The following is a 60,978-nucleotide window of genomic DNA, read 5'->3' as shown; positions in this document are numbered from 1 at the left end:
ATGTTGGGGTCAGATGTAGCACCTGATAACCACAAATGGGGACACCATTCCCATCAGGTACACAGAGGGCAGAACCATACCAGGAAACTTTAACATAATCTTGAGTGTGTTCACTTTCATGGTGTGATGCTACAAAAATCTCACTGGACAGGACTATGCTTAAAAATCCAGGTCCTGGGCCAGTGAGAAGGTCTGTGAGTAAAAAGGCCTTTTCTGACAAGTCTAGTGACCTAAGTTTAATCCATGATGTCCACAGCAGAAGCAGAGACTCAACCCCCAAGGGTTGTCCTCTGACCTCTACACAGGCACCAGGGCATGCATGCCTGGGCCCAAGGTGTACATAACATACATCCAGTAATAATAACAACAACAACAACAGCAATAACAACCACCACCACAGTAATACAGCTGGGTTTTGTCAGTTAAATCAAACAGCACTAGTGGCAGTCTGAAAGGCCACTAGGATGGCCTGCTCACAAGACTACTTTCAGAATGTTATTTAGATGAGTTCTGGTAAGGCAGATCTTACAACTGCCTGCTTGTAATTTCTCTAATGAGTGTGGAAAATGTGAAAAATGGGGAATTTATTTTGAGGACCTGCTCCTTTGAAAGATGACCATGAAAAAGGCTGGTGTGTATTCCAGGCGTCTATACTTAGACCCAAGTCAGACCAAGTCAAGGGGCAATTAATTAGCTGACACACCAGCAAGCCTCACAGTCCCAGGTTCAGCTTTATTTCCTAATACAAGTCCAATCTCTGGAACACTGAAAGGAACTGTTCCAAAGCTTAATTAAAACACAATTTACAAATAGTTAATATCTTCTGAAAAGCACCTCCAAGTTCAGAATGAAAAAAGTATGTACACAGCATAATCAAATACCAGGCAACTTCAGCTCCCGTCAGGCCCACACTCAGCAGCACGAGTCTCCTTAGGTTCTTCACACTCTGGAGGAGGAAGACAGCACTCAGCATTCTGTCCCATTGAGTTCTAAGGGAAGCTGGTGTTCAGTGGACGCATTGCTTGCCAGCCCTCCATGTCCCACTCACAGCTAAGGGGAAGCCTGGCAGTAAGTCACTGCTGCAGCTTTTTGACAAATGTATCCAATCTTTAAACACAATGGAAAGAAAACTAAAAAAAGCCATGATAAAACCTATGATTTAGAATGCTAATCTCAAAAATTACATGAAACAAAATCAAACCAGACAAGGGTTCTTAATTCATATTAAGGGAAAAAGGGTCAATTTTCCTTTTATTCGTAAGCATCTCCCACCCACAGAAACAGGGCACTTACCTTCTGTCAAATCTACGAAGCTGTTTCCCATGGCGGGGGGAGGGACAGAGATCCCCATTGCTTTACGGACTCCGTGGACGCTCACAACATCCCCCGGGGTCACCTGCTGTGTGAGCTCTTTAAGGTTATTGGTCACTTGTTCAGCTAGGAAAAATGGGGCGAAAAAAGCTCAGGGTACCAAAGTGGTTCATTTAGACAGTCCGTCCCCACCACACTCCCTGAGACAGGGTTTCTCTGTGTAGCCCTGGCTGTCCTGGAACTCACTCTATAGACCAGACTGGCCTTGAACTCAGAGATCCACCTGCCTCTGCCTCTCAAATGCTGGGATTAAAGGCGTGAGCCACCACCGCCTGGCCCTTTAGACACTTTTTATAAGTCTTGTTATGTAGCCCTTGCTGGCCTTGGATTCACAGAAACCCTTCTACCTCAGCCCCCCAAAGGGGTGGAATTTTAAGTGTATGCCACCTACATATGTGCGTGCATGTGAAGGCTGAGAGTCAACGTGAATTCTCTTCTTCAGTTACTGTCCATCTTATTTTTTGAGACAGGGGTCTCTCACTGAACCTAAAGTACACTGACGTGGCTAGAACAGCCAGTGCGCTCCAGGGATCTGCACATTTCCAGCCTCTCACTAAGGCTGGAGGTGCATGCCACTGCACCTCCACATGCTGGGAATCTGAACTCTGGCCCTCCTGTTTTCCTGACAAACACTTTGCCGACTGGGCCATCTACCTAACTGCTGGTAATTAAAGAAAGAAAACGCCTACAGAATTGTCAATGTGTAAATGCAGAATACTACATTCATGGTTGGCATTCACTGCAGGTACTTTCCAGACCTGCCACTTGCTGGAAGCCTTTCTTTCATGCACCCAGCCCTGCTCTATTTCCCATCATGGGGACAAACATACCAAGGTACATTTCTCTGTAAGAAGGACCCAAGAGACAGATCATATTGGGAGGAGGCCTGGTGCTCAGCCGCTCATTCTGTGCCTCCTGGAGTTCCCTGAGCAATCTTGTAGTCTCATCAAGCTTCCTCTGGAACACCTCAGCCTCTGTGGTAAGAAGACAACACTGAAGAAAACAAAGGCAGCCTGTGTTTGACCTGTGGCCCCAGGCTCTGCTATGGTTAGCTTCCATCCAACTGAGACCAACAGTACAGTTACGCTCTGCTAGTATTTCAACCCAGATGGCCAACATATCCCCATAGTAAGCATTAGTTAATTAATTAGTTAACTGGTGTTGACATGGCAGCAAGTCGAACTGCCTGAGTCGGACAGTCCCCAGGAGTCTGTGGTCCCCGACACTCACCTTCAGAGTCAAAGGCCTCAGCTGGAGCACCACAGTTTGTCACTGCTTGTAGTGCTGTGAGCCTGTCCTGACTGCTGGACTCCAGGCGCCCTGTTGGCTCTATTTGTGTAATCTGCTTCAACAGGGAAAAAAAGTTAATTATTGGAGCTTGCTAAACCATGACAGTGCCAAGGAAAAATCAGTATGATAGCTTGCGCTTACAAGCAAAGTTATTCCACCTAGTCACCTTACAATCATAATTTTGATCATGTCTTCCAAGAACTCTTTTAAAAATGTTGTTCTCTCTTGCCAGGCTCTCGGCCGTGGCCTCCAAAGGAAAAAAAAAAAAAAAAAAAAAAATGTTGTTCTCAAACCCTGGCCGAAAGCATGCATAAATCCACACTTCTCTTTAATGACACGACAGCTTATGCAATCTGCATCATTTGATTCGTATGTCAACCATTCTGAAGACAAAGTACTAAGAGCCTGTCACTGTCTAAACTGAGGTGCTTGGTGACGATGGCAATGCCTTCAAAGGTCTGTTTCAGCCCAGCCACTCCACACTTGCCACCTGCATTTCTAGAGATCTATAGCTTTAGCAGCTCCCTGGGTCTTCCTCAAACCCCAAAGCTAGATCATCAGTACTGCACGAGAGGAACAAAGTCATAAGAGTAGAGTTTTATTTTTGGAATCCTAAGACTCACAGTTTCCATAACTTCCACACAACTTTTCAAGAATGCATCAATTAACAAGAACCAAAAGTTCATGGTTCCATTTTTACTCGGGCGCTGACCGCGCTCCAAGTGCCGTCCGTCTGAAGCCCCGGCTGCCTACACAGGGCTGAGGAGGGTGCAGCACAGAAAAAATGTGTACCTGTGATCAAGCACTTCAGCCGACTCCTACAACTCTGCCCAACCATCTTTTTATCTGACTTCCTTTCCTGTACTTTCACTAAACACAAGATCTCGTTGGAACCGCTTTCCCTGAGGAAGACATGGCTACCTAAGTACCATCTACTTTATCTGGACCTCACGTCACAAGTTTTCTTTCCTTCGGTTAAGGCTTGGCTTGAGTCTGTCCAATCTTAGACCACCCTATATAGCTCAGTGTCCTCAAGTTGTGTGACCTACTGAGGTCTACCCTTTGCCTTTAGTATTTTACTGAGATGCGCTGATCAAGGTTATGAATGACACTCGCAAGGGCCCCTCACTGGCCTTATCTACAGCTTTCAATCTTGCTGAACCTGCTCCATTTCTGCTAACCATCCATCCTTTCTTGGGATTCATACATTATTCAACTGTGGATTTCTCCAAGGTTCTATCCTTCAACCTTTTCCATGCTCTCCCTGAAGAGTCACACTTGTATGGCTGAAATAAAATTAATTTTGAATCACACCTGTCAGATTCATACCATAGACTTTGGACTTCCAGGCCCATACCTCCAGCAATGTCCCAAACACACCTATCAAAACAGAAACTCTCTGGGCCTTTTCTCTCAAAGGTCCTTTTCCCTGCACATCCTCCATGAGCTAATAATCACCTATCTCACCCACCAGGTTTTGTCAATTTTTTATTATGTCTCTCTTTTGTATAGTTGAGGAATCTTCTGGTATATTTCCCAAGTTCAGATTCTCTTCCTTTCTATTGATAAGCTAAGTTATTTTTGCTTAAGTCTCACAAGCCTTAAAAAAACAAAACACATACACACACACACACCCACCCACCCACCCACCCACCAGGGTCTCTCTACATAGCACTGTAGCCCTGGGACTCAACTCTGTAGACCAGACTGGCCTTGAACTCAGAGATCCGCTCAACTTTGCCTCCTGAGTACAGGCATAGGCATGCATCACTATGCCCAGCAAGTCCCACAGCTTTTTAATGGTCTATCTCTTCATAATTTATCACAGTAGCCCACTTTCTATCTTCTAGGAGAAAATCTCAGCCTTTTAGCACTGCATAAGGAACTCCTCATTGGGTTCCCACCTACACAGTCTCACTCCCTGTCTTCCTCTTCTTGGGAATCTTAAGTCACCTGTCCCCTGAGCTCACTGAGTATGTGTCCTGTATGCATGTGTCCCTGTATGCATCTTCCAGCCCTGTTCTTGCTCCTGAGAGCAATGAGTCGCCCAACCTTGAGGGTGCATGCTGGGCAGTTACACTGTGGTAATGTCTTTGGGCTCCCTTCTTTAAATGCTTGTCTATGACATGAGCTACTTCTAAACTCCCCAAATTACTTCCTTTTATTCCAGATGATACTCAATTAATACATTTTTATAAAAATAGTTATTTTGTGTGTGTGTGTGGGGGGGGTGATACACATGCCACGGCACATAATGGTGTTTTGGAAGTCAGAAGAGAATCTGTGTGAAGTCATTTCTCTTCTTCCACCTTTATACAGACTCCAAGGATTGAACTCTATCCCCAGGCTCATATGACAAGCATCTTTACCTGCTGAGCCATCTCACCAGCCCCAACTAGTACTGTCATCTTAAAATAAATAATGCCTAATCATTTAGGTCTCCTAACTTATTCTCCATTTAAGGAATGGAATGTAAGCACCTCTGCTTCTCTTGCTGTGTCCAGGGCTCTGGTCTGGCCGCCTTCATCTTCAGGTGATGACTGTATGGATAAAGGAAAGACCTGTTTATGCAAGCAATAAATGCAAATATCCAGGTAAATAGAAAACTTTGTGGCAAGAGAAAAGTATGCAGATTATAAGAATATACATATACATATTTTAAATGATTTATTTATTTTAATTTTATGTGCATTGGTGTTTTGCCTGCATGTATGTCAGTGTGAGGTGTTGAGTCACTTGGAACTGGAGTTACAGACAGTTGTGAGCCGCCACGTGGTTGCTGGGAACTGAACCTAGGTCCTCTGGAAGAGCAGCCAGTGTTCTTAACCACTGAGCCTTCTCTCCAGCCCCAAGAATATATTTTTTAAACCAAAATTAATAAATATAATTATTAGCATTCTGAGTCTTTGTGAGTTGCTAGTGATGCTAAGATCCATGTCTGATTATACACAGCCAAATGTGGTGGTACATGCCTATAAACTAGCAACTGGAGACTGAGGCAGAAGTATAATGAGTTTGAGGCTAGCTTGGGCTGCACAGATCCTGCCTCAAAAAAAATTTTTTTCTAGAACACCATTATATATTCAAGAATATATTTGGTAAATAGTATATAAATACCTAAATATACAGTCCAAGGAGAGATAGGAAAAAACTTTAGAGTTTAATAGGCATTAAAGAAACAGAGGCTTACTATAAAACACAAATGCCACAGAATGTAGGTGATCCCCCATGACTGTATGCACGTTAGTATAATTCACACATAAAAAAAAAAACAAAAAACATCTAGCTGGGTGTGGTAGTGTACACTCCTTTAATCCCAGCACTAGAGAGGCAGAGGCAGGTGGACCTCTATGAGTCTGAGACCAGCCTGGTCTACAGAGTGAGTTCCAGGGCAGCCAGGGCTACACAGAGAAACCCTGTCTCTGAAAAAAAAAAAGCCAAAAACAAACAAAAAATACATCATGGACATCAAAAAAAGTGTTATCTTTTCTTGAAGGTTTATACTCTGATTTAGCCCATTTCCAATTTCTAAAAATTGTAAGCCATATATCCTTTGCCCGTGCAGCCCGTGCTTTACTTTGTAGGATTAATTCTGAGAAGAGAGACTGCTAGATCAAAGGGCAGAAAGACCGTATTTTAAATACATTACTATAGCCACCAAATCAAAGCAATCCGGTTTTAGGTAACTACGAATTCTAATTAGCTAAGGGGAAGGATTAAGTACATTTAATCTCTGAACAGATGAAAAGGTATCTTTTAGGATCTAAGGAAAGTAGTTCATGTATAGGAATTTGCAGCAGAAGTCCTGAGTCTGAGGTACTGACTATACTTGCTAAGTCACCCAAGGGACCATCACCATCTGTGCAGTTGCAGCCAGGGGATAAGGCACTGGGGTCATAGCCACCATGAAGAGTTATGACTTCTGGGGCTAAAAGCACTTGTTCTTGCGGAGGGCCTGTGGTCTGCTGGCCAGCACCCACATGGCAGCTCACACACATAAAAATAAATAAATCTAAACATTAAAAAAAATGACTTCCACTGGGCGGCGGTGGCACATGTCTTTAATCCCAGCCCTCAGGAGGCAGACAGATCTCTGTGAGTTCAAGGCCAGCCTGGTCTACAGAGCGAAATCCAGGACAGGCACCAAAACTACATGGAGAAACCTTGTCTCAAAAAAAAAAAAAAAAAAAAAAACACGACTTCCAAGACTCTTCTAATGTGGTGAGCAGAACATTCTAGACATCAATAGGAATGTTTCCAGGGTCTAGTCCCTGAGTCAGGACCGAATGATTCCAGATACAAACTCTTCACAACAGAATCAGTGGGGAAGGTTTTCCTTTCTGAGGCTCCTAGTGTGGGGCTATGACTGCACACAAGGAAAAGCACACTTCCCATCTTGTCAGCCAGTTTCGTTCCCAGCTCAGAAGCAAGATTCCTTTTCATTTCATTAGGCTCCACAGCACCTGCTCACTTCTGAACCCTACTTCTGAGTCTTACCAAAATTAGTAGAGCATGGCCATGTTCTAGCTTTCCCGGATCCTGGTAGCTGACTTACTCCTTTCCGTTCACTGTCCTCCACCCACGGCAGGCCATCTCTTCAGGGGAATGGAGTTCAGCTGTCACACTGGTTAATCCTTGGTCTCATAACATTGACTGTCTAGGGCTTCAAAGCCATTTATAAACAGCCTGCTGTTTTAGCAGTGTGCTTACCACATCCAAGTCCTGTAGACTCCTGGAATGTCCTCCTTTTGTTAGAACATCCAGTAAACTATCTGCTATAACATACGGGTAATCTTGGCACGTGGCCAAAAACTCAGAAATGCTGGAAAAAAAGAGTTGGGATAAATCACTATATAGAAGTAGTCTCCATGGCTTAGTCCCTAGCACAGTCAACTCTTCCCATTAGATGCCCTTGGTTTATATATACTATAAAATGTTCTGTCCACAAACAACATTGTACCTGCATACTTACCAGTGATTAATTTACCACCATGAACACAAAAAAATGAAGCAAAAGTGAAATGTTCCTGAGGATCCCCAAAGAAAACAAAGATGTCAAAGACGGGGCTCAACTAAGTCTTGGGGCTTCTTGCTAGTTCTCCTTAATAATCTTACTCAACTCAGGATTTTCCTATGTACCAAAACCTCAAAAATCACACCCTTGTTTGCATAAACAGGTATCACAAGCTTACCATACTCCACACTGAACTGTCAGCTACTCTGCCCAAGTGGTGTTCTAAAACCATCCCCTTTTAGTAGACCGCAAGTCTGAAAACCCTGATAGCATCCTGGCTTCTCTTACCCTCCAGTTAAAAACCAGTAATGTACTAATTACTAACCCTCAACACCACAATGGCTGCTTCCCTGGTCTACTGCTCATTCCTGGTTTCTGCCCTTGTAGCCCATGCTTTGTATACCTGTCCAAGTAGTCCCTTCTGAATTACAAGCCAGATTGGGTCACGACTGTGTGCCACCGACCAGCTCCTGATCCACCAAGAACACCAAGTCCTCAGAGCAATCTCCTACAGTGACCCTTGTGACCACTGCTTTCCCCTCTACCTGTTCTGCTCCTTGCTGCTCTTCCTTATGCTCTTGGCTGGGTCAGGCACACTCTCAGTTTAGGTCCCTTGCTCGGCTACTTCAGAGCCAGGATGCCCTTCTTTCAGAAAGGAGCACTGCCAGTCCCCTCTCCTGTCACTTTCCTGAACCCAGCATTACCTCGGCTTGGGCAACTTTGTCTTGCTCCAATCTCTGTCACTATCTGACAGGAGGGCATGATTCTGTCATAGAATCCTCAGTGTCTGGAAGAATGTCTGACACATAGTAGGCACACACTGCTAACTTGTGGATGGCCTCAATGAGTAATCTAGAACAAATGTGTCCCATTTTGCACAGTCTAAGGGTAAGAACTGCTCAATCTGAAACCAGAGCCAGTCTCTTAATTTAGGGACCCCGTCTTGAAACACAACACAAGCACACACCCTAACACATGAGTGATCAGAGTTAAACACCTCCACCCCAAATATAAATGAACAAAACCCCAAACAATAACAAAACCCCAAAACCAGGGGACTGGTTAATCTACAGGATTAAATTCTTGAACATAATAAAAGTTAAAAGGTACCAGTGCCAAGAAGAGAAAATTCAGGTTCAATGGTGTCGCGTGTCGTGTCCGTCGTCCCCCCCCCCCCCCCCCCCCCCCGCCATGGTCCTGGTAAACTAGGCCAGTATCTTATTAAGCTGATCAGATAAAAGTACTCAGCATCCTGAGGAGGAATACAGACGTTACCCACCTCCTGAGACATGTAAAAGGAATGGCTGGGAGTAACTACAGTGGTTTGGTTGGCACATGACAGTCAATCTGTCCTGTATGCAGGCTGCTTTAGCAATTAAGTCATCATGGCCTACATTTCGCAGCTTAGGAAAATGCTTTGTGAGTTCTTAAACTGACCAAGTCTGAAACATAACTGACAAAAGTGTTATAGCAGCAGGTTCTGATGTAAGAAGATCCCAAACTTGAGTATCAGGAACATCTTTAAAAAGGTATTTCTGTAGCTGGCCAGTGGTAGAGCACACCTTTAATCAGGAGGCAGAGGCAGACAGAAATCTGAGTTTGCGGACAGCCTGGTCTATAGAGTGAGTTCCAAGAACAGAGCAAAACAGAAAAACCCTGCTTAAAAAACCAAAAACCAAACCAAATCAAAAAGGTCTTTCTGAGATCAGAGAACTGGCTCAGTAGATAAGAGCACTTGCTGCTGTAGCAGAGAACATGGATTTGACCCACTCAGCAGCCGACAACTGTCTGCAACTCCAGTCCCGGGGATCCGACACCCTCTTCTGACCAACTCCAGCACTAGGCACATGCATACATGCAGGCAAAACACTCATATACATAATAATAGTGCTAATAAAAGAAATAATAGGCCGGGCGGTGGTGGCGCACGCCTTTAATCCCAGCACTCCGGAGGCAGAGCCAGGCGGATCTCTGTGAGTTCGAGGCCAGCCTGGACTACCAAGTGAGTTCCAGGAAAGGCGCAAAGCTACACAGAGAAACCCTGTCTCGAAAAACCAAAAAAAAAAAAAAAAAAAAAAAAAAAAAAAAAAGAAATAATAAAATTAATCTACAAAGAAAAGATATTTCTATTAGAAAATACTACAAAGGCCAGTATCAAGAAGGTATGTTCTCTCTAAAAGACTACACATTTTCTGTCATTTGGATAACTTTATAGGTCTACCTACAAATCACACATTGTATATTAATATTTCAGAAAAAAGCATGTTCAGAGTACTAACTGGCGGCTTACCTGAAATTGTTTGGAAGGTCAGAGTCTTCCCCATATGTCGAATAGATTAAATCAGAATCATCTTTGCTGATATTGGCAAATGTAGAGTCGTAATGTGGGGCATAAGAACTATAGGGTCCATAATTCAAGTATAATACTGTTAAAAAATTAAATACTATTGTATCATTTAAAATCGTTAATACACTTGTTGGTTTTATTAAAAGACTGCATTCTCTAACTTCACTGACCTGTATATAAATCTGAGAGACACTCCCAACAGTCACAGCTATTCCTCAGTATACTTGGGGACTGACTGTAGTCCCCACAGATATATTTGCCTGAAGTTTACACATGTCCTCCATTACACATCAAATCATATCTAGGCAACTTGAAGAATCCAGTGGGATATAAATAACTGCTACACTGTATTGTTCAAGAGATAAGGATAGTCTGTGTTACTCTGCCTTACTTCCGATTGGTTTGTATGAGTATGTTGGAGTTGGATACAGAGGGCCACCTGCACCGCAGAGCATTGACACAAATGAGTTATTACCATAAAGGAAGGAGGAAGGAACTCTGCATTACTAATAGCCAATTTTTCAGTTTCTTTTGAATCTGATGATGAACTGCTATTGCAAAAATACCATCAAGAAAGCCAGTGAATGAAGCAATGAATATAACTGCACTTTCCTTTCCCAACTCCCTTAAATAGGTAGGAGACTCACCTGGGGTTACTCTGTTCCTTTTATCTTCTTTGAAACCCTGCAGGGTGTTCACTCCAGACTGCAGTCTTCCAGTCGTCATTCCCAGTCTTACAGGGCAGTAGCCTGGCTCTAGGACAGAGAACCCAGCACAATGAAGGAGGTACACATGGCAGTGATCCACAGAGATGTTATCAATGCGATATGAAGGAGGTTGGGAAGATTTTACTCTACCCATTTCTAAGCTAAGCTAATTTGAACTCAGAAAGGTATGTGGCTTAGACTATAAACCTGGTCCTCTTCAGTATACTCCATTGCTTTGTGTATTCTCCATCATCATGTTACACTTTATCTAAAAGTGAGATTTTTATCAAAACAGTCCCCCTGACAGACTGGCATGTACCTATAATCCAACACTTAAGAAAACTGAGGCATTTTGAGATAGGATCTCATGTAGCCCAGGCTGACCTTGAACTTGCTGTGTAGCCAAGGATGAACTTAAATTCTTGATTTTCTGCCTCCACATTTCCTGTGCTGGGATTAGAGATATTTGCTACCACACTTAATTTCTATGGTGCTGGGCATGGCTTTGCTCATGCCAGGCAAGCAGTCTATCAACTGAGCTAGTCCTATTACTGGTCATTGAATGTAGGCTCACCGATTAGTCTCCAAATGCATCAAGTTCTTCCTTTGCTTCCAGGATTCTTGCCGTGGTCCCACCGCTATTCCCTGACCACTTAACTCACTTATGGCATCAACCTAAACATCATCTCCTTACGGAAGCCCACTCTTCTTATCAAATGCTAGGTAGCCACACCTCCCTTAGCTACAATTATGGTTGAACTAGTCCTTTGGGGCACTTACAATTGAAGACAGGTATTTAAGGAATACTTAATTCTGGAAGACCTCTCTTTCTATGATGTTTCATGTGTCCCTTTGACCCTCCAGGGTGTTAGGGTAAGGGACTTGTCTCATTTGCTCCCTTCATACACCTTGTTTAACTTATGCTGGGTTCCAAAGACAGTGATGTGCCCACAGCAAACAATGACTAGTGGGCATTGCTTCCTAAATGTAGGAATTCTGTTATTACCCATTTCTACTTTCCTACTATGTTTCTCATGACAGTATGAAAATGCATTATTTATTAAACGAAATAATGTAAGTAGAAGCAGAAGCTAAGCTCACTGTTCCATGAAACACAGCACCCAGACAAGTTCTTAGTGGCTAACAGTTGGATTTATCACTGCATTCTCCTACCACCTGTTCTACTTCAGTAGAGGCTCAGAATCAATGAAGCCAAGAACTATGGACAGAACCCTCTCAAACTGTGTACCCAGTAATAAGACGTCCTTTTCCTGTGAGCTGTCAGACTAACACACAAGTTTATTGTTCTTTGCAAATAGTACCAGGCTCACACAGAGTCTTGAAACTGATCCTACCTCCTACAACGGGCTCAACAGGATGGAGAAGTCCCAATGTTGTTGTTCCATCTGGTTTTCTTCTTTCAAATTCACACTGAAACAACCAAAGTTATCAGGTGGAGTAAAGTTTAACACAGTCTATATATACAGAGCATAGCCATCAAATGAACACCATAGGCTTATCATTAAATTCAGAACACTGGGGCTGGAAAGATGGCTCAGAGGTTAAGAGCACTGCCTGCTCTTCCAGAGGTCCTGAGTTCAATTCCCAGCAACCACATGGTGGCTCACAACCATCCCTAATGAGATCTGGTGCCCTCTTCTGACCTGCAGCCATACATACTGTATACATAATAAATAAATAAATCTTTAAAAAAAAAAAAAAAAGTTTAAAAAAAAAAAATTCAGAACACTGACTTTCACAGCCATCTGTGTCCACAGGTATTGATGGGCTAGATAAATGAAGATGAAAATCTAATTTTGAAAAGCTGTCTGGGCCACTAGTTCTCCCAAACTATAAAAAACAAAATAAAACAAAAAAAACTATCAAAATACCACAGACTCACAACTGCTGGGGGCTGAGGTACGGGAGGGGGCAGGAAACTTACCCAAAGCCATGTATAACTCTACTTGGTTGTAAAACCAATGTAATAAATAGGGTCAGTTCAAAATGTTTAAGTCTGCTGCCAGGCATGGTAATGCACACCTGTAGTTCCAGCATTCTGAGAGGCTAAGACAATTAGATCATGACTTCAGGGTCAGTCTGGGCTACATAGTGATGCCCCATCTCAAAAAACAAAATAAAGAATGTTACTTCCCCCCTACACCCGAAGAAAACCCCCAGTAATAGAGACCAGGATAGTCATACTTTATAGACCCTTCTGTGAATATGGTAGGGATGGAATGGTCAATGGCAGAAACAAAATTAAAAGTACATGAGAAACCAATAAGCTACTGGTCTCAGAGACACAGGCCAGTGGGTGGAGGGAAGGAGGGCCCTCACCTGACTGTTTGCCAGCCGCCTCGTCAACTTGCCCCCCGACTCCTGGACAACTCGTTCAATCTGCTCATGTTCCCTCTCCAAGTTGCTGCTTCTCCATTTGTCTTCAAGCACATCTTTGTCTTTCCTGAGACACATATTAACACAAAGTTATAAAGAAGGATCTAAACAAGTAAGATGAAAACTATTAAAAGGCATCCCAAAGCTGAATATAGTTAAGTGGAGACACTTGTCCTCCAGTCACCAATTAAAACATCACTCCCCAGCAACCTGGCAAAGGGCCCTAGTGTTACTTGTATTACACTTTTTTTTTTTGAGTACAGTCATGAAAATAAATTTTAATTCAGGTATTATTTTGAAGAGAAAGTATACAACTTAAACTTTCTTTGCATTATAAGAGCAGAAATCCCAACTGTTGATTCTAACTTTCCGTATGGGTGGCAGTGAGATGCTGGGTAATCAGTGGCCAGACAACAGGACCAGCAGCTTTTCAATGGAAGACATGTGCACACGTCAGTGCCAGCCCATGTACTTTATGGAGTGCAGGTAGAGAATACACTGTATTCCAGCTATACACTAGTTCTACTGAAACAACCTCCCTGACACTCTAACGCCTTCATTTGCTGTCTTACAACTAATAAAGACGTTGACTCGGAACTGTTCCGTGAGCTGTGTGGTTAATTCTTCACAGTGCTCTGTATGACAAGAGGGAAATCAGACTATGAAAACAGACTTTTATGTCAAGAAAGGCAGCACTGATGTATGGGGACTGGTTTGCCCAAGTCAAACTTGAGCCAACAGTCCTGTCTGGCTTTACAAAAAAGGAAAAGTTTAACCTTCATATTCCAAAGTGCATTACTTTTTATTGTCCTTAGTGGGGCTTCTGAAGGCTTGTGTCTCAGCGTCTCCAGAGTCTTCCCTCTCTCGCTGCCAAGAGCCACTGTCCTCCCCACTCTGAGAGGCATCTGTTCTGTCCTTCTGCTTCCGAGTTTTCTGTAAGTCTGCCATGAAGTCTATGCTCTGCTTCAGGCTCTGAATTCTCTCCTGAAAGTATTAAAAAATAGTGTTTGCCTGCCACTGAGCAATACATTTTCTGCCACGAGAGCCTGCATTTATTATTATTATTATTATTTTAAAGAATATTTTTTTAAACTTTATTTTATGTGTATTGGTGTGAGGGTGTCAGATCCCCTGGAACTGGAATTACAGACAGTTGTAAGCTGCCATGTGGTTGCTGGGAATTGAACCTGGGTCCTCTGGAAGAGCAGCCAGTGCTCTTAACCACTGGGCCATCTCTCCAGCCCCCAGAGCCTGTATTTATTATTAAGGAGGGAAGAAAAGAAAGTGGAAGTACACTAAAGGAACCAGGACAGCAGAGTCCACTTAACTCAGACCTCTTAGTTTCCAATGTAAGCAGAGGAGAACGTTAACAGTGGATAAAGTAGGAATTGGGACTAAGAATTCAGACAGCCTTATCTCCTAAAGGTTAAGAATGACTCGAGGATTTAAAATCTGGAACACTCAAAGGATCTTTTGGTAATATTCCAGAATCCTATGGTGTGATCATCATAGGTGATCCAATGACTAGCATTCTGCTGTGTGAAACATGCATTAAGGGAAATAAGTAGTTGCTAGCATACTTTCTTTTTCATAGTGCATGATGTGCTTACTAAACAGAAAAGACAGCTATTTTGTGAAGCATATGCTCAATTTTCCAGTGCAATAATGTGCTATACAAATTCCATTAGGGGTTTGAGGTTATAAAAAGGACAAATTTGTTCCTACAGACTACTCTGCCTTTTAACTCTAAGAATTCCCACTAGATAACTGAAACACAACCTCCTGAGCACTGCACTGTAACGGCATGGAAAGCTTTCGTGCAATAACAGAGGCTGGAGAGGACTAGGAGTCAAATAACAACAGAAATGAGTGACCCCTAAGGCCAAAGAAACAACGCCGCCTCTCATTGCATTAGTGGGGGTGCAGACAACAGTGCCCAAGAGCATGACTCCTATTTAAAACTATTTAAACTAACGTCTATTTTACTGAACATTTTTGTGTTTTTTGAGACAGGGTCTCAAATAGTTCAGGGTGGCTCCAAACTTATCATGTAGCTGAAGATCTTGGTGTTCCTGTCTCCCCTTTATGTGGTACGTACTGGAAATTGAACCTAGGGCTTCATGCATGCTCTGTAAAGTATTCAGCCAAATGAGCTGTCTTCAGCCCCTTACTTGGCCTTTGTGGTAGTCTGAATAAAAATGGCCCCCAAAGACCCATAGGGAGTGGCACTATTGGGAGGTGTGGTCTTGTTGGAAGAAATGTGTCATTGGGAGGGAGTGGGGGAGGTCTTTGAGGTCTCAGGTGCTCAAGCCAGCCTAGTGTAGCAGTCTCTTCCTGCTGCCTGCAGTTCCAGATGTAGAACTCTCAGCTCCTTCTCCAGCACCATGTCTGTCTGCATGCCACCATGTTTCCCATCATGATAATGGACTAAACCTCTGAACTGTAAGCCAGCCCCAATTCAGTGTTTTCCTTTACAAGAGTTGCTGTGGTCATGGTGTCTCTTCATAGCAATAGAAACCTTAACTAAGACAGGAGTTGGTACCAAGGACTGGGGGGTACCAAGGATTGGAGTCAGCATTAAGCCTGACCATGCTTTTGTTTGGAGGATTGCTTGTGGATTTTGGACTAGAAAAGTAGTTAAAGGTGGGTGTGGTGTGGCACACCTTTAATCCCAGCACTTGGGAGGCAGAGGGAGGACCTTTGAGAGTTCGAGGTCAGCCTGGACTACAAATCGAGTCCCAGGACAACTAGAGCTACATAGAAAAATCTTGTCTCGAAAACAAAACAAAACAAAAAACCAGCAACGCAGTTGATGTGAAGCTTAGTGGCCATCCTAACAGGAACAGGGAAGAAGGTGGTACTGTGGGCGGCTCAAGAGGTTTCAGAGAATATTTGTATGTGGCCTGGAGATCATTTCTGTGGCATTTTGGCTAAGAATGTGGCTGCTTTTTGCCTTTGTCCGAAAAGTCTGCCTGAGGCTAAATTGAAGTGTTTTGGATTAATGGCACTGGCAGAGGAAATTTCAAAACAGCCCAATATTGACTGTTATGTACTTATTAGTGTTCATTCTTATGAAGATTTATAAAGAAAAGGAGCAAGCTGAGCAAGGAAAAATACAAAATGAACAGTTTAAGGAGAAAAGGCGCACCAGAAAATGGAATCGAGCTAAATCCTGTGTTCAAGGGGACAAACAGATTAAAGGAAATCCTGATGCTAAATGGAAAGGGGAGTGGTAAGACCCTCAGGGCAGGATCCCAGCCAGCTAAACCTCCAACTTGTAAAAAGAACAGCTTAGGGCCTGGTGTGGTGGTGCACACCTTTAATCCAAGTACTCAGAAGCAGAGGCTGGAGGATCTGTGTTTGAAGTCAGCTTGGTCTACAAAGAAAGTTCCAGGACAGCCAAGCTTAGGCACTGAAGAAAACCATCAACACCAGAAAGCTCATGAAAATGTAATTGAACAAGGGGGGATATGTTTCAGTCTCAGCAAGTAGCAGAACTTGGCAGCTTTGGCCACACGGTTCAGGCTTTAGAGTCAAGGATAGAAGGGTTATAAAACCTCCCTCGCTGAAACCAGGCATGTATTAAGGGCATCACTGCACAGAGACCTACAGGCCACTGTGGGAAGCTGTGAAGGTGAAGTCTGGATTGCCTTGGAGACCCCAAAATATTGGGGATGCCAGAGCTGGGGAATACCTCCTGAGGAGAGATGCTAACAGGGAACTGTTAACAGAGGAACCAGCCCAAGAAAAAGAAATGTGTTACAGTCAACAAAGCTGAAAGGAGCTGGAGATCTGAAGAGCGCTTAGACATCACACATGGAGGTGCAGAGTATGGAGTTTGCCCAGCTGGTTTTCAGTTTTGGTTTGGTCCAGTAGTTCCTCATTATGTTTTCTTTCCTTCCTTCTGGAACAGTTATGTATATCCTGTGCCACTATATGTTGGAAGTACGTGATTTTTTTTTATTTTGATTTTATAGGGAATTGTAGTTAAAAGACTGCATGAATCTCAGAAGAGACTTTGGACTTTTAAACAAGTCTAAGACTGTTATAGACTTATGGGGACTTTTGAAGTTGGACTAAATGCATTTTGCATTATGTTATGGCTACAAGTCTGTGGGGACCAGTGAGTGAAATGTGGTAGTTTGAATAAAAATGACCCCCATAGGCTCAAACAGGGAGTTGCACTATTGGGAGATGTGGCCTTGTTGGAGGAAGTGTGTCAATGGAGGCGGGCTTTAGATCTCAGATGCTCAAGTCACACCCAGTGTAGTAGTCTCTTCCTGCTGCCTGTGGTTCCAGATGTAGAACTCGCACTTCTCCAGCACCATGTCTGCTTATATGCCATCATGCTTCCCACCACAATGATAATGGACTAAACCTCTGAACTGTAAGCCAGCCTCAATTAATGCTTTCCTTTATGAGTTGCTGTGATCATGGTGTCTCTCTACAGCAATAGAAACCCTAATTAAGACAGTTTTTAAAATAATTGTAAAACTATGAAATGATTTACCAGACTATAAGTAAATGAAGACATGATAAAGGCCAAGTACAACCGTGTTCCCTATCTTTCAGAGAGCAGCAGTACCAGCAGTTATCATTTCAACTCTTTCTTCTGAACATGGCATACTTGTAGTGAACTGCACGCTCAGTATTTGGTAAACAAGCTAATAGATTATTTATTAGTAAACTATAAGCATTTATCCTCCACGTCATTATAGTCTTTAGAATGCTAATAATTACAATGTATAATAAATACAGTTATTTAACTAAAAAACATATGACTAGACATTTAGACTCAAATTTCCACTAAACACTGTCAATAAATCTCTTTAGGAGCCTCTTTCTTATTCCTTCAGGGCAAATTCCTGCAGTGGAGGGTGAAGAGATATTTACTGCCAAACTTTCTCCCAGGAAAATTTAATCAGTTTGCACTAGTATTTGACAGTTTCTCTGAATCAGTGCCAAACTGAACATTATTATTAAAACAAAAATAAAAAAATCCCACCTAATATGCTATTTTTAAAAATGTGCTATTTTTGTCCATACTTCTGAACAGTAGTGAATTTGGCTATTCATTGTATACATCACTTAGGTCATGTCTATTTATCTGTGGATCCATAGTACTAACAATAGGCTGACACTGTAGCCACTTAATAAACAGCTAGACAAACAGGCTCAGATTACAAAATTCTCAGTAATTTTTAAATTTCCATCCCATTATTTTGTAAAGCACAAACTACAATAAAAACATTTAGGGATATTGTTAAACATAATGTACATACTACTAAAGTATAAAAAAATTTCTAAATTTAGAAATGTCACAGGAAAAAGTTTAATTTTACTATGAAAGTAATGCATTTTGGGACGGTGGGGGAGAGAGACATGCTGCTTAATATAGCCTCCCTCCCTTCCAAGATAAGTCTCACTAAATCCTGGGCTCAAGACACCATTTGCCTTAGAGTCCCAACACTTGACGGAGTGCTTTCCTCTGTACCAGACAGCTCTGAGTTAAGGCACAACCCTACCTACATGTCACCCAGCTGCTAAGCAGCAGTACAACTAGGCACATCATTAGTCTGATTCCAAGGCCACTGCACTACTATGTGTACCAGAATGTAGCATTCTACCCAAGTATTTACGATGATCTTTCCTTTGCTTTCTTTGCTGTTTTAAGAGACAAGAACATCACTGTGTAACACATACTGTCCCCAAACTCCTGATCCTTTCATCTCCCAAGTGTTGAGATGATATCCCCATTCCTGGCCATCAGTTCTTTCTTTATAAAAATAACACATGTACTAAGTACTAATATTGAGTGTAATGGAAAAAGTGACGACTGTTACCATATTTTCAATGACTACTCATAAGATCTGCCTCTGAAAAGACACCATTCATGGAAAGGCGTGTAGACTTTCTTGGGAGTCTACACTGCTAGACTAAGTAGTGTTAACTCAGAAAGTTTAAAGATTTATGAATCACTGTTGTAAGGATCCCTTCCATCTAGAGTCAAAAAGGAGGCTAGAAGACCAGAGGGTTACCGCTCCAAGACATTTTTAAAAAGCAAGACAAGGAGAGAGAAGTGGAAAGGGGGTCAAGTTTACTTGTCCCAGTAAACTTTACAAGACACTAAAATATTTTGCTTGTTATGCTGACTACAGTATTAAGATAAAATAGTGGCAAATCAGAATTGATTAAAAAGAAAAGAAAACATCACTAGACTTTTCATTGAAAATCCATTACACATTGGGTGTGGTGGTGGCATATACTTTTAATTCCAGCCCTCAGGAGGCAGAGGCAGAGGCAGAGACAGAGGCAGGCAGATCTCTGTGAATTCAAAGCCATCCTGGTCTACAGAGCAAGTTCTAGGACAGCCAGAACTACATAGTGAGACCTTGTCACAAAACAACAAAACACACACACTTGCCTCCCCTCTCCCACTGTCATACTTATTTTGGAATGAATGAAGACTGTATTTGCTCAATGTACTTTTACAACAAGCAGATGTGGATATTTAAATGTGGAATATGGTTTGATTCTAGATTCTGAGAGTCTCTCTGTAAGAATGAAACAAACATTTTACATTCTCCTTTACAAATTTTGCTAAACATAGGTGAGTTTAGGAAATGATGTCTAAACATTAGGAATCCAAGAATGACCACCAATTCAGATGTTTTCCTTTTCCTGGGTAGGTTGATCCACGAATTTCTCAGTGCCAAGCATATAGACACCCAGACAGCTGCACACCAAAGCTGTCTTCAACTGTAGAAATTTAATACAGGTGCTCAGCAGAAGAATTCAGAAAACCTAATACATGACTAATTTCTGCCATCCTTTACTTGCCCCAAGCCTTTGCTGAAGCTCTTCACTCTGATTCCTTTCTCCTTCTACATGTGTCTCTGTCATATTAAACTCAGTTCTTTGTATAGTCCCTCCCACAGCTGAATATTCTTTCCAGTTTCTTCCCTCTTCTCTGGAATTAGAAACATCATGCTAGAAGTCACTTTGGAGACCACAGATTAAGACCCTCTTTTTTAATGGGTGAGACTCACATACTTGGTTGCCACAATCTATGTGCAGCAGTTTAAACTTTTTTCCTGCAGCTGGATGATGGCTTACATTCTTTATTTTGCACTGATTATCATCCTTCAAGGAAGAGACTGTTCTTGCACAGAGGGAGCTTTGAAAAATTCCAAGTTTTTTCTTTTATATATTTAGTTTCTTACCACTACAAGCCCTGTACTTCATTAGGAGGCACAGGGCTGATCAGAACACTAGATTCCATCACTAAAGGAAACAGCACTTTTCTCCTAAAAGGCCTCATATTTCATCCAATTTTATTCTGAAATTCAGGCCACTGTTTCTCCTACTGCAAACTAAGTCTATCAAGAGACTTTAGAGAAATAATTACAAGAAGGGGCCGTGGTGTAGCTCAGTTGATAGTGTTTGCCTACACATGCACAAAGCCCCAGGTTTGAGTTGCAGCACTGAATAAAATTGGGAGTGGTAGCATATGCCTATATTTCAGTACTTAGGAGGTGGAGGTAGGAGGACTATCATCCTTGGCTGAATGGTCCATTCAGGGCTAGCCTTGGCTACAGAAAATCTTGTCTTAACAACAAAAAGGCTTATGAAATGGCTCAGAAGGTTAGACACTTGCCACCAAGTTTGACAATCTGAGTTTAAATCTTCAGGACCCACGTATCAAGAGAGAACTGCCTCCCTACAAGCTGTTCTCTGACTTCCACGTCCATGCTGTGGCATGCAGGTGAGCAGGTGCACGTGTGCACACCTAACAGTATAACTTTTGAAAAAGAAATGACTGGCCAGGCGGTGGTGGTGCACATCTTTAATCCCAGCACCAGGAGGCAGACGCAGGCGGATCTCTATGAGTTCGAGGCCAGTCTGGTCTACAGAGGGAGTTCCAGGACAGCCAGGGCTACACAGAGAAACTCTTATCTCAAAAACAAAAATAAAAACAACCAAAAAAAAAAAAAGAAAAAATAAAAAGAAATGTGAGCATCTTCCTATCTTTTCTTTGTTTTTTGGGGGGGGGGGTGAATTCTGAAAGATCAGAGAAGCAGAACAAGCCACAGCTAACCTTATCTCACCAATTCCTCAGCTGATCTTCCTCAAACTGGAAGCCTCTGTGTCCTCATCCAAATGGATCACAGCTGAACTGCTGCTAAAAGCCTAAAAGCTTAAAAAGAAACGAGTTCCTGGTCCTCACGCCTTATATACCTTTCTGCTTCCTGCCATCATTTTCTGGGATGAAAGGCGTGTGTCACCATGCCTGGCTGTTTCCAGTGTGGCTTTGAACTCACAGAGATCCTGACAGAGCTCTGCCTCCTGAATGCTAGGATTAAAGGTGTGTGCCACCACTGCCTAAACCTATGTTTAATATAGTGGCTATCTGACCCCCAGATAAGTTTATTGGGGTGTACAATATATCAACCACATTTCCCCTTTTTTTGTTTAAAATTAAAAAAAGTTGTAACAAATATAAGAAAAGTATATACAATAAATACAGTCAAGAATTACATTAACAATATCTAGTCCATTCACATTTGACAGTTCTTATCTTTTCTTGATAGAAATTTTCTCCTAAGTTCTCACTACTTTAATATGATTTGCCAATGAGGAAAGTATCACTTTAGCAAAGATATATAGATTTTATAGTAGTCATTAATTTGTGATAGAGTTTCTTTACCTGACTAAGAATTTTCATCCCTGAGTGCAATAGCTTCTTTGCAGCTTTATAATAAATGGTCTCTGGCTTGTTGTAAATCATTGCATTAGTACACATTAGCTTGAAGTTATCCTACAAAGAGAATATCAAGAGGAAAAATGCATTAGAATCAAACTCTTAATTCTTTATCTGAAATCATATAGGCCTGTAAAAATTTGAAAAACAAAAGACATCTTTTTCTGTCACCATTTATTAAATAACTACAACAACAATTTTATTTTTTATTTTTATTTTTATTTTTTTTGGTTTTTCGAGACAGGGTTTCTCTGTGTAGCTTTGCGCCTTTTTCCTGGAACTCACTTGGTAGCCCAGGCTGGCCTCGAACTCACAGAGATCCGCCTGCCTCTGCCTCTCGAGTGCTGGGATTAAAGGCGTGCGCCACCACCGCCCGGTTATACAACAACAATTTAAGACTAATAAAATAGATACTTGTTAATTTGTTTATAAATTCTTAAGCATTTTAGTATCTATGTATTAACTTTCAATCTAGAATATAAACTTAAAGTTTTTTCAGTACAGGCAAAAACCACAAAAATTTTGGAGAAGATATTTTTATCTCAAATTTAATAATCCAAGCTGGATAGTTCATATTATTACAAATATTACCCTCAGTTTTTAAGACAAATTTTAAGTTTGTATTTATGAGTTAAATATTTCATTTCAAATTTTAATTAAAAACTGGGACCAGAGCTAAATTATAACTTTTTTCTATCAAATGCAAATAAACTGAGTAAAAACGTTGAAATATTTACACTATGTTAAAAGTGTTTATAGACACTTCCATAAATTAAACAATTTTCAGATATTATAAAATCATGTCAACGTGAAATAAACCATACAACCTCAAGGAGTTACAACATGTAACTGGAGGAGCTAAATTATCAGAACTGTACTTGGGGCTTACATCACATTTCAAAGATGTGTATGTGCTGAAGCATGAGCCCTGTACTTTTTCCTGGGGAGACATTTTCACATCTGTCATCATGTATGATCATGCCACTGCCTTACTATTAAAATGGAAAGAAACACCCCACAAACCTCCAAATCCCAACCCAAACCACTCAGATCTCACTGTTATAGTGATGACAGTTTAGAATACTTCAACAAAATAAAAACAGGCAGATAGACTACATTCTTTTAAAAATTTATAAGCAGATTCCATGTGCACAGTAAGTTTGCTATCAAGTTAAAATCGAATGAAGTGTATGTGGATACTCAGCTCTCGTCAAGGACTTTCCTAAATTCTGGACCTCCCAGAATCTTAGGTGAGCTAGGGAGGAATGCAGTGAGTGAGACACTAGACAGCTATGTACCCTCAGGAAACAAGCAGTTGGCTGATCTGACAAGAGAATCAGGAGTTTATGAATTGGCAGCAGATCACTTTAATGATTCTATGTCTTGTCTGTTAAAGTAATTAATTTTTATTTTCTTTGTGGTGTTGGGGCTTACTTAAACCTAAGAACCAGCTATATCTCCAGTCCAAGGTGACTTTGATTCCTTAAATTTTAGCTGTCATGTGGTAAGCCGGCATTACTGTACTTTGTGTGATGGCACTTGGCCACTCAAAAAGCTGAATCTTTCTGCACTTTTCTTCCTGTGGAAAACTCCAGAAGGCTAAAATGCCCCATTTAAGTGCTGAAAAGCTTTGACTTACTTAAAACATACTAAGGGGACAAACTTCTGCTCTCTCCTGTGACCACAAGAGGAAGACCAATAACAAACAAACCCACAACTGTAAAACTCTTTTCTACTGAGTAATAAAGTCTCAAATAAACTTTCAGACAAATTTTCACTAGATGAAAATATGTTGGGGCTGGAGAGATGGCTCAGCGGTTAAGAACACTGACTGTTCTTCCAAAGGTCCTGAGTTCAATTCCCAGCAACCACATGGTGGCTAACAATCATCTGTAATGAGATCTGGCACCCTCTTCTGACCTGCAGGCATACATGCTGGCAGAACACTGTATCTTTAAGTAAAAAAACCTTTAATTAAAAATCTTTAAGAAAAAAAGAAAATAAGTCAGAAAAAAAAATGTCTATTTAGGTAAGATGGTGGAATCCAGGTTTTCCAACTAAGTCCATTATTATCTATATATTCAAACTAAAACTGAAGAGAATTCTATGCTGTTAGTCTGCATAAATTTTAGTTGATTAACATGTGAATTAAAAGAGAAAAGGACTAAATAAAGGTGTTTATTGTTCCATTTCCTTTTGCAACTGATTAGTGTCCATCTTTTAGGTTGGTTGAACACTACTATGTGGGACCCCCCTGCCCAAAAATAAGATAAATTACCGAAGCCAGGTTAAGTGTGTGTGTGGTCTAATGCAAACTTTAATCACATAAGGTTAATTTATAAGATTAACATGAAAGCACATCTTTGAAATGAACATATACTCAGATTATTTGAAGAGGAAAAAAAATTAAAACAAGAAATACACATACTGTCCTGGTGGCTTCTAGACTGTTTGGGGGGATGGGGGTGGGGTTTCTGTGTGTAGGTCATAGGTAGACATCACTGTCTTTCTCTCTCACCTTAGTTTTTGAGACAGGCTCTCTCACTAAACTGGGGGCTCAATATTTCCACTAGACTAGCTGGCCAACAAGCCCTTTCCACACAGCCCCCTCCTACAAAATGCTGAAGTAAACAGTTACCTGCTTTATGTAGGTGTTAGTGATTTAAACTCAAAGTCCTCATGCTTGTTTAGCAAGTGTTTTAGCCACTGGACCTTCTACCCAACCTCCCTAGATTCCCTACATGTCATCTTTATTCTCTCTTCCTCCCGCACACTGGGGTCAGATCCAGGGCCTTGAGTATGTGAGGTAAGAGCTCTCCTCTACCATTAAGCCATGCACTCTCAGCCCTCTTCTCTTCAAAAGTTGAGAGTAAACTCAGCCAGAGTAAATTCAGGGAACAATTCACTTTCATCAAACTGGAAAATACAATTACACTTTCCTTTGATGTTTTAATTTAATTTATTAATAAAATAATGTGTTTATGTATACATGTTTGACAGTTAGGACAGTCCTCTCCTGATCCCTTATGCGACCTTAGCAATCAAGGTCTGTGTGCAAGTACCTGTTGATCCACTCTGGCAGCCCAAGAGTTTCTGAAAGAAAAATACAGACTTTGGACACTCAAAATAAGTAAAATTATTTTAAAATGAAGTTAAAAATAAAGACTAAATATCAGATTGCTGGGTGATGGCAGTGGGGCAGCAGCACACGCCTTTAATCCCAGCACTCAGGAGGCAGAGGCAAGAGGATTCTGTTGAGTTCAAGGTCAGTCTGATCTACAGAGTGAGTTTCAGGACAGCCAGGGTTACATAGAGAAATCTGTCTTGAAAAACAAAAACCAACAAAAAAGACTAAATACCAGATTTTGAAATAATTGTGTATTTGCATGATCCATGTGCACTGGAGTTGAGAAGACAGCTTTATGAACTTAGTTCTCTCCTTCTACCTTTCTGTGTGTTCAGAGATTAGCTTTAGGTCACCAGGCCTGTGTAGCAAGTGTCTTCATCTGCTTAGTCATCTTGGTGGCAGATTTGCAGATTACTAAGCCCCGTCCCCTCCCCCCAATAATATTTATTTTTGAGGCAGAGTCTCTACATAGCCCCAGCTGTCATGGAACTCATTATGTAGGCAGGCCTTAAAGTCACAGATCATTTGCCTCTGCCTCCCTAGTGCTGGGATTAAAGATGTGCACCACCATGCCTGACAACTAAATACAATTTAAAAAATCGCATTTACCTATTTTGTGTGTATTTACACTTACACTTACACACACACACACACACACACACACACACACACACACACACACCATCATCATCACCCACTACAGCACATGTAGAAGTCAGAGGATAACTCTGTGGAGTATGTTCTCTCCTCCATCATGGTGATTTTGGGAATCTAACACATATTTGCAGATTTTTAACACGATTTTCTATTTTACACAGGATCCAAGAGTTTGACTTTCCATTCAAATGCATTATACTTTAGTCTACTTCTCTAATAAATAGCTAATGAACTACATCTGGTGGCACCCATCTATAATCCTAGTCCTTGGTAAGTGGAGGCAGGAGGATCAGTTCAAGGCCAGGCTGGGCTAAATAAGATCCTATCATAAAACAAAATGCAACTACTAATTACAATTACCTTTAGTTCTTCTATGGATTGGTAGTCATTATTCTTGATCTTTTCTTTCATGGTACTAAAATCCATTGGGTGTTTAATTATCATGGAGTAGCCAGGAGCAATAAAATCCGTCACAGGAAATGAAAAGAAAGCACTTGGGTCTTTCCTGTGTACACACATAAAAGGTAATGTTATATTATGTCCACCACAACCTACTGTTATAGAACCAAAGTCAGAATAATAAACTCTCATGTACAGAAAAAATTTATACAAGCTTTTCATTAAAAACTGAAGAAATGATTTTCAAGACCAACAACTTAATAAGAGTCAAGTACTTTAAACAGTGACACCCTCCCTCCCATCCCCACCCCTAGTTTCACTGTGTAGCTTTGGCTGTCCTGGAACTCACTCTGTAGACCAGGCTAGCCTCGAACTCAGAGGTCTACCTGCCTCTGTCTCCCAAGTACTGGGATTAAGGGCGAGTACCATCAGCAGTACTCTTAAGACAAAGAACCTCTCTTTTAGAGAAGCCACCCAATTATCAGTAGCTTCTATGAGTAATCTAGATTAAGTATCCAGTGACTCAGCCTGGTTTAACTATGAATACATACCTGCAACCTTTCTTTCTGGTTCTGTACCTAATAGGTTTGCACTCCCGGTCCATAAAAGAATACTTTCCCAATCACTTTCTATTACATACTTGTGGAGCCCCCCTTCCAAAAGACATTTAAAAAGTTCCTATTGGGGAACTTTTGACTCACAGGTTAAGAGCACTGGCTACTCTTCTAGAGGTCCAAGTTCAATTCCCAGCAACCACATGGTGGCTCACAACCATCTATAATGAGATCTGGTACCCTCTACTGGCGTACAGGCAGAACATTATATATATAATAAATAAAAATCTTTTTTAAAAAAGTTCCTATTAGATTGTGGTGGGAACTGATGGGATATGGGGCAGGGTTGGGACTGGGCACAAGGACAGCCTGCTTGTGTTCACTCTGCCACAGCATCTCTTTGGTTGGTTTGTTGTCCCCTCCAGAAAGGGACTGGAGGCAGTCTGTGTGACCCTCCTGTGCTGTCAGCCTTGGAGCCATAGCCTATAGGTCCTGGCCTGCCTGTTTCATCCAGCTGCAGATGCTCAGGCTCGAAGAGGTCAGAGCACACAACGTGAGAGGCAAATGGAGGAGGACATCCTAACCTAATGCAAAGGGTGATATTGACATGTGCACACAGTGCCTTCAGGGACTCTAGTCATAAGAGCATCTCATCACAGAGCAGGGCCTATGAATGCTGTATAAATATAATGGAAGGAGTGGTACTGTTTCTTGACTAGATACTGAACACCTGAGTTCAATCCCCAGGACCAACATGGTTGAAGGTAGAGGCAGAGACAGGAGGATTTCTTTTGAGTTCCAGGACAGTTAGGGCTGTGTAGAGACCCTATTTTAAAAAACTAAAAAAACTAAATAAATTCCATGGATTTTTATGCTTGCATGTTTGACCTATTTACCTACCTTATGTTCCTATACATTTGAGACCTACATAAAAATTTCTTGAGTGAAAAGAGATTACAAGTGGAAAAAATTTAAGCCCTTCTTTATAAGATTAGGTCATTAAATTGACTATTACCCTGCAAACTTGGCATATCAGATTTTTTTTAAAATTCAAATAACAGCCATAGTAAGTGATTAAAAACATAATAAGTTACAGCAACATTTTAAAAACCTGTTTATTATCTTGCCAGGCCCACTGACAGAACTGGCATATCAAACTGGTGGTTTTCTCACTGATAGATGATGACAGAAACTCAGGAGTAAGAATAATTTGTAGCTGGGCGGTGGTGGCACAAGCCTTTAATCTCAGCACTATAGAGGCAGAGGCGGGAGGATCTCTGAGTTCGAGGCCAGCCTGGCATACAGGCAGAATTCCAAGACAGCCTGGGTTACACAGAGAAAGAAACCTTGTCTTGAAAAATCAAAAAGAGAGAGAAAAGAATAATATGTATGGGCTATAAATCTAAATCAATCATTTTAATATAGAGACCACCTTGTTTTCTAATCAAAAATGGCACCACCAGGTTGATCAAATACATTTTTTAAAAATCAGGTTTAGTTCTGAGCCTCAAGAATGAAGAATCATCTAATAACTAAGGCTAGTCCCAGAATGTGGTTCTGGGTTCTAATCCTCAAAATGTTCTGATCAATGTCAGTTTCTCTGACTTTAAATATTTCCTGAAGTAGACTTTACTTTTTAGGGTGATATTATCTACTTTTTAGGGTGATATTATCGGCAAATATTCTGCTCTTTTGTTACAAAAGGCAAGACACTTTATAGTCACAGCACCCAACTGGGATACAACAGCAATACTTGACTCTTCTCTGCTGGACTGACAAGCAGATGACTTACTCAAATGCAAAGATTAGATATACCATTTTCTTAGCTAGTCCAACACCTAAAAAGAGGCTAACCAAAGCCTGGTACAATAGCACTTGCCTTTAATCCCAGCACTCGGGAGGCAGAAGTAGGCAGATCTCTGTGAGTTCCAGGCCAGCCAGAGCTACTTGTCTCAAAAAACTCAAAGAGGCTAGTAACTGCTGATTTCCATTGAAAAGCCAGACAGATGTTGAGACTACAAACTGTATCAGACTTTGGCTAAAAAAAGGATGTGTTCTGCAGGTAACAGGTAATAGAGCTAGGAAAAAGGTTCCCTATTAGAATGCAAGCCCCACAACTGTCAATCTTCTTAAGTAATATAAGTATCTTTGAGTTGGAATTCAAATTTAGAGTAAAAAGATGCATCAAAATAACAATTTTAGTTACAGCTGAGATCTTTTCTTTTTTGAACTTAAATTGGTTTACTCTACCTACCAGAATATTTTAGACAACAATCACTACACTTAAAAGGAACATAAAGCCAGGCATGGTGGCATACACCTACAATCCCAGCATTCAGGAGGTTTGAGGCAGGAGGATGGTGAATTCCAGGTTAGCCTCAGATTCTGACAGCCTGTCTCTAAAACAACATACTCAAATAAGGGGCATAAAACTTACAGTACTTCATTTTATCTTTCAGACTTAATAATTGCTGAACACAGGGCCTAGGTGCTGTAGAAACACACAGAAAAGACTGTCCTGCACTACGGGTGGGGGTGGGGGGTGGGGGTATCTGTATTGTTATTCCTAGTTTCAAGTTTTAACACGAGAACTAGACATTTCCTAACACCCTTACAGTTGCCAGTTAAAACAAACAAAGTAGAGTATGTGTCACCCTCTTGGGACTACTTCTGTTGCCAGGCAAGGTACTTACTGTCTACTTTAAAATCAAGTGAGCTTGGGTTGAGGCCATTCAATGACTTTAGATAACCAAAACAAAGACACGGTTTGGATCTCTCTGTTTACCCTTTGAATTACCATCTTAAAGAAAGCTGGAAAACATTTACCTCTGCAATTGTCTCATGAGTTGATTCAAAGCTTCCTGAAGGGGTGTCTGTTCTACTTCTAAAGCAAACAGGAAATGTGTGTTAAAAAGGCATAATCTAGCACTTCAGTTTTCTATCTATGTTTCAAACATCTCACACAGGAATTCCATTTCTCACAAAAGTATTAAAGGCTGAGAATACCAAGTCAACACTGAGGCTAACTCAGAGCTCTTATGCAGCAAGAGACATAGAGAACTTAGAATAAACTGGACAAGTCTTTTAGTTATAACTCAGAAGCTAATGCTCAGTCCCTTTCCCTCCTCACTCAGGACAGACAGCTCAGAGTAACTCCAACCTTCTTGTCTGGCTAGAGAGCTTGTGAGAGGCTTCTCGGGAGGAGAGTCTAATCTCATAGGGGCATGGCACTGGAGATCTTTTTCTGCCTCACTCTCCACACGATCTCGATCTCGCTTCTTTTTATCCTCCTAAAGAGAACAAAGGAAAGAAGTATTTCATAATCAACATCTTTAAATACATATCATTTTAGTTTTGAAGGGAAAAAGGTACTACTGAAAAGAAAAATTCTAAATTAAGAAATCTTAGTGTATTTTGCTGCCATCTACTGGACAAAGAGAACATGTTCATCAAGGAAAAGAACTGCATTTCTCTATGCCAGAAATAACGGATTAGAAAAATAATACTATTCACACACACAATATAATAATATGTCAGAGCAAACCTAAAAGACTCCCATAACCTTCTGGGAAAAACCATGAAACATTAGTGACCCAATAAACAGAAGACTTGACTAAAGGAGATCTAACACCACATCCATGAACAGTTCTATTCAAAGTCTTCAAATTCAGTGTAATGCCACTCAAACTGTAAATCAGTTTTTCATTAAATCTGCAAACCAATTATATACTTTTTCTTAAAGAGTGAATGATTAAAAGCAGAACAGTTTTGAAAAGGTCATAGTGAGATCATGAGGAACCAAGGATGTAGATCCCTGGTAAAGCACTTGCCTACCAGCTGAGAGGGCTTGGTAAGGTTTGATTCCCAGCACCACTAGAAACCAAACAAGCAAGGAAGCAAAGGCTATACAAGATAGTAAGCCTTCATGGCACTAAGCATTTGCACAGTGTGACTGTAAAGACAATGTGGATGCAGAGACAGACAAGCAGAACAGAATGGACTCTAAATCCAGACACCAACCTAACACAGCCAACTCCAAAGACTTAACTGTACAAAGCAAACCTTCAGAACGTCACATAAACTGTTCTTGGAGGTCCAAGAGTAGGGAAATTTTTCCTTAAGTGAAACACAAAAAGATTGATTCTTAAAGGACAAATTCGATAAATCTGACATAAAGACTTATTTATTTTATGTATACATGTATGCCTGGGTATACATATGTACATCAAATGCATACAGTGCCCATGGAGGCCAGATGAGGGAATCAGATATTCTGGAACTGGAGTTACAGGTGGTTGTGAGCTACCTGATATGGGTACTAGGAACAGAACTCAGGTCCCTTAGAAGAACAAGTGCTCTTAATAGTCTCTCCAGTCGAAATTTGAAATTTAACTTATAAATTTTAGTGCCTCAATAAAGCCAATAATTAATCCAAGCTAAAATATCTAGCCATAGACTGGGGTGAAGTACTTAAAACATAAAAAATCATAAAAGGGAGAGCAAGAATAGATACAAAACATTTACAAAATCATAGAAAGAGAATAAGAACCAAAAGAAAAAGGACATCACAGGAAATTCACAGAAGGGATATGAAACCTAGCTCCGGCTCCCTAAGATTCAGGAATTATAAACTTAAAAACTAGAAGACAGGGCTAGAAAGATACCTTAGCAGTTAAGAAGACTGACTGCTTCCAGAGGACCTGGCTTTGATTCACAGGGTGGCTCACAACCCCAGATCCGGGAGATCCAATGCCTTTTTTACCTCTAATGGGCAGCAGGCATGCAGTGGCACACAGATATACACACAGACAAACACCCATCCACATTAAAAAATAAAATAAAAACTTAGAAGATAGTCTCTCTGATGGGCAAAACTTAAATGTCTGAACAAGTTTTAATAAAAATGTAGAGAAATAAGACTCTAATACCTTTCAATCACTGGTTCTCAACTGTCCTAATTCTGTGACTCTTTATTACAATGCCTCTTGGTGTGCTGACCCACAACTATTACTTTCCTGCTACGTCATAGTGTAATTTTGCTACTATTATGAATCATAACGCAAATATCTGTTTTCCAATGGTCTTAGGTGACCTATGAAAAGGTCAGTTGACCCAAAGGGGTTGTGACCCACAGGCTGAGAACCACTGTGTTCCAGCTAGTTGAGTAGGTACAATTAGGAGAGCAATTACAATTACCTTACAAAGCTTGCAGAAGCTTTCACCTCATTCTCAGCTACTCCTTTCTCCATATATAGTCTAGAGAAACTTCACAACATGATATATAGAGAAATACATAAAATGGTTCTTTCTTTCTTCTTCTTTTTTTTTTTTCTTTTTTGGTTTTTCAAGACAGGGTTTCTCTGTGTAGTCCTGGCTTTCATGGAACTCACTATGTATAACACGCTGGCCTTGAACAAGAGTCTGCCTTCCTCTGCCTCCCCAGTGCTGGGATTAAAGGTGTGTGCTACCAGGCCTGGCTTCCTATTATGGTTCTTAAGCTGACATGTGCATCAGAATCATCTGAAGGCCCTGTTAAAACAGAGGTGGCGCCGGGCGGTGGTGGCGCACGCCTTTAATCCCAGCACTCAGGAGGCAGAGCCAGGCGAATCTCTGTGAGTTCAAGGCCAGACTGGGCTACAGAGTGAGTTCCAGGAAAGGCGCAAAGGAAAAACCAAAAAAAAAAAAAAAAAAAAAAAAAAAAACCCAAAAAAACAGAGGTGGCTAGTCAGGGTCCCCAGAGTTAATGATGGTACAAAGTAGAGCCTGAGAATAGACCGAAAGCTTTGTATCAGTGACCCCCCAAAGTGACCCTCTATACCAGAAATACCCAGGTAACCTGAAAACTTTTATATGCACATTCTCAGGCTCAGAAGATAAAGTTGAGTTCTCCCTTAAAGAATACAAAAAACTAGCCAGGCAGTGGTTGGCGCATGCCTTTAATCCTAGCATTGGAGGCAGAGCCGGGCGGATCTCTGTGAGTTCAAGGCCAGCCTGGTCTATAGAGCGAGATCTAGGACAGGCACCAAAAGTACACAGATTAAACCCTGTCTCAAAAAAACAGGGAAACAAGAGTTTCAATCTAGGAGTCCAACATCTACATGGCAGAGGTTCTAAAGGAAGAGGAAATGGAGGCAAGAAAATGACCACAGATACTTTAGCAAATGCCTCAGAATTGAAGGTACAAGTATCCGTTGTGAAATGTTAGAACAATCACAACAAAGGGGGTCAATCCCAAAAATCCCACGAAAGCAAATACTGGTCACACACTAAGAACTACCAATTAGAATGCAGCAGACCAACTTCTGAATGACAGCCAGACAACACCTGAAATCTGTTTAATTTTAAAATGCTTTTAAGATTCCGAGAGAAGGGGAATGGAAAGGTGGTCAATAATGAAGAGCCCTCGTCCCTCCAGAGGACCCAAGTTTGGATCTTGTATTGCACAGCTCACAATGGCCTACGACTCCAGCTCCAAGGGGTGTGACACATACTCTTCTGGGCTCCACAAGGACCTGCATGCACCATGCACACACACATGCTACATTTTAAAATTCTGAGAGAAAATACTTTTCAATTTAAATTTCTATACTGACTCAAACTCTGAATCTGAATGAGAATTCTACCCAAGGGCAAACATTTCTAAATGTAGAAGGCTTACCAAAATCTACCTGTACATCCTTCTTCTTAGGTTTCTAACCAGGGGTGGTGGCAGGCATCCACAACCCTAGCAATAGGGAGGATGAAAACAGAATGATCACACTATTCTGAGTTCTAGGCCAGCTGCTTGCCTGATGTCCAAGTGCCCAAGAATATAGTCAAAACAAGACTCGTTAAGTTCACAGGTAAAACAATTTACAACATGTTCACATCCAAAGCTCTCAGTTAAAACAAAAAGACTATGCTTCTGTGGTTTTTGTAATTTAGGAAAAGAAAATGTCAGTCTGACCAAAGACCGTGACTATTGTCATAGTCTACCTAAAGGCAATAAAAACCTGGTCAGAAAGAAATCCATTTTAGACATTTCCTTCCCCTGGATAATCTAAGACATGTTCAAGAGCCAATCTCTAAGGCTTGGTTACTCACCAATGTGTTTACTGACAGGGAATAGGGCACTTTGGCTATACACAGCAAAAGAATTCTAGAACCAAACCACGGAAAGCATCACTTTCAAGATACACCAATCAATTTTAGTTAGTCACTTAGAGGCAGATAAAACTTTGTGCAGAATTCTAGGACAATTCCAGATATGGAGGGGCTCACCTTTGCGAAGGAAGTTCTTACTATTCAGCCTACTTTGTATATCAAGACATCAGCTACTAATTCTTTCTTATTAAGTGAAAATGGTTGTTTGTTTTTACTCTTGGTTTATAGGTATTTCAGGCTTCTAATCATTCTCTTCAACAGACTCAAACTTGACTTTTTTTTTTTTTTTTTTTTTTGAGACAGTTGCATTAAGCAGCACAGGCCTCAGTCTCCTGAGGGCTGGGATTACAGGCACGTGCCATCTCGTCGCAGCTCAATTTGGTATTAAAATACTTAGTTCAGAACAACATCTGAACACCCGTGGATCCCATTCACTTCTGAAAGACGGCTAGGTCGGCCAAACCTCCATGGCTTTCCGGGGAATGACTTCTTATCCTTCCAAAATAATTATAAAAGCATCCTTTGAAGCAGCTCCTAAAGACCAGGGCTCAGCTGCTTATGTGATGTGTGGGGACAGCACAAGTGCTCAGGAGTATTATTAAGACAAGACTTGCTGAGCTCCCAGGTGATTCAGGCTTCTAGTCTGTCTTACTTCTCCACAAAGCCAGACTCCCCTGGCGCCCTGGTGTCCCCTCTGGACCGAGGACAAGGAGGCTGGGAGCTGTTGACGGGGCCATAAGCAACGAAGCCACCTTTACCTTGACTCTTCTCCGTTTCCTCCCCTTCTCTTCCCCCGGAGCCTGTTTCTCTCCTTTCTTCCTCTTTTTCCGTTTTCTGTCCTTGTGTTTGTCATGGTCGCTTCTGTCTTCGAAGAGGCTCGAGTCGTGCCCGGAGCTGCCCGTGGAGAGCTCAGTGACTTCGCTCCCACCCACTTTCAGGACGAGCTTCAGGGGCTTCTCCACGTACTCTGAAACAACAGCAGGGCGCGGGCTGACGGGGGGCAGACCGAGGGCGGGCGCCCCACCTCCCAGCGCCCCACGAACACCCGCCGGGGCCGGCAGGCCCGGGTCGAACGCCGCCCCGCCGGGGGATCTCTGCGGGTCGGGGCCTTGCGGGCAGGGGCGGCGCGGCTCAGCGGGCAGGCCGGCCGCTCCTCACCCTCGTAGAAGTGGCGGTCCGACTTGTGCTTCTTGTGCTTCTTGCCCATGTCCGACCGGGCCCCAGAGCCCGCCCCCCGCGCCAGGCCCAGGCCGTGCGGCGCCGCTTCCGGTCCGGGCCAGGCGAGCGGAGGGCGGGAGCGGGGCCCGCGAGACCCCGCGCCGCGAGGCACGGGGACGGCACGCGCCCAGCGGCGCGAGGCCCCCTCCCGAGAAGACCACGCGCCAGACGCGGCCGAAGCGCGAGAGCCGTGGCGGGAGGGCGAGAGGCCGGCGCACCGGCGGGAGAGAGGGGCCGCGGAGCGCGCCGGGTGCAGGCTGCCGCGCTGTGGCGGCTCCTGGCGGCCGGAGGCGGCGCTGCAGCCTGCGGTCGAGGGCGGGGCCTCGTCTGGGGGCGGGCCCGGAGGCGGAGCCTGTCTCTTGGACTTTCTTTTTTTCCATCCCTGCTTCCTCTCCTTTCTTCCCCACATTCCTGACTCCTTTTCACTTTCCTTTGCTTTTGTTTCTTCTCTTTAACGATATTATTGAACTCCATCTGTACCGGATCTGGAAAACGCAAGAAACATTTATTCTGCCATGTCTACCGATCTTCTTTTAATCTCTGGGACCCACATGATAGAAGGAGAATCAACTTCTTCTGAAAAGTTGTTCTTTGACACCTCTAATGTATATCCACACACGTCCCTTATGCAAATAAATAAATGTAGGAAGAAAGAAAGGAAGGAAGAAAAAAAGGAAGAAAGAAAGAGGGAAGGAGGAAGGGAGGGAGGGAGGGAAGGAAGGAAGGAAAACAAAGCCTTATTGATGATGGGATATACCCCCTAAGGTGTTAATTAAATAAAACCCACCAAGCGTGGAGCAGTGCTTTTAAATGTGAGACTTGAGGTGAAGGTGTCATCTGCAGTCGAAGGCTGGAAACACACAGCACGGCTTAATTTGACTATCTTGGGTGACCAGAACCCAATGGGGGTGGATTCTTTTAGTTTTATGCTTTTCTCTGTTGTTTAAAAAAAAAAACGTGTATACAAAAGTAACTGGAAAGGAAAGAAAGATAAAAATCTAGAAATTAGCTGGCACTTAAGTCGGAAACAGTGATGCCGTTGACCCCCTGGGGAGGCACAGCTACTCTGTAGCCCTTGACTGCTTCTCTCCTGTCAATGCCCTTCCTGTTCGCTTATCTCTGGATGCCCAGCCCTGCTGGGCGGTGACTCACTGACAGTTTCGTCCACTGGCATTTCCCAGATATGCCATGTTAGGCTCTCCTTGTGCTGGGTGTGGTAGTGCATGACTGTAATCCCAGCACTCAGGTTGAGGCAGGAAGACTGAATTCTGGACTAGCCAGGGCTACATAGTGAGATGTAATCTAAAATAGTGTTTGCTGTTGCATGTCCAGGCATAACAAAGCTGTGTCAGTGGTGTGTGTGTGTGTGTGAGAGAGAGAGACAACTTTACAAAATATGAAGGGCAGGTAGTATTTGTATTCCCATTTTATAGATGAGGAAGTGGAGGCCCAGAGAGGTGAGGTAGGGCAGATGTAGATTCGAATCCAGGCCTGAATTGGAGTCAAAATCCTTTTCATTAGTGCACATAGTGAAAGATGTTTTTACTGCACTTTTAACCTTATGGTGCCCTATATGTTCTGTAATAAGCTTATAATTCCATTTTTTTTCCTCAAAAAGGAATCTGAAAGCAATCATTTCTACTGTAAGAAGCTGGATCTGGGACTGTAGAGATGGTGATGAGTTAAGACCACTTGCTGCTCTTGTAGAAGACCTGGGTTCAGTTCTCAGTACCCACATCCAGCAGCTCACAGTGCCTGTAAGTCCAGTTCCAGGTGGCCTGATACTCTCTTCCAGCTCTTTGGACACCTCCATGTATTCAGTGCATACACATACATGCAGTCATACACACATAAATTTAAAAAAACTCAACTTGGAATCCTAGATGATCTCTCCCAAGGTCTATTTATCTTTGTGCATGGTCTGCTAGGGATAGGACCCCAGCTTTGTGCATTTTAAGTAAATGTTTTACTGCTGTAGGATATTATTTTAAGGTGTGTTACTTTTGTTTATGTTGCATTTGTTTAAGTCTGTGAAGCTATGTTACTGTCCCTGTCTAAAACACTTGATGGTCTAAATAAAGAACTGAGTGGCCAATAGCAAGGCAGGAGAAAGGATAGGCGGGGCTGGCAGGCAGAGAGAACATATAGAAGGAGAAATCTGGGAGGAGAAAAAAAAGTAGCCAGAGAGGGAGGAGGACATCAGGGGCCAGCCACCCAGCTACACAGTAAGTCACAGAGTAAGAGTAAGTAAGATTTACTGAAGTCAGAGATGGGAAAAGCCCAGAGGCAAAAGGTAGATGGAATAATTTAAAGTTAGGGAAAGCTGGCAAGAAATAAGCCAAGAATTTATAATTAAGAATAAGCCTCCGTGTGTGATTTATTTGGGAGCTGGGTGGCAGGCTCCCCAAAAGAGTAAAAACAAACAACACTCTACTGCTGAGCTACACCCCTAGCCCTGTAGCTTGGTCTGGAATTCCAGTGGTGAGATGATGGGCTGATATTTTAGGACCCTTCTGTTGGCAAGTGATAGAAAACCCAACTGGAATGATTTCAAGCATTTATTGATCTACTCGACTGACAGGGGAGGGTGGTAAACAAGAATTGGGTGCTGTTGTCCCCCTCTTCTTGAGCTTCTGCCCACCCCTACCCCATACAGTTGGAAACATGGCCACCAGCTGTCTCTAGGATCTTGATGTGTCCTGATAGCTGGGGAAGAGATCTTAGCTTCACCCAGAAAAAAAAAAAAATCCCAGGGAAGGACTCTGGTTGGCTCACTTGAGACATGGTTTTGTAGGGAACAGGAGACTGATCCAGCCTAGGTACCAAGTCCAGTCTTATTGCCAAAAGGAAGAGGGTCTGGGGCTGGGCCAGGGAAGGTGACTCTCCCAGCTCTAGTAAAGACAGCTGCATTTTCACAAAAGCCAAATCGGACTCTGTTACTTTATAGCCATAGCCTCTTTGGCATCTGTGAGGTAGAAGTCACAGGTTGGAAAACTGGGCATTGTGTGGGCAAGGGGACTCTGATACAGTGAAGTCAAGCCCCCAGGACCCTCTAAAGAGAGCGCAGGCTCCCCAGCTGATGGGTACAACTCTTTCTTTGCGAAGATGAGTCTCTGCCAGCACACCTCTGGCATGCCTCCTCCTCCAGGCTGGATTCAGCTTTCCTGCCTGCTCTGCGCTCTCCATGCTCTCTGAGAGCAGGGATGGCTCTGTTCTCTGGGAACATATGCAAGTCAACCACCAATTCCCTCTCCCTCCCCCCTCTGCCCCCTGTGGTGGTGGAAGAGGACCTGCTTGCCTCATTTATACTTCAGGGTTAGTAGCTTCCTCTTTTGAGAACGATCCTCCACATTTCACAGTAGGGAAAATAAGAGCACAAAGCAGAAATCACTGCTCACACACACACACACACACAATTCTACAAGACAGAACCCCAAGGCATCCATTTTAGAATTCCTAGCTTAAACCCTGTACTTGGCACATACCACTTGTGTTGTGTGTCAAATTGAATTTTTCTGCTTAGAACATTCAGATAAGACCTCAGCCCTGGCCATTATCCCAATCATAGTCTTGGACAGATCCAGAAGCACAGGACACAGCTCAGGATGCAAGGAAATTGGGAGGTGACACTTATATTTTCTTAAGCCACTAAGTTAGGGATAGCTTGCTATGTAGCAGGCAGCTAAAGTAATATCCCCAATAGGGAAGCTCCATGCCTGCTCTGGATCTGCAAAACGAATGAAAAGAACATTGTCACGGTACATGGGAGATGCTCGAAATTGTTGTACACATGGGTCCCTCCCACTCGTAGTCTGACCTAGCAGGAGGAAGAGTATTTCATCTTTATTTAACAGGTGGAGAAACTGAGGCCTGGAGAAGTCAGGTGGCTTATTGCAGGTCGCATAACTTGTTTGCCTGAGGCTTGAGTTGTGTCTGCTTTCTCCTAAATCCCACTTCCTTTTTTTTTTTTTTTTTATTTTATGTGCATTGGTATTTTGCCTGTGTATATGTCTGTTTGATGGAGCCCCTGGATGGAGTTACAGACAGTTGTGAGCTGCCATGTGGGTGCTGGGGATTGAACCCGGGTCCTCTGGAAGAGCATCAGTGCTCTTAACCGCTAAGCCATCTCTCCAGCCCCCAAATCCCACTTTCTAAGCTGTATGCTACACGGCTCTTTGCAGACAGGGTCAGCTGGGGCTCTACACGTTTGCAGTAGTCAGCCACAAGCAAGGCTGGGAAGAGGATGCATATGCTGGTGTACACCTGCTAAGGGGCAGCGGAAGACAGTGGGAGGGGTGCGAGGTGTAATGCTATCGACAGACTTTTGTGGGCCCTGTAGACAAGGAAAATGGACCAAGGGACCTGTGCTGAGAGAAGGGGACTGCTTTCCTTGCTGGAATAATTCTGTGATGGCAGGATGTCAGCTCTGGTGACATCTCATGGTACCCGTGATTCTGATCTGCCTGAAACAGAAGCTTTCTGGAGACAGGGAGAAGGCAACTTCACTGTTTCCAAGTACTACCTTACAGAAGAGCAAGGGGGCAGTTCTGGGAGGGGCTGAGCCCAGCCCCAGGCTTTCATTAATCTCCTAGCCCCAGCTTCCATCTCTGGCCTTGGCCGTTCCTTTGCAGCTGGCTGGCCTCTGTGATCCAACATGGAGGCTGAGGGTTGCCTTCTTTACCCAGGTGGTCTGAGCTGGCCAGATTCCCAATCACTGCTTTGACTCTGTAGAGCATCTACTGTGCCCCCACGGTCAGCCCAGAGGTTGTGTCCAGTTTTCTTGCGGCTCCAGGATCTGGTGTAATGGTTTCCTCCAAAATCGAAACATCCCACCTTGCAGGGAAGCTCTTTAAACAGCAAGGCCAACAACTCAAAAAAGCTTCAGAAAGTTCCTGCAACTGATCAGATTCACTAGGCCCCGTCCTGCCAGAGAAAACAAAGCTGAGAGTCCTTCCCAGAGAACTGAAGCTACGCTGAGAAGACTCTCAGACTCCGAGACCAGACCAGCTGCCAGGAGGAAACAGAAACCAGCTCAGATGCCTAGAAGAGGTTTAGACCAATGTGTCACCTGGAAAAGACGCTCTCCAACCCTTGGAGCTGGTTTAGACCAATGTGTCACCTGGAAAGGACGCTCTCCAACCCTTGGAGCTGCCTGCAGGCTGTGCAGTGGGCTCCAGATTCCCAGCTTTGTGCGCTCTCACCCATGCTGGGGTGGGCTTTGATGATGCAGCTGTCTCTGGGTCATCTCTTCTCCTCATCCATATTCCTGTAGGTCATCCCAATAAAACTTACTGGTTTACCAAGTTGGCCTTTTGTGGTAACAGTACCGATCTGTCATGGGTTTCCTGTCTATGTGTGCTATATCTCCCCAGGAAAAGTTTGTTACACAACACAGGAGGGCAGGACCTATGTCCATCTTGCTGAGGGTGGACACAGTATCGGCAGTACCTCCTGAAAGCCATCTGGATGGACCTGCCTACAGGTCTCCTCCGTAGGGTTGAGAATACCTTGCTGTGACAGTGACAACATTAGTGAGCAGGACTGGGGCTGTAGCTCAGTAATAGAGTGTCTGGTATGCACAAGGCCCGGGTTTCATCCCCAGCCCTGGAAGAATATACTGAGCAGCAGTTACTTAGATGAGGAGTTAGAAATGAGTCTCAGGCCAGGGAGATCCCACAGTAGCTCTGGGCAGGGACAGAGCTGGCCCAAGTCCAGGCTTCATCTTCCCAGTCCTGTGTGACCTTGGGTACATCTGGTGCTCCCCGACTCTGGACCTCTCTGTCTCCTCCAACAAAGACGAAGTGGCCAGGCTTGCCACAGCAATGTGGTGGGTGTAAGGATGAAGGAAAACGAGGCCAGTGCACCACGGACAATGCCTAATATAGAGAGAATGCTTGGGAAATGTCACTGCTAACATTACGTTTTAAATATTTGTGGCCCTTTCAAAATGTAATTCAGGGGGCATCAGTGCTGTGTCATTATTTCTGTCCCAGTCAATTCCAGATCCACATCTGGGCTCTTAGGGCCTGAACTGCCCCATTGTCTCTCTACCCCCCACCCCACCCCATCGTCTCAGCCCCTCCATGCTGGCCTCCTCACTTGCTTCTACCCCATTGTCTCTCCAGCCTTCTCCCCCACCCCATCATCTCAGCCCCTCCACGCTGGCCTCCTCACTTACTTCCGCCCCATTGTCTCTCCAGCCTCTTCGCCCCTCCTCCCCCCAGTCCCTCCACACTGGCCTCCTCTCCTCGCTTGCTTCTGGCACACTGTCTCTGCTCCATTGGACTTTCAACATCCTGACGATGAGGACCTTCAGGACAGGGACCCTGTACCTTCTGCAGAACTGGGTGGAAAACAGGCCATCTTTGTTGAATGAATGAATGAGCTTCCCCATGTTGTGATTATGAACCCCTCCCTCTTTCCTTGCCTGGGGTCTTTTCTGGGGTAACAGGCTATGAGCATCTTAGTAAGGGAGCCTGTGAAGGGGAGAGGCACTGTGCAGGTGGCCACTGGGGGGCGTGGCATTCCCAGAAAATCTACCCAGCTCAGCCTCCACCCTGTGCCCTGCCCCTGGGGAAGAGTTGCTGTGTGGAGGCTGGCCTGAGGGCTTCAGCTGTTGTGCTCCCATGAAGGGCACACTTCAGGCTACATCTGCTGTCCTGGCCACCTGATCCTGGGATAGACTATGGCCTCCGTCTCCTGTAGCTAGGACTGAACTCCTTGGCCTGGTTCTGGGAGATCCTATGGAGTCCTCCCGAATTTTCCTGAGGACCCGAAGCTCTGCACAATGTGGCCCCTGTCCTCACCTCTGCCTTGCTCCTTAAAGCTCGCTCTTGTGGCAGGAGGGCAGGTGAGGAGCTCTAGAGCTTGGGAGTTCCCGTTCCTAGCTGTGTCTCCTCTCCTTGGTCTCACCTCAGTTTGCTCATCTGAGGAGTGAGTGACACACTTGTGTGTGACCAGCATGAGAACGGGCAAAAAGAGGAGTGAGCGTTCTTGGCCCTTTCCAGATGTAAGGGAGTAGGACGGGTGGGGAAGGCCTGGTTTTCCTGCATACTTTTGTTAGGGAGTCCTATCTCCCAGAGAGGGAGAAAGGTAGCATTTTCCAGAGCCCAGGAAATAGCTAAGTATGTGTCCTATTTTGACAGGGTAGGTGTGTCAGGGTCTTCTTGGTGCCAGCCTGCCATCTCTGCTGGGAGAGACCCTGAGGCTTAGGGGCTGAGGCCGGTTAACGGGCATCTCTTTGGAAATGCACCAGTCTGAGGTGATGTGTGGTGACTTTGACTTTCAGTCACTGGTGGAACAGCCAAGCCTCCTGCTTCTGAGTGCGCAGAGAGAAGGCAGCAGGTGGCAGCTGCCTACATGGGGATCCTGTGCCACCTCTACTGTGTGGTCTTACGGGGGCTGCTTGGGGGTGGGGTTGTGCCACGGGCCTGCACACAAACGCCCCTTGCTGCCAACCTGAAGGCCACAGCCAGCCTCAGTCCCCGCCAAGACAGATAAATGTGGAGCCCTGGACCCACTACGAAAGGCAACACAAGGACTTCCTCTCTCCTTCCCCTTCGTCCCCGTGCACCCACCTCGTGTTCACTGCCTATCTCCCAGGTGCCCCTAGGAACGAGGAGGATGCTGGGAGAAGTAGAACGGCTTTGGCTTCATGGAGTTGGCAAACCCGAGAGGGAGACACGTGCCTCATGAGTGATGGCATTGGTCACCAGTGAGCTGCAGCTGTCCCCGCTCTTACGAAGAACACAGAGCAGTTAGGATCGGGCTTTGTCTCAGCCTGGGGTGTAGCTAGAGTTTTCCCGCCTGGCCCACAGTCAGGACAAATCTCTCTCACCTGCCAGTCCCACAGTCACTCAGACCTGACCAAGTAAACACAGAGACTTATATTGGTTACAAACTGTTTGGCCGTGGCAGGCTTCTTGCTAACTGTTCTTACAGCTTAAATTAATCCATTTCTATTAATCTATACCTTGCCACGTGGCTCGTGGCTTACCGGCATCTTCACATGCGGCTTGTCATGGTGGCGGCTGGCAGTGTCTTTCTCACCCAGCTTCCTGTTCTCTCAATTCTCCTCTCTGTTAGTCCCGCCTATACTTCCTGCCTGGCCACTGACCAATCAGTGGTTTATTCATTGACCAATCAGCAACACATTTGACATACAGACCATCCCACAGCACTGGGGTTCCGGCAAGGTCTCCCGAGGAAGCCCTTCTTGACGTGAAGAGGGTTGGGAGGGTTAGAGGGGAGTGTCCTAGAGGAAATGAGGTCCAGGAGAAAATCAAAGGGGAGTGAGAGAGGCAGGCTAACACAGAGGGAGGTGGGTTCAGCTTGGCTAGGCCCCAAGGTGGCACAACGATGGGGTGCAGAGAACAAACTTCACCTCAAGGGGCAGGGCTGGTTTCTCATAGCCCCAGTCAGACAGTGAGGTCTGCCCTGGGTCATCAACAGAGTCCACTCAGTTGTCCCAGGACTTTGGTGGTGGCTACAGACCCTCCCTTGAGCAGGCAACACTCCCGGTTTCTGGCTATGTCCTTCTGCAAAGTGAAGGCAGGAAGGAGGCCAGACTTGGAGCAAGAGTGTGAGGAGGTCAGTGCAAGGGGCCAGACTGGGCTGGACAGAGCCTCAGGAGGCATGGCTCAGGTGTGTGATTTTGTAGGGAACAAAGGTGGGCACGGGGATGCATGTCCAGCTTCACAATGTAAGAAATGGTGCTTTGGAGACGTGGCGGAGGGACCCATGTTGCTGGTGCGGTCCTGAAGGGAAGTGGGTGGAGAGTATGGCTTGGTCTGATGGGATAATTGAGTCAAAAAGAACGGGGTGTTTGGTGGGGTAAAGGAATGATACTAGAGGTGATGCTTGAAGGAGAGGCCAGCTGTGCGGATAGGCTAGCATAGAGATAATTCGGGACCTCAGGAGGGAATGAGACTGGAGGAGAAGAGAGGAGAGTGACCAGAGGAGAAGGGGCCATAGGGAGCTTCAAGGCTAACAGGCCAGAGAAGGACAAGGTGTCATCCTGGGAAGCTGAGGAAGACCAGTTAGGAGCATGAAGAGGACTCAGAGCGCAGGCCCAGTCTTCAGGGATGGTCCAAGCAAACAGAATCATGCATGCCAGGGCACTGAGGCAGGAGGGGGGGTGAGAGGAGGTCTGGGAAAGAAAAGCAGAGGCAGGGTCTGAGGGCTTTGAAGCGAGGGGGTACAGGGTGGACTTCATTGTGCAAAGTGAGAAAACTCCAATAGTATGGAGTTCAACTTCGTCCTTGGCTACACAGCAAGATTGAGGAGTGCTTGGACTGCCATGACCCAGTCTCAGAAGAGAAAATTGTGTGTATTTTAGATTATCTCCTTGATTTAGCTATTTAGATTTTGTATTGGTGACGTTCACATTGCTGGACCATAATATCTGAAAGAAAGGGCTTGAAGAAGGAGTTTGTGGCTCATGGTTTTGTGGGGGTTTAGTCCATCATAGTGGGAAGCATGGCAGAGGGAGCCTGTGATAGAGGTAGTCCATGGGAGCCTGTGATGGAGGTAGTTCACAGGAGCCTGTGGTGGAGGTAGTCCACGGGAGCCTGTGATGAGGTAGTTCACGGGAGCCTGTGATGAGGTAGTTCACGGGAGCCTGTGATGGAGGTAGTTCACTGGAGTCTGTGATGGAGGTAGTCCACGGGAGCCTGTGGTGGAGGTAGTCCACGGGAGCCTGTGATGAGGTAGTTCACGGGAGCCTGTGATGAGGTAGTTCACGGGAGCCTGTGATGGAGGTAGTTCACAGGAGCCTGTGGTGGAGGTAGTTCACTGGAGCCTGTGGTGGAGGTAGTCCACGGGAGCCTGTGGTGGAGGTAGTCCACGGGAGCCTGTGATGGAGGTAGTCCACAGGAGCCTGTGATGGAGGTAGTTCACTGGAGTCTGTGATGGAGGTAGTCCACGGGAGCCTGTGGTGGAGGTAATCCACAGGAGCCTGTGGTGGAGGTAGTTCACTGGAGTCTATGATGGAGGTAGTCCACAGGAGCCTGTGGTGGAGGTAGTCCATAGTTCACTGGAGCCTGTGATGGAGGTAGTCCACGGGAACCTGTGGTGGAGGTAGTCCACAGGAGCCTGTGGTGGAGGTAGTTCACGGGAGCCTGTGGTGGAGGTAGTTCACTGGAGCCTGTGGTGGAGGTAGTCCACAGGAGCCTGTGATGGAGGTAGTCCACGGGAGCCTGTGGTGGAGGTAGTCCACAGTAGCCTGTGGTGGAGGTAGTCCACGGGAGCCTGTGGTGGAGGTAGTCCACAGGAGCCTGTGGTGGAGGTAGTCCACGGGAGCCTGTGGTGGAGGTAGTCCACGGGAGCCTGTGGTGGAGGTAGTTCACAGCAGCCTGTGGTGGAGGTAGTTCACAGGAGCCTGTGATGGAGGTAGTCCACGGGAGCCTGTGATGAGGTAGTCCACGGGAGTCTGTGATGGAGGTAGTTCACAGGAGCCTGTGATGGAGGTAGTCCACGGGAGCCTGTGATGGAGGTAGTCCACAGGAGCCTGTGGTGGAGGTAGTTCACGGGAGCCTGTGATGGAGGTAGTCCACGGGAGCCTGTGGTGGAGGTAGTCCACGGGAGCCTGTGGTGGAGGTAGTTCACGGGAGCCTGTGGTGGAGGTAGTCCACGGGAGCCTGTGATGAGGTAGTCCACAGGAGCCTGTGGTGGAGGTAGTCCACAGGAGCCTGTGATGGAGGTAGTCCACAGGAGCCTGTGGTGGAGGTAGTCCACGGGAGCCTGTGATGGAGGTAGTTCACGGGAACCTGTGGTGGAGGTAGTTCACTGCATGGCAGAAAGACAGAGGGAAGTTAGGAGGGAGAGAAGGAGGAAGGCAGAGAGCTCAAAATGAAAGAGGGAGGCAAAGGGAGAGACAGGGAGCTCAACACACAGAGAGAGAGAGAGAGAGAGAGAGAGAGAGAGAGAGAGAGAGAGAGAGAGAGAGAGAGAGAGAGAGAGAGAAAGAGAGAGAGAGAGAACACTCAAGACAGGAACCTTCAAAATCCCACCTCCATGCCAGGTGGTGGTGGTGCACGCCTTTGATCCCAGCACTCGGGAGGCAGAGGCAGGCAGATCTCTGTGAGTTCGAGGCCAGCCTGGTCTATAGAGTGAGATCCAGGACAGGCACCAAAACTACACTGAGAACTCTGTCTCGAAAAACAAACAAACAAACAAACAAACAAATCCCACCCCTAATGACCTCCTTCCCTCAGCCAGACCTCACCTCCTAAAGATTTCCATACCCTCCAAGGAAAGTTCTACCAGCTGAGGAACATCCATTCAAAACACAACCTAGGGACATTTCTAATTCACACCGGGGCAGATTTAAACTTCCTCCTAAGCAGTACATACTCCTTATAGATTTGAAAATACAGACAAGAAAGAGGGAGGACATTTAAATTGCTCAGAACCTCATCACTTTCTGGAATATTTGGAATATGTCATTCCAGAGACTTGCCAATTGTTTTCCCACACTAGAATTTAGTAGTGATTCTCCTCTTCCTACCTTGGCAATATATCCATAATGCTCCTTTATGGAATATTCTAGAGCCTGGCTTCTATGGACAGTTCTAAAGCCGTGGGCAGGTCTGTTTGCACGCCCTGAGAACTGGGTAGTAGCAGGGCCCACTTCAGAGCTGTGGAACTGGAGTCATGTTTTCAACAAGATCCCATAGCAATGCACACATAGGTATGAAAGTTTGAGAACTAACATTCTAGAGCATTAGGTCACTCCTAGACTCTGTTTTCTTGAACAAGATCAGGAGAGCCTTTCTGTTAAGTCAGAGCAACTGGACACCCACAGGGGAACTCTGAAGGGCAGACAGTCTCAGATGAGTTTGTTTTTACTCACAAGCTCAAGGAAAGATGGAAAGGAGCCAAGAGGCCTTTTCGTTTATTTTTAAATACTTCTGATTATTAAAAAAGTGACGATAGCTAGGTGCAGTGGTACATACACACAATACCAGCACTTGAGACTAGAGAATCAAAAATTCAGAGCCATCCTGGGCTACATGGTGAGGTCCTTTCTTTCTCTTTTTAAAAAATGACATTTATAGCAGGCAGTGGTGGTGCATGCCTTTAATCTCAGTACTCGAGAGGCAAAGACAGGAGGATCTCAGTGAGTTCGAGACCAGTCCAGTCTACAAAGTGAGTTCCAGAACAGCCAGGAATGTTACACAAAGAAACCCTGTCTTGAAAAACAACAAAAAAAATGACGTTTATTTATTTATGCTGTGTGAATGTCAGAGGACAATGTACAGAAGTTGGTTCTCTCTACCTGTGTAACCAGAGACTGAGTTCAAGTCATCAGACTTGGTGGCGAATGCCTTTCCTTACTAACCCCTCTCCCTGGCCTAAGTTCATTTCTTGAACCAGCCAACAAACTACCTATCTACCTACTTACCTACCCACCTGGTTCTTATCCTGGTATTGCTTGGCCCCGGTGTGACAGAAAATCCTTGGTGATGTGAGCTTTGGTTAGGGCTGTATCCAGCAGTTTAGCTAATATCACAAGGTTCTCTACTTGTTGAACACCCTTCTTCAATTGTTCTAGCATCAGTCCAACTCCAGTGACCTCCTCATGAATCCCAGTCCAGAGAAACAAGTGTTTCTTTCCCCAAGAGGCCATCAAAAGTCATGGGGTTGTCTCATGGGGTTGATTAAGGTCATATGGTTTCCTAGAACCGATCACCACTAAGAGGCAATAGTGGGGTTAGCAGAGTGGCTGGAGTGGTAGCAATAGAATCCAGTGTAGTGGGTAGCTGTTTCAGCTCTGACCTTGAAGCGCTGCCCCTAGTGAGGCAGCCAGTAACTACCACACCTACCTATGACCTGCCTCTGAGGCGTGGCCAAGATGGGAGCCCTTAAGACCCGAGATCCTTACGTGCTGGTGCTCTTGGCTCCTCATGATCCTGGATGCTGGGTTGCAGACCAAGCCAGAGTTTCAGAGTTCTCCAGAGAACCATGTTGGACTGCACCTCACCTTTCCCGGATCCTATAACTAATCCCTTTACTGGTTGTAAGTTACCCCAAAATAAACCTCCTTTTAACTACCAGATAAGCTACGTGGAGTTACCTTGTTAGATCCCCGCATTATCCAGGTCTAAGCCAAACCTAAATCACAGGTCCCAGAACCTGGAGGAGGCAAGTGCCACCTAAACTATATGGGCTTCACAGGAAAACATAGGGGTGCTGACCTCTCAAGGTTGGAGAATGGCTGCTGAGTAGATAGCACAATCAAACACAAACACAACCAAAACAGTTTCTAAACTCGGTTCTATATCTGCCCAAGGGGATGATCTTAAGATGATCTTCATGGGAACAATGGGACATCTATCCTGAGAGGAGAGAGATCTGTGGGTACCTGGCTGGTGTTACTCAAATAAAGGCTGACAGGTGAGTTCTTTGCTAACTAGAGACCCAGTTTGTGTAAGAAATACCACATGCTTTATAGAATGTTAACTCATGGGCTGGGGTGTAACTTAGTTCATGGAGTGTCTGCTCAGAATACATGAAGCCCTGGGTTTGATCCCCAGCACCACACAAACTGGGTAAGGTAGTGCCCACCTATAATCTCAGAACGCAAGAGGTAGATGCAGCAGAGTCATAAGTTCAGGGTCATCCTCAACTATATAATGAGTTTGAGGCCAGCCTGGACCATATGAGACAGAATATTGACTAGTGCTCTTCATGAGATAGGTCACCAGTAAAGAGCCGTAGAGAGGCTGTACTGTGAGTGTGGCACCGTGAGTGTGGCATCATGAGTGAGGCAGGGAGGCGTTTTCCTCCCTTCTCCCCTGTGACTTTTTGAGGCCCAGAAGGCCAGAATTGGAGTTGCTGACATTGTCAACTCAATCTATTTTGGCTCAGCCAGATCTACTTAGGCCAAGTTGGGCAAAATCATTGGGTTATTGGCACTTGTGACTGTGGGTGGCTTGTTAGAATTGTTTTGCCCTATACATGTGCTTATGGGAACGCTCAGATGAGTGGGGGCTTCCTTCTAGCTTCTGAGGCTCTTTCATATTCTGTTCTGAGATGATGTTTGCTTCAGTGAGCAAACACCTGAGAGAAGCAAGGTTTTCAGTTCACAGTCTCAGACAGTTCACTTCCTGGTTGCTTGAACCTGTGTGCTTGGCAAGAGCCTATGGTGGAAGAACATCTTCGTGGAAGGCAGGAAGTAGAGAGAAGGGGAGACCTGAAAGAGCAAGGGAGAGTCGCAAGGACTGGCCCCAGTGACCTATTTCCTCCAGGTGGGCTCCACCTCTTTCTTCCACTACCTCCCAAGGACACCATCAGATTTTGAATCCATCACAGGACCAATCACCAGTTAGGTCCAAATCTTTGTGATCTGATCTCCCTGGAAACACTCTCATGACACTCTGCTCTAATAATCCCTGGGGCGTTTCTTAACCCAGCCAAGATGACAATCATAATTAACTGTCAAAGAAGGGGAAAAAATAAGAAAGAAAAGAGAAGGGAAAACCAAATCTCCCCACTTCTCAGGAGGAAAAATCTTTGAGGGGGAAATGACAGCTGCTTCTGGTTCAGCAGTCCAACTTTTCTCTCCTTAAAGGTGTCCCTGATGCCCCATGAGAACGGAGTCGTACCTGTCTCTGTCTACCCTTGGTGTCGGCTTGGTAAGAGCCACTACACCATTGAAAAGAGGGGGTCTACTCTCTCCCACTGTCCATGTACTCTGTCCACCACAGTCAGAGTGGCCTGGAAACGTTCATCGGAGAAGACCACATCACTGCCTGGTCACTCTCTTCTGGGATCTCCCATCTTACTCAGGCCAAGCTCTACCTCTTCCCACAGTTCACAAAGCTCTGGATGCCCTGGCCACATGCCTGGCTCCCCAACAGCATCTTATTTCATAATAGGCTTGACTTCTCATCCTTGATTCGACTTACTCTGCCTAATCTTAGTCTTTTGAACAAGCCTCCCTTGACAACAGGCCTTTATGTATGCTGTTCCCAGGCTCTGGAGTGCTGCTTCCTCACTCTGCAATTCCAGCTCCTTCCCATCTTTCACTATCTCAGGAAGGCATCCTTGCAACCTGCTCAATTATGTCCCTTTGGCTCCTCAGCATTGTACGCTCTTGCCTTGTTCTGCTGTCTTTACTTCTCCTTTCTTATTGATTGATTGATTGATTGATTGATTGCAGTGCTGGGCATGGAAGCCAGGCCTTGTATAAGCTAAGCAAGTGATCTACCAGTGGGCTACATCATCAGCTCCTCCTGTTTTGCTTTGTTTTTAAACAGTACATTGCAGTATGTGCTCTAGCTGCCTGAACTGTGTCTGTTTTTCTGGTCCCTGCTCCAGACACTTGAGCCGTATCAGTTTGTCCATTCTGCTCCCCGCTCTAGGGGTCCCACCTGACACTGGTGTTCTGTGCATCCAGCACTGTCCCCTCTTCCTCTGCCACAGTCAGTCAGTAAGGGCAGCAAAACTGCCTACGACTGGTCCAGGAGTAGCCATGTGACTGAGGTCTGGCCAACGAGACCACCACAGCCAGAACGCTTGCTGCTCTTACAGAGGACTGTAGTTCAGTCCCCAGCACCCATGTTGGGTGCTTTCAATCACCTGTAACTCGAGCTTCCGGGAATCTGATCTTCTGGTCTCTGTGGGCACCTGGACTCACACGCATATACCTCCCCACACACTGCATGACAAAAAAAAAGAAAAAAAAAAAAGGTAAAATCTCTTTTTTAAAAAAGAAAAAGTAAAAAGAGGTTCAGGGATAGCTCAGCACACACATGCACACACACACACACACACACACACACACACACACACACACGCACACACACATCAGACACATACACACGGGTGGGATTCTCAGCTTAGGATTGGTTAGGCATATATGTGAGAAGATTATCATATTAACCATTATCAAACAGGCCTAAGCGAAGGTACTTTCGGGACTGTGTGCCTAGCCCCTCTCAAATCCCTGATGAAGACTCAGGTGACTGTGGCCTTGAGGGAGGGTAGAAGGAAAGGAGTCACTTGTACTCTTTTGTGGTTAAAAAGGAGATGCCTTTCCTAGAAGGAAGAGGTTTCTCGGGACAAGAAATATCTCACGTGGGTGCCCGTGGCATGCGGGGGCAGTGAGCAGGGTGCTTAGTGGGCTTCTTGTTTGCAGCTGGGAGAAGGACAGATGTGGAAGAGTTCTGAGTTGGTTCAAGGGGATTAGGAGAAGCGGAGCTAGGCAGAGGTACACAGTGAAGTCACGGCTCTGTGATGTTGAGCTCCCCTCTGTGCACCTAGGAGCTCAGTGACCTCAGGCAGATTATTGATGCAGCTGCATGCAGTGACATGCCAGGCGGTGCAATATAACTTCCAGCGAGTTTGCCATGAGCAAAAAATGTGACGATGCCTACGGAATTTTTTTATATAAACTATAACAGTATGGCTATAATCCATACGTTCTAAAATACATCTTTTTTTTTTACATTTCGTAACTCTAAAATTAGGATGAATTTTGTAATCTACAGTGTAACAGTATTTCATTAGCAACTTATCGTTTTTCTGGGTACATTCTGCAGTCAGTACCATCTCACCCACAGCCTGAGTGGAATGAGAATAGAAATAGTTGTCATGACCATGTCAACTTCTAGAGAACACACCGCCTTCATCTTCCAGAGAACAGAAATGGTACCTTTTCCTTTGTGCCCTCAGATCCTGGTACAATGTTAGGACTTCATCCAGCAGTTCTCAACGTGTAGGTCTCGACCCCTGGGATCGGATGACCCTTTCACAGGGATCACTTAAGACCACTGAAACCAGATATTTACATTACAATTCACAACAGTAGCAAATTACAGTTATGAAGTAGCAAGGAAAATAATTTTATGTTGAGGGTCATCACAACATAAGGAACTGCATTAAAGGGCTGCAGCATTAGAAAGGTTGAGAACCACTGATAATTCCTTCTAATTCTGATTAGGACAAGTGGCAGCTAAAGGGGTTGGTTGAAGGGATCTGATTTCGTTTTTTTGCATTGCTGGGGACCCAGCCCAGGGCTTCACAAATGCTAGACAAATGCTCCACCACTGAGGTACAGACGCAGCCCCAGAAGGGTTTTTGTCAAGTCAAACCCAATCCTCTCACCTGCCAGTGAATTGAGAAGCTTGTGGCTAAGGAGTGCTCATTGCATGTCTTTTTCTTCTGGAGCTGCCCACCTCCTCCCTGCTGCAGGGTGGGCTGCAGGAGCACACCTGGGCCATTGCATCCTCCCATCATCTCGCTCTCCCATCCTGCTCCATGAGCAAGTCAGTCCACATATATCACATCCTCTGGCTTCAGAGGTCAGCCCAGGGCTGAACAGATAGGAGGAGGTTTTGCTCTGTGTGGCAGCTGCTGATCGGGCTCCGTTGCAGCCCCTTGACACCTTCCATTTGCATTCATGCTGACTCAGTTTCCAGCTGCTCAGCCTTGGTCTCTGCCTGAGGGCGCCTGCAGGCAACTGGAGCCTGTTCTGTCCGTGTGTGCGACAGGGGAGCAGCCAGGGGAGTTGAAGAGCGTGTAAGGATGCCTAGGGTTGAAAAATCTAAGGAATTCTTAGTCCAGGCCTTGGGGTTCCCCTCAGTTAAAGAGGGTGATGGTGAGCACCTCAATTCCTCTGAGACACATCTTCTACCTTGGGCCTCCCAGGTTCTTGGTGGGGTTAGACTTTGCACCCACAGAGACTGCATACTCTATACCACCCCTCGCTGGCACCAGATCTCCTCTGGCCCACATCTTCATCCTGCTGATGTTCTGTCATCGTTTCCCAGAGGGGTGACTGCTTGTATTCGAGTCCTTGACTCAGGACTTCCAGAGGGGAGCCCTGACAAAGACATGGGACTCCTTTTGTTGTCTGTGGTTATGTGATTACCCCTCTCTCATTAGCTGTCAGGAGTAAAACACTTGGGGGAATCGAGCCAGGCTGGGAGAGCAAAGCCAGAAGTGGCAGGTGGTAGGATTTTGACGCTCTCTACGGACCACACACCTCTGCTCAGATGCTCAATAGAATCGCAATTGCTGCGCACCTGTGCCTTTTCTCCCACAGCCGCCACCCCCCACCCCTCCAGAAATCCCTTTGTTCACAGCTAGTCAGCATGCTCTGAGCTTCTGAGCCTCAAGCCGGTCACTCTCCCTTGGGGTTCTCTATTTTGGAAGTTGTTCAGCTGTGGTTCAGTTGCTGGGATGTAAAGGAAGAGAAAGAGTTCCTATATGTAAATATGATTGGCCGTGGGTGTAAGGGACATGTGTTTGGGTTTATGCTTCTTGGCCAGACTCATTTCTCAGGTACAGCTTTGTCCCACATAGAACTCACGTGGGAGCCCAAAGAGGAATGGGGGTGGCTTCCTCCTCCTCCTGGCTCTGTTCTCTGCCTCTTTAGAACCGAACAGAATCATCATTTCAAATGCTCTGACCCCCACTCAAGTTCTCCACAAAGAACCTGATGGGCTCTGCTCAACTGCCAAGAGATGAGCTTACCAGGTCCAGCTTCTTACCCGATCAGCTGTAGCCTTGGTGCGGTGGCCGGTGTTTGACCGCGGGTCCAGTGAGATAGCCTCAACGTCCCTTATCCAGTCCCCATTGCCCGTCACAGACTATGCTCTGCGAGCTAGCTTGCTGGCAGCTTCAGGATGGGACAAGACAGCAGCAAGGGGGGTAATGAGAGCCCACAGTGATGGAGCACCCCCTTCACATCCATGTGACCTCTTTGGCAATGAGGTTTCCCAGAGTATAACCAAGGCTCCGATGCTAAGTGCACTCCATGTTTGTGTACTTTTGATCCTCATGGCAAGCCTGCAGTCATTCAGATGTATCTGCACACACGTGACCACTGAAGAAATCAATCCTCTCATCCTAGGAATGGTCTAGGAGTTGAATCAAGAAGTGCAGTCTAGGACAGAGTGACAGGCCACACTACTGCTCACCGCCTGCCATGACCAAATCACCCTCTGGGACAGGAAACTCCCCGTGTTGTCCCTGTGGCCACAGAGAGACAAACCTGGTGCCCTGGCTGTCAAGGTGCTGGGATGCCAGGTGGGGGAGTTCCCTCCTGCTCCGCTCTGGTCACCCTTGTTCTCACCCTGCCCCCTCCTCTATCCTGGCAGCCCAGCGCAGCTGGAGGCAGCCCCTGGGAACTACCAGCAGCTTTATGATGTGCAGATGGTGTTTCCGCCAAGCCCCTTGCTTTTCATGTCAGTGGCCTCTGGGAGCTGCGCCAGCCCAGATGTCCCTGATCGTGAGAAAGCCTCCCCTGGCCAGGCTGGCATGAGATGCCAGGGATGAGGCCCCAGGCCAGCTCCTCTGGTTTGATTCTCTAGTGAGAAGACTTGGCTGGGAGCCCGAGAGGAGCGTGATCCTGGGTCACCTGTGTCCAGCGTGTGGCTTAGGATGGCACATCTCTCTGAGCTCACACAGATGCTGCACACCTAGCTTCTCAGAGGGATGTGGGATGGATTGCTTTCCTATACACGCTTACCTATGAGTACAGGCTACCTCTTCCATCATAGGAGCAATTCTATCACATAGTGAGAGACTGGGCCAGAGTCAGAAACTATGTCTTCCCCTTCAAGCCACAAGTTACCACTGTCAGGGATGAAACTGCTGTCTGCTGTCAGACTGGAACCTTCTTCAATCTGGAAAACACGACACTTCCGTCAAATCAGCAGCTTCTTCCCTCCCTCCCGCTTTCCCTGCTTTCTTTCTTTCTTTCTTTCTTTCTTTCTTTCTTTCTCTTTCTTTCTTTCTTTCTTTCTTTCTTTCTTTCTTTCTTTCTTTCTTTCTTTCTTTCAAATTAAAAACATTTCAGCTTTGGGTTTAAATAAAGCAAGAGCCTTAGTTTCGTTTTTCTTAAAAATGTCGTACTGGGGATTGAACCCAGGGCCTTCTGCATGCTAGGCAAATACTCTATTCATGAGCTACAGTCCTAGCCCCAGGGCTGTCAGGTTTCAAGACTGAGAATGATGTGCCTGTGTCTTCTATCTGTGTCGTGCCTGTGTCATGTTCTCCCGGGATGAACTGAGCATCGTCTCCAGCAGATTGGGAGCTCCCAAAGAGTGGATAGAGGTCCTTCTCTGTCTTCTCCAGTGTTCAGATGAGGCTCTGCTTCCTGAAGGATGCTGGTTTAGATTGGATATGAAGTGTCCTCCCCAAAGGCTTGGTCCTCAGTTGCTGCTGATGCTGAGAGATGTTGTGAGGATGCTCATATCCTCAATGGATAATCTATGTAATAGTTCATAGCAGACTGGGAGCTGGGGCCTGGTGGAGGAAGTGGGGAGCTGGGGCATGTCTCTGAAGGATATGTCTTGTCCCTGGACCTTCTCCTGCTCTCTGCCTCCTGTCTGCCCTCAGATTTGCTGCTGTCCACTATGGCCTTCTGCTACCATAAGTCTACTTAGCCTAACACCCATGGAGTCAACATGAGTCGAAAGTGCTGAAACTGAGCAAAACAAACACCCCCCCCCCCCCCAAATCAGGTCTTTCTCTCAGGTAAACAAACTGAAAAAACAGATGCTTAACTCAGGGAGAAGTTTGCTGACCACCCCAGGGGGTGGAAGGTTCAGCTCTGAACACCTACTGTGTGCTCCCACACAGAAAAATGTAGTATCTGCCTGTCCTCAGACGCTAGGCACAGGAAAGATGCCTAAAGGATAGCATACTCAGTGGGATCCAGAGAGACATTGTCATCTGCTTCCAAAACAAACCCTGGTCACAGGCCCTGGAGACGACTTGTCTGCCCCGTCTTTCTTTGTTCTGGCCAGGTGCACTACTAGGGATTGTGAAGACTGACTTTTGCCAACCCCCTCGGGAGTCATGGGGCCATAGGGACAGTGCCAGCCCAAGCAGGTGCTGAGACTGCATGAGAAAGAGCCATCTACGGGATCGCTTGGCACTGGGACACTGTCTACTGTGACCTGCTGAGTAACCCAGCTCGTGGCTGGGAGCTCAGACCCCAGAGCTCCCGGGGGCCCATGCTGGATGGACTACTGAAGTGACTGAGTGAGTGAGACCTGGGTTCTGTCTTTTTTTTTGTTTTGTTTTTTGTTTTTTGTTTTTTCGAGACAGGGTTTCTCTGTGTAGCTTTGCGCCTTTCCTGGGACTCACTTGGTAGCCCAGGCTGGCCTCGAACTCACAGAGATCCACCTGGCTCTGCCTCCCGAGTGCTGGGATTAAAGGCGTGCGCCACTACCGCCCGGCTGGGTTCTGTCTTTAAGGTACTCACGTTCTATCAAGGAAGGAGTGGAGTTCACATTCCTGGAGTCCCACTATGTGTAAGCTACCATTTCAGGCTCTTTTACATGTACTACCTTATTTAACTGATGTGTACGGATGTTTTATCTGCCTGTGTGTTCCTGGCACCCTCAGAGGCCAGAAAAGGGCGTGGGACCTCCAGTAACGTGAGTTAGAGACAGTTGTGAGCCACAGTATGAGGGGTGGGAACTGAACCTCGGTCCTCTGCAAGAGCAGCCAGTACTCTTTGCCCACTGACCCGTCTCCCCTGCCCAATATTACCTCATTTAGTCTCCAAAACAACCCAGGAGGACAAATTTTATTTCCTCTACTCACAAGTGAGGAAACTGGGGACCAAGCTGGCTAAGTGGCCTGCTCAAATGTCACAGCTGATGGCTAGGGGAACTGATATCTGGTCTAAGTTTTCTGACTTCTGACTTTCCTACTTTTTCTGGAAAAATATTATAATCTTTATTTCAGAGGCACCGAAGACAGATGGAGATGTGGCATGGGAGCTGAGAGAGAAGGATGCTCAGAAGGGCTTCAGAGGAGGGTCATTAGACGTGGGTTTTCAAGGGTGTGTAGGAGTTCATCAGACAGTGAAGATATGAAAGCCAGCAAAGGAGGGCGGATTATACATTTGGAAGGTTCTCTGAAGGAACTGGCGAGTCGGGAGCCAATTCTGCCTGTTCTCTTTAGCCGTGCTGTCTCTCAGGGGAGATGACTCTCTCTTCCCTTCGGGAGGAAACAGATAGGACCCTAATCTCATGCCAGGAAATGTGTTGTGAGCCCCTCCCCAAACCCTATGCCAAGCCAGCTGTACTTCTGAGAGGAAGGAAGGGTGGTGTGGGCCACCTGTGATGAGACGCTTTCTTCGGAGAGGACGAGGGAGCGGGGACGCTGAAGCTGAGGCAGCGGTGCTTCTGGACAGAGTGGGGAGGCAAAGTTGCCCCTAGGGCCTGTGCCTCTGTTCTGAATGCAGAAGCGACTCACCAGCGCCTCCTGCTGGTGTGCTTCCCTCTGTGCGTCTTTTCTGTGCCTGGGATCTGAGGACAGATAGGCATCACTTTTGCCTGTGTGGGAGTGCGCAGCAGGTCTTCAATAGATTACCGGAGGCTGAGCAGTGGTCAGATTTTTGTAAATTGACAATTTTGCTAAAAACATGGTAGATTGCAATTCATTTTTTACTGAGTTCATCAGCATCTGCCTGAATCCCAGGTTTGAAGGGACCAGGAAGAAGGATTGGAGGCCTCCAGACCTTAACCTTTTACGTTGTGCACATGTTTGGCTAGCAAGGCCTTAAAATAAAGCCAGAGGTTGAATCAGGTGTCCCATGTGGAGACAGACAAATCAGCTGAGGTAGCCAGGTGAGGAAAGGGGGGCCATCTGTTCTGCTCCCCAGACTCCACCTGAGCCCCTTAAGTAGTGCTTATGGAGTCCTGCTTCTTCCCATCCCACCCCTGGCATTTTCTCACTAGAAGTTACACTGGTGATGGATACGTGGATGGTGACCCCAAACTCCTGGCCTGAAACTCAGTGCAGGAGGGTCTATTTAGCTGGCTTTTATGTTGTCCTCTCCAGACTGCTGTCCAAGACAGTTTTTGTAATTAAATTAATTTAATTTTATTTTTTTGGAGACAGAGTCTTATGTACTCCAGGCTAGCTATGTAGCTGACCCTTGAACTCTTAGTTCTTCTAACTCTTCCTCTGAAGTGCTGGCCTCACGGGTGTCCACCACCACACTAGGTCTACAAAACATTCTCGATCCGAGACCGAGAGCTGAAGGTCCTACACTGCCACCTAACACAATATTAACTAACATGTCTGATCACGACAGCGACTTCTCCTTTGAAGGAGCCCAGGCTAGGGCACACAGGGAGCCAGATTCCAGACAGAGTGTATGCAAATGACACTCGGTGGTACCTCTGCAGGACGTTTACTGGACTCCAGAGGGACCCAGCAGACAGGCACCTGCCCAGCCAGGATGGTCACTGACCACAGTGCCATGGCACTGCTAATAGACTGTCAGCTGCCGCCAGGGCAGAGGCCTTTCATCTCTCACCACTCCCCACCTGCTCAGGATGTCCCTGCATCCGCTTCCTGCCTGGGCTCTACTTCTGCTGGCCTCAGGTGCTCCTCCCGAGGGGAGGCACAGGTGGGGAGGAATCCCCGTGAGCAGACCTCTAGATTCAATTGTTGAGTGATTTCATTCAAAGCCACCTCCAGTGGCCATCAGTCCGTCCCTCAGCCCCCACCAGCTACAGCCAGTCCGCTCGTCAAACTTCAGCCTGGAAGGCTCCATCCACTCCAGTCAGGCCTGCCCGAGATTACCTAGGTGTTCTGGTGACTTCTGAGGGCCTCGCATGAAAGATAACGCCCAAATCAACAAATCTGCCATTGTGGCTTTGAAGAGACTGTTTCAATCACTTTATTTTGTCTTTATGTCAGGTTTGCCAGATGGCGCGGGTCTTTCTGAGGTCCTGTTCCGAGGGGGCGCAGGCAGAGCGGGTGCAGCTTCAAAGCTCCTTTTTAATCTTTAGCAACATCACAGCGGCGGGAAACTGCCTCGGCTCCCTCAAGTCTCTCCCACAAAAGAGGCGCGGCCCAGGCTCTAATGAAAGCCAGATAAAGGGATGGTTGGAATCAGAAACAGAGGGAAAAGAGCAGTCGTTAGTCTTTCTTGTAGCTGTTTCAAAAGAAATTCTAAGACAAATTATGGCTTTGGGTGTTTTTCTAAAGGACTGAAGCAGGGAGAGGCGCTGGGGGAGGAAGCTTTGACCCCTCAGCACCCTTCCCCTTGCATGAAAGGCAGAGGAGACTGAAGAAAGGCCGAAACACAACAATAAACTTCCCGCGTGTGTGCGTGGGGATGAAAGGCGCGTGGCATAATTAGGGGCGCGGGCTTGGGGCGGGCGGCCGGCCTTACCTTGCCGCCAGCGCTATTAATGAAGAGGCTGTCTCCTTTCTTCTCTGGAAGGGGCGCCTTTGGTTTTCGGGAACAGGGTGGGGTACCAGGCAACGTGACTGACATTGGATGCCGGCTAGGAATAATGTGCCTTGTGCCTCTCTGCCACGTTAGGGCCCGAGTGCCCCCTGGGGACTGCCAATACCCTGTCACAGGTGAGCTGGATGTGGATGGATCTTCTTCTGCTGGCTTTAGGGTTTCCAGGTCCTTGTCTAGAGGCCCAGGGCGGAATTGTCTGACCCGTAACTCCAGCCCTCCCCTCTTGTTCTTGGGTACGAGAAGAGAAGGAAAGCCATTAGTTTTAGTTACTGGTTGTCAATCTGGGTTATGTAATGTCTTTTTTTTTTCTTTCCTAAATAAAGTTTCATTTATTTATTTAACATGTATGGGCGTTTTGTCTGCATGTATGCCTGTACACCATGTGCATGCAGTACCTGGAAGAAACCAGAAGGGGGTGTCAAATCCCCTGGGGTTGGAGTTCTAAAAGGTTGTGAGCCACCGTGTGGGCACCAAGAATCAAAGCCAGGTCCTCTGCAAGAGCAGCCTGTGCTCTTAACTGCTGAGCCACCTCTCCAGTTCCTGGTACAGTAATGTCTTAAAACCAAAAGGGCAGGCCTAAGAAACCTGGGAAGCTCAGGGTGTCCCTCCTGTGTCCACTTCTTCCCACTTCATTGAAGTCATGGGAATTCCTGTGGATGGCAAGGATTGGAGGGGACCAGAAAGCTGAGGTTTGATGGGCAGGCAGGCAGGAGAGGTGGAACTGGACAGGATGAGGGCTTCCAGAGGAAGTCGGGTGGACAAGACTGGCCCCTGAGCATCCTTGTCAGGGCTCCACTGGTCTGGAAGCTGGTGAGGACCACCAATCCCAGGACTGAGAAGTCCCTCCCCACAGGGCTGTAGGATGGATACTTAGTCCGAGGCTCCAGCTGGGAAAGGGTTAACCAAGGCCACACAGCTAGTCAGGGACATAGTAAGAAATGCACTGGAGGATTCAGATGCTGAGTGCGGGGAGCTTTTGTGTAAAGTGTGGTCAGAGGAAGGTTCATGTCCTGCAGGAGAGGGAGACGGAGGGGTCTGGCACCCTCCCCCACTCGCCACTTTGCAGGGTGCCAAGGTCATGGACCCACTGCTCGTTTTCCATGATTTAGCTCTTCAGGTACCTCATCTTTTTGTGCACCCATGGCTGAGTGGGGGAGCTGTGGTGCCGAGAAGCAGAGGACCCCATGGCCCTTCCCTAGGGGCAGAGGTCAGATCTCACCAGTTTGTCACAGCTCTGGGCTGTTTGAGTGGGGGAGACTTCAGGGAGGAGGTTGTAACCCTGTGGGGAGGCAGATTGCCAATGCTCTGCTGCCTCTACAGGGCTCATAGGCCTGATCAAGCGGGCCTTGAAAGCGGTGCTGTGCGGTGGGGAGGCTTAGGTTCCGCCGATGCCTCCTGAGGTTTGAATCCTGGCTCCTCAGCTTCTTATCTGGGAACTTTGAACAAATGTATTACCCTTTCTTTGTACTTCATTTTCCTCATCCATGAAAAGGGACTGATGATTTCCCGTTCCTTCAGGGTTGTCATGGGAATAAATGTGTTGCATAGCAGTATCTTGAATAGGTACCTAACAGCTAGAGTTACTTTGGTTGTGGTCAGTGGTGTGCCATGTGGAGCTTTCAGCCTGCAATGTTAGTTGGAACAGGACTGACAATGGGCCAGAGAGCCTGTCCCCAGGCCAGGCTTGAGTGTTGGGAGGGTCCTCCAGTAAAAGACTCTTCCTTCTCACTCTTCCCTGTCCTCTGGCCACACACCCCAATT

At 45.4% G+C, this 60,978-nt stretch overlaps 1 protein-coding gene across 3 annotated transcripts; it reads right to left on the bottom strand.

Annotated features, from left to right (window-relative positions):
* Positions 1 to 712: 712 nt before the first annotated feature.
* Brd7 (bromodomain containing 7) lies at positions 713 to 35,192 on the bottom strand. Of its 3 annotated transcripts, none has more exons than XM_052727309.1 (17): positions 34,926 to 35,192; positions 34,526 to 34,734; positions 29,785 to 29,914; positions 29,451 to 29,508; positions 26,032 to 26,176; positions 21,834 to 21,944; positions 13,926 to 14,110; positions 13,070 to 13,193; positions 12,085 to 12,160; positions 10,670 to 10,777; positions 9,966 to 10,101; positions 7,372 to 7,483; positions 5,142 to 5,222; positions 2,602 to 2,713; positions 2,202 to 2,345; positions 1,294 to 1,437; positions 713 to 946 (listed from the first exon to the last, which is right to left on the bottom strand). In XM_052727309.1, exons 1-17 carry the CDS (start codon positions 34,972 to 34,974, stop codon positions 891 to 893), a joined length of 1,980 nt encoding a protein of 659 aa, XP_052583269.1. In that variant the 5' UTR covers positions 34,975 to 35,192; the 3' UTR covers positions 713 to 890. The 3 variants fall into 3 exon arrangements, with proteins under 3 accessions (XP_052583269.1, XP_052583270.1, XP_052583271.1); XM_052727310.1 differs by having other exon boundaries at positions 5,142 to 5,201; positions 34,926 to 35,189; XM_052727311.1 differs by lacking the exon at positions 34,926 to 35,192 and adding an exon at positions 33,283 to 33,348 and having other exon boundaries at positions 34,526 to 34,548.
* Between the last annotated feature and the right edge of the window lie 25,786 nt (positions 35,193 to 60,978).

This window comes from Peromyscus californicus, unplaced genomic scaffold (genome assembly GCF_007827085.1).
Source record: "Peromyscus californicus insignis strain IS unplaced genomic scaffold, ASM782708v3 Scaffold_8__1_contigs__length_139910024, whole genome shotgun sequence".
In the NCBI taxonomy this organism is placed as follows: domain Eukaryota; kingdom Metazoa; phylum Chordata; class Mammalia; order Rodentia; family Cricetidae; genus Peromyscus; species Peromyscus californicus.
Note: the sequence above shows the minus strand (reverse complement) of the source record. Positions and strands in the feature narration are given on the sequence as shown.

Coding starts and splice junctions, on each gene's coding strand:
- Brd7 (XM_052727309.1), bottom strand. CDS start 34,974: ATGGGCAAGAAGCACAAGAAGCACAAGTCGGACCGCCACTTCTACGAG. Junction 10,102..10,669: donor AAGGAACAGAGTAACCCCAG/GTGAGTCTCCTA, acceptor ATTTTTTAACAG/TATTATACTTGAATTATGGA. Junction 2,346..2,601: donor TGAGGCCTTTGACTCTGAAG/GTGAGTGTCGGG, acceptor TTCTTACCACAG/AGGCTGAGGTGTTCCAGAGG.